Raw genomic sequence first — 72,089 nt, forward strand, 5'->3', positions numbered from 1 at the left:
GATTGTGCAAGCGAGGAGACTAGTCCCTTAATATCCGTGGGATGCAAGGAAAATCTCGATGATAGTGGTCCCCTTTGCAAATGACACATGGAGATTTAGGTTTGGACAATGCAGTGTGTGGATTTTCACTAGACAATGCTTGGTTTCCCCCTTTTTCCGTTGGCTTCTTCTTCTTCTTCTCCTTCCCTTTCTTCTTCTTCTCAGTTACTTGGTTTTTAGTTTTACCAGCTTCACCAAGCGAAGAGGAAGAAGGAGAGGGATAAACAAACGAAGTAGAAGGTTGGGGGGTAACTCCAATATCATCTGGTTGTTGATTTCATTGCTCAGGAATCACGGTGTTTTGAACGATAGAGGTCGAGAAAAGCCATACCGGCAGGCCAATTATCAGTCCTGGAAGGGACAATGTGGCCATATGAGGTGCACCAACATCTCCCCAAGAGGAGAAGGGACTAGGATTCCCGCCAAGGGGGAATCCTTGATTGGTGGACTCTATTTTCTCAACCTAAGACCAATGAGGGAACAATGATGTTATTTCGATTAAAATAAATTTTATGACACTTTGACACAACTTTCTTTTTCAATTTTTAAGAGTCGAGAAAAAGCTAAAGATGGCTCTAGTTGCCTTCGATTTTTAATGAGCCTGAAGTGACAAGTGCTCAGATGGACCTTTTCTGTTAAGGAGTCTGAAAAGGAACGAAAGTGACTACTTTGGAAATCTAGACAGAGGGATTACCAAACCAATCACAAAACTGCAGAATACTTTTTACGGTACGACAATCAATCTTCCCAAATGTTGTGTTCAGTGCATTGCAATCGATAGGGCAGCAGACACGACTTCCTAAGGATAAAGGATATAGCCTATTGTGGTCTCCCAATATATACTCGACGGTACATGGGAGCACAAGTCTGTACTGGTACTTTTCGTCTCAAAGAGGAGGAATCACCCAACCTACGATGAAAGCGATAGTTACCAGGCTTTACGACGCCAGAATACGTCTCTAGCCTAGACTTCTAAATGTTGTGTGTTAGGTTCCAAAGCGTTTTTATGTTCATTGAAATTTATTTTACAGTTGATCTTTCTTAAGAAGTTTTCCTTTAAGGTTCACCGCGTGATGTAGATATACAAATCCTAAATATGCAATCTAAGATGATAAACAGTCGTTTACTTTCTTTTTGCAATGAAAATCCTAGCTACTAAGGAAAGAGAAGTAAAATCCTTTCAACATAGAGCAAAGAGCACGCACTAAGATGCACTATCCTAAATCAATATCAACAAGCAGTCTAAATGCAAATTTACATGCATGTATTTTTTTCTACTTTCTTAATGTGTGAAGGATAAAAAATAAGGCTAAGTACAAATCTAAACTATTCTTCTTTCAAAGTGACAGTACTAACAATTTTCTTTTCGAAAAACGAAAGGAAGACTAAGACGATACTTTGTGATTTCGAATTCAAAAATTTCTTTCGACACTTGAAATACTATTAATTCAAATAAAATACAATGGAAAAAGTGTAATTGACTATCAACAAGAGGAAGACTCTTTTCTTTGACTGAAAACGACACTTGCGACACTTTGAAATCAACAGACGACAGTTCGATTAAGCTGTTGTTTGCACAAGAGAACTGTAAATGACGAAAAATACATAAAAACATTCACAATTATTTATCAAAGGAGGCTGAATAATGCAAAGGAAGAGAGTTTCAACAGTGATATACTAATCAAAGACAACAAAACTACTGAATAAAGCTAAAGGCAATGAAGAAAAAACCAAAATCCGGAGGCAGAAACAGTCTTACCTGATCATCGCACCTGTAACACAGGGAAATAGGGATGCATCTCACCTACATCACACGGGAGGTGCGATGCATCCAGACTGCCAATGAGAGACAGTGCGATGGTCCAGGAACAAGGATAATTTTAGGGGCGAATTTTCGCCCTTTGGCGAAATTAAGGGGTTTTAAATTTTTAGTGGGCGAATATTTTGTATCATAGTACATTTTTACAAATCACCTCAAATAGCCTGTTAGAGTCGGTCTAGTAGCCCTCCATCAGCGATCAAAGCTCTTTGCATTTGCATAGGTAGGTGTCTCATCAGTGTCATTCTCTGCATTCCGTTAGGCATGCCATAACCCTGATGGAGGAGTTGGTGTCTTTGTCCCCCTCTTGGCACTGCTGGATCAGCTTGTTTCAGTCATTAAACTTTGTCATGGTTACTTGTTTATTGTCTTGAGATCAAATTTTTAGGTCTAGGGTTTTGGTCAAGTTTGTCTTCAAGGTCATGTTTCTGAAAGTCAATAGGTGTCCAGCAAGCCAGAGGGATGATTTTTTAAAGTATTTTTTCAAAAGATTCTATCTTGTACAGTTAATTTTCATTTTGGATTTAAAAACCCTGTTTTTAAAGCCAAAGTCATTTCTCAAAAATTTTGTAAATTTTGTAAAATTCAAAAGGCTTCAAAGGACAGCATGTAACCCTGGCTCCCTTGCCAAGATCCCTCAGATGTTATCCCTACAAAAAGTATCGAGCAAAAGCATCAAATTAGTCAATTTCAGGATAAAAGGAAACCAAAAACATCAAGTTTATAAAGTGTCAAAGAAAAACATTATAAAGTGGGTTTGGGCATGAAATTAATTCAAATCAAGGTTATAAAAGCCCAATCTCCCTCCATCGAGCCTCATTGTGCATCTAAATCACTTGCAAGAGAGATTGGGCGAGAGATTGGACGAAGTTTTTGAGCTGGACAGGCGCGCGACCCGTCAGACCAGGTGCGCGACCCGTCATAGGCGCGCGACCCGTTGAGCGCCCTCTGACAGTGCAAATTTATAACGGGCGCGACCCGTCAGTGGCGCGCGACCCGTTGGGTGAGGCGCGCGACCCGTCAGCGCCCTCCTCATAAAACCGCCTGCAAATTTCACCAAGGAGCCACAAAATCACCGGATTGTGTGAGGTAGGCCCTCAAGCTTAAAAATTTGTTGCTTGTTATGGTTAAAAGAAATCATGAGTACATTTTCAAAGATCTCCATGTGCAAGAGAAAAGCTCCATGTTGCTGTAGTTTGAAATTGTAAAAGTGGCTAGGGTTTTATGCTGTTTTAAGGTATTCCCTTGTAATCATTTTTTCCCCATTCCCATTTCTTTTTCCTTGACATTCCATGTAAATTTCCCTTGTAAAATTAGTGGAAAGCCCTAAACCCTACCCCTCTTCCCTAACAAGTAAAAATCAAATCCTAACCCTACCTCTAATAATATCCATGTTAATAAGTTTGTATAATGGTGTATATGCAATGATTTTGCAATGATTTTTCCCAAAATCCATGTTTTATATATTTATTCCCATTTTCCCTTTAAAGTGTCCCACCCCTAACATTCCCCTCGTGCTCCTTGTCCCCTTGAAACAACATTTTAATCAGCATTTTACCAAGCAGAAACAACAGTACATTTCAGCCACTTTGCTCCTTAAACAATGTTAGAAACCGAAACCAATTACGAGCAAAGTGATGACCAGGCATCAGCTTCAGAGTTTGAGGTACAGAGGAGGCCTCATAAGGGTGGAAAGGGTGGTCATCATAGGAGAGAGGAGCCCACTTCTTTGACAGATTTACAGGCTTGTCCTATGGCAGTCTCATGTTTCTGGTATATGTCTTGTTATGAGTTTTGCGAGAGGGTCTCTCGGATTCAGCATCACAGAGAGTTGGCTCGCCTATTTGTTTTACATTTGCATGATGGACATGTCAACCTTGTCGGGGTGGACTTTACATTGACACCCGAGGTGATTGCACAGACCACAGGGATACCTAATGTCGGAGAGGTATGGAATAAGCGAAGGTGTTGGACAGTGTTCAGTTTGAGCCTTCCGTTAGGCCCGCACTCATGAGACACTTGACAGGTGTGTTTCCCTTCAGATTTCTCAGGAGTGAGTATGCTCCCATGATGAGGCTTATCATGCTCTATTTTACCTGTGAGGGCAGATTTTCGCAGGTATATTCGTACCATATTCGCCTATTGATGCATTTCACACGGGTACGGATGATGAACATCCCTGTTTTCTTCTGCCAAAACATTGAGAGGATGGTGCCCGTGATGCAGCGGAAGAGCCCGGCACAGCAGTATAGGAGCCTTTACCATTATGGTTTGATTCAGCTTGTGGTCTTACATCAGTTGGCTCAGCAGGGCATCTCATGGGAGGAGTTCATCTCTCGTGAACTTTTCACAGCACCACCACCGCCACATCTTGAGGTTGTTCACGAGGAGGGAGGACCATCACAGCAGCATGACATCCCTATGACTAGACATGTCAGCTCCTCACCATTGGTCACTTATCAGAGAGGCCAAAGGACCTTATTTGCAGCAGCTCGGCGAGTACTTTCTCCACAGCATGTGGAAGGGGTCTCACCTTCTTCATCAGCTCAGCGAGTGTTATATCCACAGCAGGTGGAAGGGGCCTCACTTTCTTCAGTAGCACAGGCAGCACAAAGGGGAAATCAGCCCAAGATTGATGAGGGGCCATCAGGTGTTCCAGATATAGAGCTTATTGATCTTGATGTCAGTTCTCCTAGCCTAGAGTCGAAGGAGATCATTCAGCACCTTAGAGCCGAAAATGATGCATTGCAGAGGAGATTAGAGGGGGCACAATGGACAATCTCATATCTAGAGCAGCGCAACAAACAGTTGGAGGATGAGCAAGCTCTTGATGAGTTGTGGAGGATTCGTAGTGACCGCAACTTAAATCGAAGAAGACCCGGTGATCTATTGCCCGCTGAGCGAGAGTCCATGCTTATCCAGCTCAATGCTCATTTGGAGAGGCTGTTGGCCAAGGCCAACCAAGATAAGGAATTGCTTAGAAACATGAATAATCATTATTGGGCACGGATGCATGTGTACAAGGCAAAGATGAAGGTGCTTCAAAGGCGGTTGGCCAAAGCACAAAAAAGGAGAAAAAGGCTTGATCCCCTCCACATCTTAGCCGAGGCTTCCTTGAAGGAGAAAGGCACTAAATAGCTCAGTCACAGCACAAATCCCAAGAAATTTTGAACATTTTGGGTCAATTTTGGTTTTTTCAGGCAATTTACAGGTTTTGTCCTTTTAACGGGTCTCACCCCCGTGCGACCCTTTCACTTGGCAACTCCATTTTGCAAAAACTCAGCATTTCCAGATTTTTCATGAAAATTTACACATGCTCATCCATTTCCAAGATATTTTATGAAGTTTTGGGCCTCCAGAAGGTCAAAAAACAAGCAAAAAATGACTTTCTGCCACATTTTTGAGACACAGAAAGCAGTCTTGGGAGATTGCAATTTTGGAGGGGAAAATGACCACTAAATTTAGAAATTCTAGTTGGGTTGGAAAGTAGACTCATAGACCTTTCCAACAAGCCTACTCTTGCGCCATTTGGACACCTGGAAGTGCCCCAAAAGTGCCCTCAAAGGCGCGCGACCCGTCAGGGAATGGCACGCGACCTATCAGGCAAGTTTCTCAAAATTTCACTGTACAGCTCAGAAAAACGTAGTTTTGACAATGTTTGACTTTTTGGAGTGGATTGTTATCCTCCTTGATGTAAATAATGTAATTTTTTGACACTTTTACACTTATGTATCTCTTCTAGAAGATTCATTCATGAAATAGGTGAAAATTAAATGAATGAATTGGTTTCCTAGTTTATAGAGGCAAGTTGTTTTGACTGCCTAGTTTTCAGTGCTTAGTTTAGAAGTGGTTGAAACAGCTCCTAGGATAGTGAGCTCGACCCCTAGAGGCAGGGAAAGATGTTAGATGATCTATATTATGTACTCTCTTGCTCATTTTCATGGTTGGACTCTTGAGGGAGAAGCTCTTATTGTATTATTCACTGTATCTCTGCAATTTTTGGCAAAGGAAGACCAGGGTTTTGCAGTCCTTTTTGGGATTCTTGTGGTTACATGTATTGATGGTGTGTTTCTCTATGTACTTGTAAGTGTGTTATGTGAATCATTTCCTTTCTTTTCTTCTGCACATTAGGCAAATGAAGTGTTAAAGTAGAACTCATGACTGTCATGCTCTGCTTTTAAGTTTGCTTAATTTCAATGTTTTCTACTGTTTAAGGAGAATTCAAAGTTATTGCTTGCTCTCCTTAGCTCCTCACCTGCCATTCTCATCCATCCACCTCTATCAAAGGCATCAATACTGTTTCCTACCTCGCCCCAAAGAACCCCCTGCAGAAACTGTGTCCAATCCCTGCACCCAAAATTGCCATCTCCCCAATTTGCCACCAAAAACCCTAAAAATCCCAAATCAACCCTTTGATCAGTTTACTAGCCTAAAATCAGTGTTACCCTATTGGTTATCTCGCCCATTGAAGATCTTTATCGAGATAGACCGGAGAGAGCCCTCTCCTGCCCTGTAGGGCTAGCTACGAGGCTAAGTGGTTTGATGTTGCCTTGAGGTTTACCTTTCTCAGCCTGAGGTGAAATTTCAAGCGCTAACATAGCCCACCTTATTTTAGGGGAGAGGGTAAAAAAGGTAAATTTAGCCCTTGAAATTAGGACTTACAACCTTCCATTCGCCCATTTTCAAGAATAGGTTTTATTTAAGTGAATCCATTCACCCATTTTCAAGAATATGTTTTACTTAAGTGAATCCTATGGGCCAAATACCATATTTATAAAAGAGGTATGGTAAATTAATAAAAATATAAATAAATGAGAGGTATGGTAAATAAATAAAACATTTTTTATATTTACTCCATAAGTCACCTTATATACATGTAAGGGTGTAAACAAATAAAAGTATAAGTAAAGTGGAGGTATGGTAAATAAATAAAACGTCTTTTTATACTCACTCAAAAGGTATGGTAAATAAATAAAAATATAAATAAACTAGACGTATCGTAAATAAATAAAACCTCTTTTTATATTTAGTCCATAACCCTCGTTCTATTTATGAAGGCTCAAGAAAGAGGTTTTATTTAAGTGAATCCTATGGGCCAAATACCATATTTGTAAAAGAGGTATGGTAAATTAATAAAAATATAAATAAAAGAGAGGTATGATAAACAAATAAAACATTTTTTTATATTTACTCCATAAGTCACCTTATATTTACGAACACTCAAAAAATGGGTTATATTTAGGTGAAACCTATGGCCAAAATACTATGGGACAAATACCATGGACTAGATTGTTATTAATACCATGCAAAAAACCATTATTAACCCTAATATTAGAATTAATAAAAATAAAAATGGCACATGGTATTGACCCATGGTATTCACCAAAATGGCACATGGTATTGACCCATGGTATTCACATGGAATGTAGCCTATTTAAATGGGGGAATTAAACCAGCATGTAGCCTATGCTAAGATTCACTAGGATTTTACAAAGTTTTATTATTTAGTGAAAGACTCGCCAAGATCTTACAAGATTTTATAATTGAGTAAAATATTCGCCATGCCTGGTGAGAGATTGGCCAAAAAATTATATATACATATTATATTATTGATAAAATCGCCTTCCATTTTTCCTATATACCATGGAGATTCGCCCATTTATTATATTTATAAATTTAGGGGGGGTTCTTAAAATTTTCCCTGTCCAGGAATGAGAATGAGCTTGGTTTTTGCTCACAGTTTGCAGCTAAGTTCATGGGTTTAGGCTGAGATAATGATAGGCAGTAAACAAAAAGTATAGGGGCTGATCTAATGAGGTTAATTGAGCTACCACCAGGGCACTTAGGATGTTTGCAAGTCATTTGTTCAATTTATAAACAAAACCCAGAGATGGACTGAAGTATCATTGATCTACTTTTCACTTGCATAGCAAATGCAATTCAAAGACTAGCTGACTTAACTTCAGGCTCCGTCTGTATTTTATAAAGCAAACAAATAGAAACAATAAAACAAGCTATTCGATCCCCAGTGGAGTTGCCAATTTGTTATCGGGAAAACTGGTGTCCATTCAGAGCTACTTGTCCCACTAAGACGGGTAGCTATCTTAGAAACAAACAAACTAAAGTTACTTTTATTTTCCTTTATGAGAGATAGATGAGAGAGAAGCAGAGAGTATCAACCTCAGTCTTTCGCTTGGTTCCTTGCTTGTTTCCTCCCTCCTTTGACAGAGCTTTGCCACTCCTTCCTTACTTGTCCTGCTTCAAAGAACACCTGTAGAGTCAAAGCAACATAATACAATCAAAGCATAGAGATCTATAACCAAAAAAATATAGGATCAGATGTATATTAACCATACAAATGCATATATCAATACAAGATTCAGAGATATACAAGAATATGGAGGAAAACTCAAATAGCTATATTGATAGAAGTAGTAGAAGAGAGGATTACAACCCATTGGTCTGACCCAACGCCATCCTCCCAGCATGAAAGCCCTCTTCACCTCATGAAAAGCTTAGATCACCCAAAAATACTATGTTGCACAGAGAAACCAACAGAACTTCCTTACAAAATACAAAAACAGTTTTCTTACTAGCTTCCGTTCGATTTTTATTTTAGTTTACTGTATTAAGAGGATATTAATCTTTGAGACTATATGGAGCGGTGAGTCTCTATCTAACTGACTAGTCAGGAACTAACCTCGAGCTCCATTTTTTTTTAAAATACAATACCCAGTTGGGTCGGTATATTTTTTTTGTAAAATAATAACTAATTTTCAAACAATTTATTTTTTGTTATTTAATAACCTTCCAAGGCCTGAATTATACTATGATTCACCTTTGTTTAGATTTCCATTTTGGTAGCTTTTATTCTTTCCAAAGTAATTCCCTATACATACTACAATATTTTCTTCCACATACCGATACACGTAAATGTACCTACAATGTTAGTTTTGTGCATAATGCTCTAGCTTACATTTTCATTGACACATATATTCCAGCCTCTGGATCTCTAGGATGAGGGATCCATATATAGATGTTTGCAGGTGGGTGAGTTAGCTTCTAGGATTTTGATTAGTGTCATCTCTTTTATAGTTTTTGGTTCCATTTGGAGATTTCATGATCTCTTATTCATCCCTGGGCGAATTCAGAGAGGCAAGTGTCAAATGGGTAGTTTCTAGAAGATTCTCTAGGTTTCCACCTAGCCAACTGCCTCTACCATTTGTCTGGTCTTGCTCATCGCACCCTACAGAAGGGATTTTCAATATGCATGGCACTTTTGCATGTGGTAAGTGAGATGCATCGCATCCTTATCACTGAGTAGTTTGTATGGTCCTGTTTTGACTAGTTCTGAGTAGTTTTTCAAGGAGAACTTCTGGGAGATGATGTAATCACCTGACCTTGCTCCTTTAGGGCATGAAACAACACTTTTAGGGACTTAGAAGCCCTTGGTTTATGGACATATGTGATTGGGGTTGCAGTGCCAAAATATGTATATAATAGTTTCCCCCTAAAGCATGAGGTCGTAAATCTTCTGATGTCGGGTGAAACGCTTTATCATGAGGATCTAAGGTTTTTCGAACTGGAAGGTGACCTGTAATAAGATACAATACAACACATTATCTTCATAATATTTTCATGATCTAGCTGAGGTGGGCATTCCCATGCTCAACTTTATAAATTAATTTTCATGTACATAGGACAAACAACCGTCTGTGTGGTAGACTAATGATTCTGGTAGAGCCATCATCCCTTACCTTGGATGATTATCTGTGCAGCTATGATGTACATTTGATGTCTTTATTTTCTTGAATATATCGCAGCCCGAATGGATGAAACTAGATCTGGGGTCTTCAAAACTCGTTCAATCTTCACCCGAAGTACAAGTCGATCCATGTGAAAAGATGTTCCGAAGTCGAACATGGAAAGACATCACCTGATTACCAGCCAATGATGTAAGCTATTAACAGGCGCGAGAGGAATCACCGATAATGATAATGACCCTCAAGGTACTATAGTACAATTCACGTGGTGTGAATACATGAGTCAATGTCGAACACCATGCAAAATCTTTTGGTCAAAGGCCATTGACGTAAACCTGTCACCGGAAGTGAGAAACTTGCCATTGAGACATGCAAGCTTCAAAGTAATGTAAGGGTTGTTCCTAAGTCGACTTCTTGGATAATGAGCTGATGTCGACAAGAAGGGACCTGTCGTAGGAGGGCCTTAATGAATCCCACATCTACGACACGAAATGGAGCAAATGATTTTGTGGAGGTGAAAACGTTTTGATGATACAAGGTTCAGGGTGGCGGTCATGAAAAAATGAAGAGTGAAGGTATTGCAGCGGATGAGACATAAGATGGGTTAGTGAATTCTCTGAGCAACTTCTCTTGAACATATCGATGACACTAAAATGGATTGGTAGCGTTAACCCCAAAAATGGATGGTACGGAGGACCAATGGTGATATGTCCGGTGAATGGAATAACCCAACCCGATTCAATCATGGTGATGGAGTGAAAGTGTCATGTTTAAGAGCGACCTACTACCAATTAAGTTTCTTCAAGTTTTCTTCCCAAATTTTCCCCAGTCATTGCTGACCAGTACCTCTTTATTTTTTTCAAGCTTGAGGAGGATAACATATGCTTGTTCCATAATTTTCCCTTCGGGAAAACCCGTCGCTATGTTTTAACGAGCCTAGCGACAATGAAACTCGCTCTTGTCTACATGGACAAGTTTGTCACTATTGTTTTAACGAGTTTAACGACAAAGATACTCGGTCCTTTTCAATTTTAGAGAGCCTGAAAAGAGACGGAAAGGAAACTCCAATAATCCTCTTTCGTAGTATAATCCCTTAGGTTAGAAAAAGTATAAAATAATACGAAAGGGATGACTTTTCGATATTTTTAATGAGCCGAACAAGACAAGCACTCGATATTTTTGTGTAATGATCCCTCAGGTCCAAAAATATTAAAATCTAGAGGAGGGATGGCACTTCCAATCACTTTAACGAGCTGGAGAGGCCAATTTCTCTGCAATATTTTCATATTTTACGAGTTAGATGAAAAGAGCTTAAAGGAGACTCGTTTTTTGAGGAACAAGTGATGTTTTCAGATAGCAGCTAGTTCCAGGTAAGGTTTGGAACTTTTCAATCATGGCAGTGTAAAGAAGATGGCTAATAGAATCACTCGTCGCAGTTATTCCTCAAAAGGGGTAAACAATCAAATGGAGGCATATGATCGGCTAAAAAGAGTGGAGGTGATGGTAAGAACATGACCAAGGCTCAAAAGCTGATAATTATGTGATCGCAATGGTTATTTACCAAAGGTGGGTTCATTTTTTAATGAGCTGAAACGCTGGTGGAACATATGCTCATTGCTAGGTTTATTTTTTAATGAGCTAGAACTTCACGTAAAACTGCTCGTGCCAGTCGTATAATAAGGATGTCTCATTGATAGGTTCATTTTTTAGGGAGCTTGCCCCATTCGAAACTTTACTCCGGAGCCTTTCATTATGCAAGCTAGGAACGACCAACCTATGAGTTTAAAGGGTTAAGAACCTACAAACTAAGAAAATAAATGGTTGTTTTTCACTTGCATGCAAAAAGGTTTGCATGCCCCCAGGTATAGAGAAGTAGAGTTTCCAGGTTATCATACAGAAGTTCTTGCATCCACAAGATGGTTCCACCTGCGCGCAGACGAAAACACTTCCTGGGCTTTGTCCATCGAAATGGACGGAGGTGATTCAAGTTCTAATCACCTAACCTTGACGAGGGAATATTATTCCAGTCTAATCCCATTTTCCTAAACAGATGGTTGTGTCAGACTAGTCATATATCCTCCGCGGAAACCTACCCTATTCCTAAAGTTTTCCTGCCGAAGCAGACCAGGGTGCATGCCCCCTAGGTTTAAGTCACAATCATTGAATCACTCACGCTCACAGGTGGATGGACTGGAGATTGATGAGACATTCCTTGCGTAAAAATACCAGTTAGGGATGACATTTGACTATTAGCTATGTGTGACCTAGGGAATGAAAACTGATCTACGAGCTGGACCACTCTGCCTTCATGCGGAAAACACATCACTCGAAGGAGTGAAGAAACAATAGCTCCCATGCTACAAATTTAGTCACGCCTAAGGAGTAGATTGTAATATAAAGGTACTTGGACTACCATCACGTTTAGATGAACGATTTTCCTTCTCAAAGTTATAGGAAAATTTGGAAGGATCCCTAACAGTCATCTGGTTCCTTTGTTGAAGCCTGTCAGATTTCGAATCTTAGGTAGAAGCAATGGCGAACCAAGCGCTTTCCAAGAAGTTGAGGAAATGATACTCACAGAAGCCCCTTCATCTATAATAGTACCAACCATGATCATTTTGTAAGCTTGTACTATGATCCGGAATGGTACATTAGATGGTAGGTGGGGTCTGCCTAGTAGATTCCAATCGAAGGAAATGACTAGATTGCATGGAGGTGGGACCGAATAAATGGCCTTATAAATCTCTGAAGAACTTCCTTCCTGCGGTAAAGGAATGGGTATATTTCCCCCATGTTCATCGGAGTCTATGTTTAAGAAAAGAATTTGAACGGTGTCGTTCTCATTCTCTTTGGTGACGGTATCATCTAAAGGTGGATCCTTTGAAGACAACATTGGGTCGACTTCCGTCTCGACCTATTGACTTTGGTTTCGTGTGGACTCAGATGGTTTATCTTCAATGATAGGTGCTTCGACCGAAAACAAAGGTGTTCCAGTTGGATTTTCAACTAGCGATAGACTCGACAAGAGTTTCTTGTATCCAGGAGGAAGTCGCTGCAGTGAAGCAGGGCAGTTGTCCAAGAATCTTTTAGCTTCATCCAAGAAGGGACAACAGTGGAGGGCATGATCACCTTCACACAGTCTACAAGGAAATTTAGATCTTCCTTTCTATCCATTGGCTTCGTTTTCACTAGTTGACGGTGTACTCTCAACATGATTGTCAGAGGTTGATGACACCAGATTGTGCAAGCGAGGAGACTAGTCCCTTAAGATCCATGGGATGCAAGGACAATCTTGATGATAGTGGTCCCCTTTGCAAATGACACATGGAGATTTAGGTTTGGACAAAGCAGTGTGTGGATTTTCACTAGACAATGCTTGGTTTCCCCCTTTTGCCGTTGGCTTCTTCTTCTTCTTCTCCGTCCCTTTCTTCTTCTTCTTCTCAATTACTTGGTTTTTAGTTTTACCAGCTTCACCAAGCGAAGAGCAAGAAGGAGAGGGAGAAAAAAACGAAGTAGAAGGTTGGGGGGTAACTCCAGTATCATCTGGTTGCTGATTTGATTGCTCAGGAATCACGGTGTTTTGAACGACAAAGGTCGAGAAAAGCCATACCGGCAGGCCAATTGTCAGTCCTGGAAGGGACAATGTGGCCATATGAGGTGCACCAACATCTCCCCAAGAGGAGAAGGGACTAGGATTCCCACCAAGGGGGAATCCTTGATTGGTGGACTCTATTTTCTCAACCTAAGACCAATGCGGGAACAATGATGTTATTCCGATTAAAATAAATTTTGTGACACTTTGACACAACTTTCTTTTTCAATTTTTAAGAGTCGAGAAAAAGCTAAAGATGACTCTAGTCGCCTTCGATTTTTAATGAGCCTGAAGTGACAAGTGCTCAGATGGACCTTTTCTGTTAAGGAGTCTGAAAAGGAACAAAAGTGACTACTCTGGAAATGTAGACAGAGGGATTACCAAACCAATCGCAAAACTGCATAATACTTTTTACGGTACGACAGTCAATCTTCCCGAATGTTGTGTTCAGTGCATTGCGATCGATAGGGCATCAGACACGGCTTCCTAAGGATAAAGGATATAGCCTATTGTGGTCTCCCAATATATACTCGACGGTATGTTGGAGCACAAGTCCGTACTGGCACTTGTCGTCTCAAAGCGGAGGAATCACCCAACCTACGATGAAAGCGATAGTTACCAGGCTTTACGACGCCAAGATACGTCTCTAGCCTAGACGTCTAAATGTTGTGCATTAGGTTCCAAAGAGTTTTTATGTTCATTGAAATTTATTTTACAGTTGATCTTTCTTAAGAAGTTTACCTTTAAGGTTCACCGCGTGATGTAGATATACAAATCCTAAATATGCAATCTAAGATGATAAACAATCGTTTACTTTCTTTTTACAATGAAAATCCTAGCTACTAAGGAAAGAGAAGTAAAATCCTTTCAACATAGAGCAAAGAGCACACACTAAGATGCACTATCCTAAATCAATATCAACAAGCAGTCTAAATGCAAATTCACATGCATGTATTTTTTTTCCGCTTTCTTAACGTGTGAAGGATAAAAAGAAGGTTAAGTACAGATCTAAACTATTCTTCTTTCAAAGTGACAGTACTAACAATTTTCTTTTCGAAAAACAAAAGGAAGACTAAGACGACACTTTGCGATTTCGAATTCAAAAATTGCTTTCGACACTTGAAATACTATTAATTCAAATCAAATACAATGGCAAAAGTGTAATTGACTATCAACAAGAGGAAGACTCTTTTCTTTGACTGAAAACGACACTTGCGACACTTTCAAATCAAAAGACAACAGTTCGATTAAGCTGTTGTTTGCACAAGAGAACTGTAAATGACGAAAAATACATTAAAACATTCACAATTCTTTATCAATGGAGGCTGAATAATGCAAAGGAAGGGATTTTCAACAGTGATATACTAATCAAAGACAACAAAACTACTGAATAAAGCTAAAGGCAATGAAGAAAAAACCAAAATCCGGAGGCAGAAACAGTCTTACCTGATCATCGCACCTGTAACACAGGGAAATAGGGATGCATCTCACCTACATCACACGGGAGGTGTGATGCATCCAGACTGCCAATGAGAGACAGTGCGATGGTCCAGGAATGAGACTGAGCTTGGTTTTTTCTCACATTTTGCAGCTAAGTTCATGGGTTTAGGCTGAGCTAATTATAGGCAGTAAACACAAAGTATAGGGGTTGATCTAATGAGTTTAATTGAGCTACCACCAGGGCACTTAGGATGTTTGCAAGTCAGTTGTTCAATTTATAAACAAAACCCAGAGATGGACTGAAGTATCAATGATCTACTTTGCACTTGCATAGCAAATGCAATTCAAAGACTCGCTGACTTAACTTTAGGCTCCGTCTGTAGTTTATAAAGCAAACAAATAGAAACAAGAAAACAAGTTATTCGATCCCCAGTGGAGTTGCCAATTTGTTATCGGGAAAACTAGTGTCCATTCAGAGCTGCTAGTCCCACTAAGACGGGTAGCTATCTTAGAAACAAACAAACTAAAGTTACTTTTGTTTTCCTTTATGAGAGATAGATGAGAGAAAAGCAGAGAGTACCAACCTCAGTCTTTCGCTTGGTTCCTTGCTTGTTTCCTTTCTCCTTTGACAGAGCTTCACCACTCCTTCCTTACTTGTCCCACTTCAAAGAACACCTGTAGAGTCAAAGCAGCATAATACCATCAAAGCATAGAGATCTATAACCATAAATAATATAGGATCAGATGTATATTAACCATACAAATGCATATATCAATACAAGATTCATAGATATACAAGAATATGGAGGAAAGACTCCCGTGCTGCCGCGAGCCGCTGCCGAGAACCCTTGCCTGCTTACGCTGCGCGTCTCCGCCCTGCCCCCAGGCCTAGCCTGGCCGGGCTCCCTCGCCCTCGCCCTAGCAGAGTCCTGCTTGGACCCCCTCGGGTCCCTCCGTCGCCGTTGCCCTGAACCTCCGCTCTCCCAGCGGGCCTGCCATGGCAGGATCCGCCTCTCCTTCTCTTGGCCCTGAGACCCACGAAGAAATTTTTGACTCTCTGCTATCTGAATCTTCAGATCCAAGACCAAGGCCTTCTTAAACTAAGTTTATCAAAAAGCTGGATGAGATTCCTGAGGTGGATTTGCCCCCTGCTCTGCCAAGGAAATCAACAATAGCTCTCGCGGAAAGAGGACTGGTTGGCCAGTTTACTGGGCTTTGGCCATCACCAAGAACGGTTCAGAAATGGGTGGAACGCAACTGGAGCCCAATGATACAGGGCAAGATCGCCATAAGATTTTGCGGACGTGGCTTCTTCACTTTCTTGTTCGAATCAAAGGAGGATAAGAACCTCATCTTCCGTAATGGGCCCTATTTCATGGACACAAGAGGCTTATACCTGAACAAATGGACCCCGGAATTTGATCCGGAAATGGATATCCCAAACGCTGTTCCTGTCTGGGTTCGCCTCCCCCATCTCCCACTTCACTGCTGGGGGGATGAATCGGTAAGAGCTATAGGCAATGCACTCGGAAAATACATTGATAGATCGGAACCAAGAGAAAACATGCACGCATGCGCAAGAATCTGTGTTGAAGTTGATCTCGGGAAAGGACTACCAGAAGCCATCAAAATCAAGGTGGACAAGTGGATGCACATTCAGCAGCTGGACTACGAACAACTCCCCTTCAAGTGCAAGGTATGTCATGAGTATGGCCATTTTGCAAATAGGTGCAGTAAGTTAAAAGTAAAAGAAATAGATATTAATGAGGAACACACAGAGGGACCATGGGAACAAGTCAAAAGAAAGAAACCCTCCCAAAACCAGGGCCTCAGTACCTCAGTCCCCCCAGCTTCAGGCATTCCCCCCCCGCCTCCTCCCCCTCCCATCTCAACCTTCCCTTCGACCTCAAACCCCTTCGAATCTCTAACTGCTGAAACCCCCTCTTCGCCTCCTCAATCCCCTCGCCCTGCCTCTCCTTGCACAAACCCCCCCCCCTCCCCTCCTCACACAGTTGAAAGAATTCTTACCAGAAACAAAGCAAAAGAAACCAACCAGCAATCAGATCCACCAAGGAAAGTGGGTAGGAAATCGAACAAGGAGCTCAGGGATGAGACGGCAGCAAAAGAAATGGCCACAGGGACACAGCAACCTCTGGATTCATATTTGGGACGGCCAAAAGGCAGCGGCGAGAAAACAAAGGAGAAAGCAGGATCCCACCCTTCAGCGGGTAAATAATGAATTTGGTCTCCTGGAACTGCAGGGGGATGGGCACCCCTCCAAAACTAAAAGCCATCAAGGACCTTCTTAATCAGGAGCAGCCAGATATCCTTCTTATTCAGGAGACCAAGCTCACTAATCAGGACTTTCTTCAACAAACACAGCGATTCAAAAACTTCTCAAGACTATCCAATGATTCAGATGGAGCATCAGGAGGGATTGGAACACTATGGAATAAAACAAAGTGGGAAATCTACAACTCTCATCAAGGCACATGGTGGATTAGATCGGATCTAAAGAACAAAAGCTCACAGGAAGTCTATCATATCTACAACATCTACGCCCCCAACCACTACAGGGATAAAGCATGTTGCTGGAACACCTTAGAAGAAGACATCTCCTCTATACAAGACAGCAGATTGATTCTTAGAGGAGATCTGAACCTAATAAGGAATGTGCAAGAAAAATACGGAGGGAAGTATCACTCAGACCCCTCAAGAGACAAACTAGAAAATATAATACAGCTCTTCAACCTAATTGACACCCCTCTGTCAAATGGGAAATATACCTGGTCTAACAAAAGGACAGGTGCTCACAACATTAAGGAACGGCTTGACAGGTTTCTAATTCAAGAAAGGGTAACCGAAAGCTACTCAATTAGAAGTAAACTAATCCATGGATCAGCATCGGATCATAAACCGGTGGTTCTCTCTATGGACAAAAGCCCAAACCTCGGCCCTCTTCCCTTTAAGTACAATAAAAATTGGGATCTCAATAAAGATTTCAGTCAACTTATTCAAACTCAATGTGCAAGAGAAGTGATTGGGTCGCCATATTATGTTTGGGAAACAAAGCTGAAGCAGCTTAGGACAACGATAAAACAATGGGCAAGGGACCAAGCAATAATAAATAAGAGGAAAAAAATAGTTCTGCTAAACGAAATGGAGCGTTGGCACATTCAAATGGAACAAATTCAATACAAGGCAGAGGATATTGAAAAAGAAAAGACTCTCTACAAAGAGTTCTACCGGCAAAACCGCGCAGAGGAAGAGGAACTCAGAATAAAATCTCGCTGTCTCTGGCTAAGGGCAGGAGATAAAAATACCTCCTTCTTTCATAATAATATCAAGCTCAGAAGAGCATGCAACCAAATAGATAAAATCGAAGTAGCGGGGGTTGAGCTGAAAGGTCAAGATGAAATAAAAGGGGCAACATACAATCATTTCAAGGACCTTCTAACATCAGACAATCATCATCATGACAGCGAGACCTTCCTCAACATTCTCAAAGGCAAAATCACAGAGGAGAACAATAAGGAGCTGGAACAAGAACCCTCAGAAGAGGAAATCAGAGAAGTCATCTTCAGCATGCAACAAGACAAAGCCCCGGGGCCGGACGGCTTTACAGTTGCATTCTACAGGCGGCACTGGGAAACTATAAAAAAGGATCTGGTAAGAATGGTAAAGAACGCCTTCAGAAATCAAAAAGTAGGGGAAAACACAAAGTCCACCCATATAGCTTTAATCCCTAAGGAGGCAAACCCCAAAACCTTCGATAGATTTCGTCCCATTTCGCTTTGCAATGTCTCTTACAAGCTCATCACCAAAATCCTTGCCAACAGAATAAAGAAATTCCTTCCTTTATTAGTGTCTGAGAACCAGGGTGGGTTTGTCCCAAACAGACAGATCATTGACAACGTCATCCTAGTCCAGGAAGCCATTCATAGCAGCCTCAATAGAGGAGAAAGGGGAATGATCATTAAATTAGACATGGCTAACGCTTTTGATCGAGTGGACCACTCCTTCCTCACAGCAGTCCTTCTTAAATTTGGCTTCTCCTCCCTTTTTGTAAACATCATTAAAGGATGCATCACCAATCCATGGACCGCGCCTTTGATCAATGGACGGCCAAGTAATTACTTTAGAAGTTCAAGGGGGCTAAGGCAAGGCTGCCCCCTCTCCCCCTTTCTTTACATCCTAATGGCTGAGACACTGAGTGCTCATCTAGAAAATCTCCGAAGCAAAAAAGAAATCACGGGTATCCGCATTGAAAGGGGAACAAAGGAGCTCAATCACTCCCTCTTCGCGGACGACACTCTCTTGATTGGAGGAGCATCCAGCCTGATGGCCAGAAGATTTAAAGGAGTTCTGGATGCCTTCCTTCTAGCCTCGGGAGGAAAGCTAAACAACAGAAAATGCAAAATTTATACATGGAATGTCCCTCTTCAGATTCAACAAAGGATTTCTCAAATCTTAGATATTCCTCTCCAAAGAAGCTGGAGCTCCTTCTCTTATCTGGGCCTCCCTCTGGCCAAGGAGCACATTAAAGCAGAGGTCTGGTCTAAACATATTGAGAAGATGAGAGGCTTATTGCAGAGCTGGGGTGTTTCCTGGTTAAATCTGGCAGGTAGAACTATTCTTATCAAAGCGGTCCTATCCGGCCTTCCTATCTATCAGTACGCAATAATAATGGCCCCTGCAAGTATTCACAAGCATATGGAAATCATCATGAGAAGCTTCCTCTGGCAAGGAGGAAAGCAGGACTCAAAGAAGTTCAGTCTTGTCAATTGGGATCAAGTCACCCTCCCGTATGACAAAGGAGGTTTGTCAGTAAAAATCCCGAGTCTATCCAATCAGGCTATGGGGCTCAAGTTACTTTGGAAGATCATCTCAGGACAAGGATCATGGTGGGTCGAAATAATCAAAAGGAAATACCTTAATGGTCCGAACTCGAACATCCTCCAAGACCCAATCGTGGATAGGCCGTGCACTCCAATGTGGAGATTGGTTAAAAAAGTTCTCCCTCACTTTAAAGAGCATGTCTCTAAGAAACCTGGCAGCGGAAAGAATGTCCAAATATGGCTGGACAGAATCATGGGATCAAGTCCCAGAGAATCTCTTCAAGAATTAAGACCCATTCAAATTTGGATGCAGACCCACAACATATCCTCCTTATCCGACATTTCCACATGGTCCCAAAATACATGGTCAGATTGGAAGGTCTTAAACCTGCCCCTGGATCTCAGAGATCAATGGCATAAACTAAAAATCTCACTAGCCGGAGCTGCGCCAATGAATAAGGAGACGGAGGACAGTTACATATGGGACACCTGTGGGGGCAGTTTCTCAGTGCGTGAGGGCTACAAATCATTGCAAGATAAGACTCACAGTGCAAGCTGGAACCTTCACAAGGCAGCCTGGAACAATGAGTGCATACCCAAGGTAAAGCATTTTAATTGGGCCCTTCTAAAAGGGAAAATTCTTACTGCAGAAAACCTGAGAAAAAGAGGAATACAAGGTCCCTCAATTTGCTGCTTTTGTCAAGCTGAGGAAGAATCCATTCTTCACACTTTCCTCCAATGCACTTTCGCTCAAAACTGCTGGAACCAGCTCCTTAGCCCTTTAGAAACCAGAAGCAGGAATGACCAGGTAAACAACTTACAGAGAAACTGGAAAAAAGACTACCCTCTGAGCAGGAAAGGGAAAAGAAATCTTCTCCGAATCTGGAATTGTATCCCAGCAACTCTCTGCTGGAATATCTGGCTGGCAAGAAATCACTATATTTTTAACAACGAGCAGATCAAAATTGACAAGATAATTGCAAGGACTATCGCTGGGATCTCTGAGGCAATCAGTGCGAATCACATAACTCTCCCTGATCAGCAGGGATGGACAAAAGAGGAGACGGATTGGTACAAAAGATTCAATCTTAGCCACTCCCAAAATCTTCCTCCTCAGATCAAAATCAGGCAGAAGGGGCAAAACTGGAAACTTAGGGGGGACAAAGAAGAAGTAAATAAATGGATCACAGCCCAGAATCGCCCCATCCTCCTCTTTGATGGAGCATCAAAGAGCAATCCCGGGAAAGCAGGCGCTGGAGGAATAATAAAAGATCAGAAGGGGATCACAGTAAGCTGCTACGAATGGGGTCTCGGGCAAGCAACCAACAATGAAGCGGAAGCCTACAGCTTACTTTTAGGCACATCAATCCTACACAGGCTCGGTCTACAGAATGCCTTAATCCTCGGGGATTCAGCCATAATAATAGCAGCTATGAACACAGGCAAGAATTTTTGCAAAGCCTCTCTCAACCGCATCAAGGCAAGGATAAACGACACCCTCAGCCACTTGGGAAAAACTACTTTAAAGCACGTGCTGAGGGAACATAACGCAGAGGCGGATAAACTCGCAAACAATGCGGTCAATCGCAAGCAGGGACATGTCAGAGACAACACCAGAACATATGAAAGACCCATCCCATAAGGACGGCAGCTTCCAGTCTGACCACAGGGCAGAGTTCACCAGGAAAAGTCAGAAACATGATCCACACACCCGCGATCATCAAATCCATACCATTATGCCGGCGTTCCCATCCCCTCTCAACCTCAAAACCTCCCCTCATCGTGACAATCTCACGCTTCTTCTGGGCATACAAAATCTGCTACCCGATTTCCCCTCTGCAAAACTTCGGAAATATCCTGAGCATCATCATTATGTTAACCCTCTCCCTCGTCCTTATATCCCACCTCCTAATCCTCCCTTCCACCAGCATTCCGAGAAGCACTTTGGGTGTGAAGTTCTCTCTGAGGCCAATAGACTCCGAGGGAGCAAGAAGTGGATCCCCGCCCCAGCTCACTCAGGAAGCAGTCATCAAGAAAACCAGCAAGACATTACAAGCAACCCGACTCTCCACGAAGATATCAGGTATATCAAAAGTTATTTGCAAGGTTACTCGCTATTAATCTGTTTTGCAGACATGGCAGAGGGACGGCAACCGGAAGCTCAAGGAAGGGCCGGCCCCCGCGAGAACCCCCTCGAAAGAGTCTTGGGTAATGAAGCATGCGCACTGTGCAAAGACCATTATTATCTGATCTCCCGTTTCATGAAGCACCACAACGACCTGCGTGAAGACTTCATCGCGGATAGCCGGTCCAAACGTAAGAAATTAGAGAAGCGCAAGAAGGAAATAGAGAACCTCCAGGACAGATGTGAGCACCTAGAGGAGGCACTCAAGCACATTCAGTCCATCACAGCGAGTAAGCAGGCTGAAGCCTCCACTAAGGAAAGTCAAAAGGAACAGCAACAAGAGGACCACATGGAGGAAACCGTCAATCAATTTTGGAGTTAATCTCATGACCTGTAAAGTCTGCCTATTAGATGGCATTTTTGTAAGACAGTATAGCAGGCATCTTTTTCAGTTTTTCTTCTTCAAGCTAATCTATAAGGCTTCCAGGGCTGCGTCCCAGTTTAGTTTCCTCTCTTTCACTCTTCTTCCAGCATATATGTATCTTCCTCTGCTCCTAGCAGTTTTTTATAATACATAAGTACTCGATCTTGTTAAAAAAAAAAGAATATGGAGGAAAACTCAAATAGCTTTATTGATGGAAGTATTAGAAGAGAGGATTATAACCCATTGGTCTGACCCAGTGCCATCCTCCCAGCATGAAAGCCCTCTTCACCTCATGAAAATCTTAGATCACCCAACAATACTATGTTGCACAGAGAAACCAACAACACTTCCTTACAAAATACAAAATTCCAGCCTCTAGATCTCTAGGATGAGGGATCCATATATAGATGTTTGCAGGTGGGTGAGTTAGCTTCTGGGATTTTGTTTAGTTTCATCTCTCTGATAGTTCTTGGTTCAACTTGGAGATTTCATGATCTCTTATTCATCCCTGGGTGAATTCAGAGAGGCAAGTGTCAAATGGGCAGTTTCTAGAAGATTCTCTGGGTTTCCACCTAGCCAATTGCCTCTACCATTTGTCTACTCTCGCTCATTGCACCCTACAAAAAGGTTTTTCAATATGCATCGCACTTTTTTCATGTGGTAGGTGAGATGCATTGCACCCTTATCACTGAGCAGTCTGTATGGTCCTGTTTTGACCAGTTCTGAGTAGGTTTTCAGGGAGAACTTCTGGGAGATGATGTAATCAACTGACCTTGCTCCTTAGGGCATGAAACAACACTTTTAGAGACTTAGAAGCCCTTGGTTTATAGACATATGTGATTGGGGTTGTAGTGCCAAAATATGTCTATAACAAAATCCCACTCTTATTGTCACAATATATAACTTTTGTGTCTAAAACTTTCTCAAATAGTTCATTAAAAATCTTTCTCCGCAAAGCTACCTCACAACTAGCCATGCTAGCATCAATGTACTCAACTTAATTTGTACTTAGTGCAACAACCTTCTACTTTATGCTCATCCAAGAGATCATGGCAGATCCTAAGCTAAAGAAACACCCATAAGTGCTCTTTCTATCGGCAGAGTTGCCAACCTAATCAACATCAATATATCCATGAAGTCTTACATTTTTAGCAATGTATTTCAATCCTAGATTGGTAGTTCCATTAAAATATCTGCGTACATGTTTTGCGGAAATCCAGTGGAAATGAAATGGATCAATCATATATTGACTTAAATTATTTACAATAAATCATATGTTAGGCCTAGTGTTTACCAAAATACTCTGTGGGATTTTCCAAACTAGGTCTTGTAGCTTTGCCACATAATTTCTTAAAGTTCATTTCCATAGGAGTATGCATGGACTTAAATTTTACCATAGTAAATCTTTCGGGAAGCTTAACAACATATTTTCCTTGAGAAAGATAAATTTCACTAGGTCTTTGTAAGACCTATAGACCCAGAAAGTAATGCATCAAACCAAGGTATTTCATTTCAAATTTAGAAGCTAAATCCCTATACTGGAGGATAAGAGATTATCCTCCTGTCAAGAATAAACCATCAACATACAAAGCCGAAATCAAAGGTATACCTTAGATTGTCTCGAAGTAGAGGTTTGGGTCTACATTACTTCTTATGAAACTAAGCTTTATCAGGTAACTATCATTACAAGCATACAAAGCTCTTGGATCTTTCTTCAACCCATATAAGGTTTTATTCAGTCTGCATACACGAGTTTCCCTGTCATGCTCTTCAAATCCTTGTGGTTGTTCCACAAATACCTCTTCCCTAAGGAAGCCATGCAAGCAAGTAGTTTTCACATCCATTTGGTGAAGACTCCACCCATGGATAGCAATTAAGGAAAGAACCAATCAAATAGTAATATATCGAGCTACAAGTGCAAAAATATCATTGTAATCTATTCCCTCTTTCTGAGAGAAATATCTAGCTACAAATATGGCCTTATATTTTTAAATACTTCCATTTGCACCATGTTTAATCTTAAACAACCATTTGGGAGTGACAATAGATTTACCTTGAGGTCTACAAACCACTTCCTAGACATCATTCTGGATGATGGACTCATACTCTTCAGTCATGGCATCTTGCCATACTTGTTATTTTGTAGCTTCTTCAAAGGTGCATGGTTTTTCCTGAATGATGTTGCTCATGGCAACAACATGCCCTTGAAACTGACTTGGAATTTTACTTTCTCTAAACGTTCCTCTTGGGGCAACATGTCGTTCAACATCTTGCAAGGTATATCATAGTCATAGTGGCCTCTTTATGGTAGGAGGATGATGATGTGGAGGATCTAAAGGATCCATGGAACCCATTGGATTATCAACAAGTTAATTCTCAGTTCCAGTTCAGACTCAAATGCAGCCTTTTTTTCATTAACAACTTGTCTTTCAACAATGTTAGGAGGAGGAGAGTCTCTTGCTTTTATAAGAGTTTCATCTTCATCAAATGTGTCTCTAATAAAATATATTGTTCTTTGACCAGGAACATAAAGTATATAAGATTTTGAATTATGAAAATAACCAACAAATGTGCCTTTCTTACCCGAAGCTTCCAGTGTGTTCCTTTTCTCTTTTGGCACATAGAAGTATATAGGACAACCAAAGATTCTCAAATGACTCACCTCAGGCCTTTTACCAATGAAGAATTCTTTAGAAGTCTTACTATTTAATGTCTGATGATGAGTTTTGTTTTACACATAAATAGTGGTATTTGCAGCTTCTCCTTGTAGAAAATTTGGTAGCTTTTGATCATGTAGCATGGCTCTGACTACTTCCATAATGGTTCTATTCTTCCTCTCATCCACACCATTTTTTTGTGGATTTTATGACACAGTGGTTTCTTTCTTTATTCCAACGTATTTGCAAAGATCATTAAAATAATTGGAGGTGAACTCTCCCCCATTATCATATTTGAAAGATTTGATCAGCTTTCTAGTTTGTTTTTCAATCAAAGCCTTAAATCTTTGAACATGTCAAATTCTTCCCCTTTCTTTTTCAAAACAAATATCCATGTCTTGCGAGAAAAGGCATCAACAAAAATCATGAAATATAAGTAGCCACCAAGAGAAGTAACATGCATAAGTCCCCATCAATTAGAATGTATGAGTTGAAGTACCTGACTAGATTTTATTCTGCTTAAAGGGAATGGTCCCTTTATATGCTTTCCACTTGCACATCATGGGCAGACTCCTTCATGATCCATTCTGATCTCAAGAATTCCAGAGACCATATTCCTTACATAAGGTAAGGCTTTGCAGAGTAGGTGAGAAAATATTCTATGCCATAGCTCACACTAAAGATCGATATCATGGACCAGTGCATGAATGGGTTTACCATTGACTTTGTAAATCCCTTGAAATCTTGATCCAAGAGTGAAGGCTTCTCTCATAGTTGAGTTCAAAGGTTATGTTATAACTTTTCCATTAATAAAAGTAACATTCATTCCTTTATCTTCTAGAGAAAATATGGATACAATATTATTTTTCAAACCAGGTAACGTAAAACTTCTTGCAAAAAAATAGATTCACTCGAGTTTAGGATTCTGCGATCCATACCAAGATTATAAAAATAAATTTTATATATTAATCACATCAAGAAATATTTGCCGATGCATTTGGAGCCAACCAGTGTGGTTCATCATCAAGGCAAGATGAAGAATCAGATCATGGAAATGGGTTAAATAGATAGACATAACATTCTAACAGCTATAAAAATGACTAGATGGAAATGGTTACTATTGACTGGGTCAAAAATAGGAAAGGAATTAATTTCCATAAAACTGAAATGAAGCTAAACCATAACCTTTAAATTGGCGAGTAGAATTATCTCCAAGGATGACATTTAAATTATTCTACCTCTCAGCTAGATTAGAGAGTGCTTCTTTGTAACCAGTAAAATGTTTGGAAGTACCATTATCAACTAACCAACTATAAATTGAATCTGCAAAAGAAGAACTGGAAAGAGCATAAACAAGAAAATATTATGATTGAGTTTTTGTTGTACTATTTCTATATCTTGGATTTATTGTTTTCTTAGGATGTTTTCTTTGATTTTGAGAAGAGTATTCTCTATAATCATATTTGTTTTTGAATCTAGGTGCTCTTCTTATTTCTTTACAACCACGATCAAAGTAACCATGATTTTGACGATTAAAGCATCAAACTTTTGACATGTCTAGATTCCATTTATTGGATTTGAAAGAAAATTTATTTCTATTATCTTTCTTTCTCTTGTCATAGGTTGAAAATGAAGTAGGTTCTCCTTCTTCATGATGTAAAATTATCCCTCTAGAGATCATTTTGGCCTCCTCTTGGATACACTTTCCAAAAATCTCATCAAATGTGGGAATAATTTTGATATTGCTGATGATGGTGATAAATGTCTCCCAAACATGAGAAAGGCATCCAATTGCAATCAACACCATTTGTTTGTCAGGTACAACTTCACCAAATGTTGATATTTGATTATTGATTTTGGTTATTCTCAAGAAGTATGCTTGAACCGTCTCTCCTTTGTTCATCTTGATGTCCTTCAGCTGATTCTTCAAGGCAATAATTTGGTTCAAGTTACTAGTTGCAAACATGCCAATTAGTTTGGCATACATTTCTTTAGCTTTCTTCAAACTAGAAACATAAGTAATGAGATGATCACTACGAAAATCAAGGACAATTTTCCTAGCTTTGATTTCACCCTTTGCATGTTTGGATTTGGCAGCAACACTTGAATCTATGGTGGATCAGTGATTGTGCCTTCAACATATTCCAGAACTTCATGTTCTTCAAGAGTGATATCTAGCCTTGCTTTCCATAGACCAAAGTTTGAAGCATGATTTAGCTTCTCCTCTACCTTGAAGTAGGACGAAGTCATCTTGATCAGGAAAATTTGGCAGCAAGTGGAGTCTCTTCAGGTGATCTCTGGTCTCATTGGACTTGTCTTCACCAAGTCTCTAATACCATGTTATAATTTGAAAGTTATATGTAGAAATATAAAAATTATTTACAGAAAATTGAATGTTCTTAGCGGAAAAGTGAATGTACTTTGCAGAAAATTGAATGTACTTTGCAGAAAATTGAACATAACTGAATTTACTTTGCATAAAGTTGAATGTAATTTGCAAAAAAATGAATGTACTTTGCAGAAAACTGAATTTGCTTAGCAGAAATTGAATGGAACTAAATATACTTTGCAGAAAGTTGAATGTGCTTTGCTGAAAACTAAATGGAACTAAATTCACTTTGCAGAAAGTTTAATGTACTTTGCAAAAAATTGAATTTAATTTGCAGTAAACTAATTGTTCTATGTTGTTGCAAGTACTTAGAATGCAGATTATTCTTCTAAACTTTTCATATCAACAATTGTAAGGATCATATGAAGACAATCAAACACAAATATAAGACACTGAGAGTTAGTTCCAATGACCAAGGAAAAACTCACAAGGGGAAAACATAAATGATTCTTCTTCTATTAGATTTCTTCAATTGTTCAGCGAGTAGAGAGAGAGAGAGAGAGAGAGAGAGAGAGAGAGAGAGAGAATTACAATGAATAAAGTCACCAATGTCTGTTAACTTGCAATTGAAGTGCTCTTGTTTTTTACTTGAAGATCTCATTCTCTTGATCATATCTTGTCCTTCACACTTGCTCTAGCTCTTCCCTTGCTCTTACTCTTCACTTACACTTCTCTTGCACACACAAAAGTCTATCTCTCCTTCACAATGAACATGCTACTCTCAACTCTCACTTGATCTTGATTAAATAGGTTAGAAATGAGGAGTTAAAAAATGAATTCATGCCTTGAGCCAATAATAGGAAAATTGAATTCCATGAGGGAGAAGTTACTTAAGGAGAAGTGTAACTCGTCCCAAGAATAGAGAGAGAGAGATACACTTGTCTTGAGGAGTTACAATTTGAATTATTGAGAGAGATAGTTACACTTAGACATGAGAGAATATTTGGTGAGAGTTACAAAATCGAATTGAATGAGGGAGTTACAAGTGCATTTAACGAGGAGTTACACTTTTGTCATACATTGAATTAGTGAGGAGAGTTACATTATCTTAAGTGTGGAGTTGCTATTTTATTCCAAGAGAAAGGTTCGATTTTCCAAGTAATAAATTCTCAATTTAATTTACTTATTCCATGAGAGAATTCGTTTTTTATTAATCCATTAAAGGTAAATGACTTTAGACTATTTTATAAATAATAGTATAATAATAATAATAATACCAATAAGGATAAATATATTAATTCTTGACTTGTATAATCATGATTGATTTGAAGTGGATTCAATATGTCAAGATCATCCTTGATCATTTAGACGTGAATTTCTATTTTTGGGAAGTCACTTCCAAATTGAGATGTGACTTACTATTTTTGGACAGTCATATTAGAATTGTCATATATGAAATTTTATTATAGGTGGTTCAAACAGAACTAAAATATATGATTTCTTCTAGGAAAAATTCATCCCTGAGTTGCCACATTTTAATAGAAAAACTTTGGCAAGTGTCGCAAAGGTAGAATGGGAGGCACGATGTTGTCCACATACTATTTGGTAGCAGCTCCAGTTAAGGTGCATTGGAAGAGATGAAGATGAATGAAGTCTTTGGTAATGGAATTTGATTAACACCACATGTGAAAAGAGCAAACATAATTAGCGCGGTCTTCTCCAAGATTACCTTCAAACTTGGGAATGTCATAAGGAAGCTTGGTGGGAATAGGAGGCCAATTTGGGTTATGGAGAAGAGGATCATTAATAAGTTGGCTGAAATCAAGGAGGCTCAGGCCAGCTATATAAGGAAGCAAGGGAGGTTTAGTGGCCATACCTGTAGAGGCTCTGCCGAGAGGGTTACCTTGGTTTCCACCACCAACATTGGTTCCTAACATGGTGGTGGTGCTAGGATGGGAAGGTGCAGAACTAAAGGAGGAACTAAAAGAACCAGAAGAACTTGAGTTAGTATAGGGACTCAATGGAGGACTAGCAGGATGGTTTCAAACTTGATGAGAGGGAGTAAGATGTCCTAAAGGAAACTAGGGGCGAAGGCCATGAAACCTTCACAAAAAATGCCTAGGGGGTGCAATGGTTTCACGAAAAATATGACTCAAGAGGATAAAGGGTGATGATAGGAGAAAAGAGTAAAAAACAAAAAGCAAACACTAGTGTAGTGGTGCAAGTGTAAACTAACTATAATGATATGTTACTCTAATTCAAGCAAATGTTGGGTGTGGAGCCTGATGATCTTCCTTACTTTTTAGAGCTTTTTGTTTTAGCCGCATTAGATCCCTATTCCTAATTGGGAGGAAAGGTTGCCCAACCCCCCTGGTGGTGGTTCGGGGGCAACGCCGCCAAAGATAAAAATAGATGAAAATTTTCCTGTAAAATATTGTAATTTTTTATTCAATCCGGGTCATTCATTAGGTGGATGATATGATGATAGAAGTTATGTTAGAAGTTATGATTAGTTTATATGATGGAATTGTATTGCAGTTGTGTGTCATTATGATTTTGAGCAAGAAAGAGAGAGGATACTGTGTGAGAGCGAAGAGGAAATTACAATGGATCTATTGTAGGTTGTATCTCTTCATTTTGTTTCTCCGTGGACGTAGCCCAAATTGGGTGAACCACGTATATATGTGTCTCTCTTGTTTTATGTGTTTATTTATTTGTGTTTCAACAATACTTTTTGTATTTCATTGCTCCGTTAATTAATTTCTAATAACAAACACATCTTATCAAAGAAAAAAATTACCTCTAGCCTAAAGGTGATCTAAATCCTCAAACAAGTCTGAATTCTATTGTTTCATATGGCCTTCCAAGAGACTTCTTACTTGAAAAAATCTAATCCCCACAAGAAGAGTTTTCTACAGAAAGGTGGGGTAGAGGACCAACTACTTGTCCATAGCTAGTCCTATAGGGTATTTTCCTAAGATTAGTTATTAAGGATACCCTCATCCCATGGGGGTGGTCGAGTTTTGAGTTCCTTGGTGATCAACCACAACACGAACTTAATTGTCGCGGGTTGGGTAGCCTCGAGGAGAACTTCTTGCTTCGTGATCTAGCCTAACCCCCTTTGAATCGGGTTTTTAATGCACTCTGGCATTGGACTGTGGGATGGCGAAGGACTTTAAGCACACCAATATGTCAACTTTCTATTTCTTAGTGTAAGCGATCAGTGGTTGTTATTGGAAGCCTATCCCATTGATCCCACACATAACAAAAAAGATTGTTTTGGCCATAGTGCCTAAGTGGGCTTAATCTATGTGGGTTAAGTTATTAAGGTGGATTGTTAAGTATTAGTTTGGTGGTTTTTACCAAGCTCACGTTTGATTAAGGTGTGCGTCTGTGGAAAATGTGTCTAGTGGATGAGTTAATTAAGAATGTTTTGATAATGCCAATGTCATTGAAAATAAAGTGCATAAACTATAAATAATATTGAAAATGGATAGTAAAATAAACAAAAATTGAAGCCCACAACCCCCCACCCAATAAGGCAATCAAAAAATAAAATAAAATAAAGAAAACAAGAAAATAAAAGACTCGCAAAATGGCCAAAAGATATATTGTCTAAGGGACTGGGATCTAAGGGCAGAAGTATGCTGAAAATGGAGTAGAAAACCAACAAAAAACATAGGTGAAAATGCTATAAAAAGACAGTAAATAAGCTACAAAGGCAAGGATACACTAGGGGATCCTAAGGGGGAAAGGTAACACAACATTCTAATGGGAATAAAGTGTTGTAAAAACCTATCTAAAAATAATACAAAACAATGGACAAAACATTGAAAAACAGTCACTGAAAATGTTGGACACTAGACTCCTCAACTCAGAAATTCTCTTCCTCAATGATGGAGGTGCATTCAAAACCGTAGGGGGGATTTTTTCTTCCCCAATTAGAAACTTATAAATGGATCTAGGCCTAGGGGTGACTCAAGAAAGAATAGAACCACTTCCCGGTACACACGCAACAATCTCAACAAAAATTGAAAAATATGAAAATCTTTCTAAAAATTTGAGTAGCGCAGAAATTGACCTGAAAAGTGTGTGGGCATAGTTTATGGGCTAAAAAGTGTGCTAGGTGTAGTTACTGGGCTAACAAGTGTGCTATGTTCCCACTTATATTTCTAGGAATATCTGAGCCATATTGTGTCGTCTCCTACTTGGTTGGTATTTGTGACCACGAAAAGATGCGGAACCCCAACATAAACATCTAATTTTCCAAAAAATCAAAGGAGATATAAAAATAAAAATTGAGAGGGCTAAAATAGGAGGAAAAAGCACTAAAAATAGTTGAAACAATAGTCACCAATGTTTTTAATTACTACACCAGTGGATTCATCATTTTTTAGTATGAAAATTTTTAGTATGTGTAGCAAAATATGGTTGTCTATGCTTCAAATCTGCAATAAAAACAAAGGAAAACCCTACAACACAATAGATCAGATGCAACCAGAAACATATAGCAGAAAAGATAAAAGTGTAGCAACCCAATGGATCACATGAATAAGATAATTGCTATTAATAGAAATGATACACTTGGTGAGGAGAACTTATAAACTTGGGTTTGTAGATCCCCCTCCATGGGATGGGTCCTTTTGTCCTTACACTTCAGCAATCTAGTTCTCTCTCTCAACTTGCAATGGGCAGAAAATGAAAACAAATAGCTTGAACTCAAGTGGGAGCTTGAATACGATGAGAAGATACTGGTGACGATGAGAATGGTCATGGTGAAGAATGAATAGAAAACCCTCTATTTACAACAACGTGTTGAGCCAAATTAGGAATTAGAAAATAATAGAATATTATTGACTAAATCAAAATCTAGGCATTGTGAATATTTTATTATATTTTGAGAGTGAAAAGATATTCAAAATGGTCAAATATCTTTATCTAAAAAGTGGCTGAAGCAATTAGAAAATAAAAATGATTTATTAATCACTTTGTGAGAATTAAGAAAGAAATGATTATTAAATAGTGGTTTAAAACTTATCTCATAAGGAAAATATGAATTAAATAAAGAATAATAAATAAATAGTGATTTATTTAATTATTCCAAGGTGATTAACTCAAAAGTAATAATAAATAATTACTTCTATAGAATACTAAATAAATAAATAATTATTTAGTTATTCTCATGGGGTTTTTGAATTTTAATGAGAAATAATTTAGGAAAAATAGTTTACTAAATTATTTCCTATGATGAAAGTGGGTTTACCATGGTAAAATTAATCCTACATGGTGTATTTCGATGCACCTAGTAAGAAATGGTTAGATAATCATTTTTTGGGTGGTAACAACTAGACTTCTCCAATCTATTGTTCGAGATCACAAACTTCAGGTTTTCGTGACTTTTGGGAGGCAACGGTTTTGCCCCTAGCCTATCATTATGCCCCCATTACTGGGGTTTCCTCAACCCCAGATGATTCAAATCTTGTCCCATTCATCCCTGTCGCAAATGATTTGGACCCGTTTACTACATCTTGAAAAGAGGAGGCCCCCCCCACTCCCTTGCGAGGGGACACTCATGGAGTGCCCACTCCAGCCGATGGCCCAAGCCCCCTTAGGTTTGTCATTGGAAACTGGCTATGCTATTTACCAAGATGACTAAGAGTAGAGCTTGCACCACTCTCTTGCAAAATATCATTTATCATTATAATTTTGTAAAAGAGTAAAAAAGGATTTATTTGAGCCACTAGAAATTTATTTTATCTTGTCCCATTTGGAAACTTAAAAAGAAAAATAAATTTGAATTTTTAAAGCATGTTTTTGTCTCTCCAAGTTGACCAACTCATCCCTCCAAAATTCAAGTTGGCTCAGCCCTTAAAGACACCTTTTCAAATGAGGAAACCACTATATTTTCCATAGTTACTCCACCATTTGGAAACCAATTTAGATCTCTATGGGAGAAATGTGGATATGTGATCAAGACATAGTTTCTCTATTCAAACATGTGAAGAAGTCAAGCTAAGAAGAACCAATTCAAGGCAAAATTGAACCTCGGAAATGATGTGGACATCTTAGGCACAAAATGCTCATTTATTTGAAGCAACAGGTTCACTTATCTGAGGAAAAATTCTTGTATTATTTTGGTTATATTTGTATGGTCTGAGGCATATACTCAAAGGACTATAGTAAGAAACAAGGTTAACAAATAAATGTATTAAATATGGCATTTTTTGTGGCAAGCCAGTGAGAATGGAAGCTGATATAGATGATGATTATGATCTTCATGGGTAGACTATGACTTGAGGACTTATGAACAAACTTGTGGCGGCTATTGTCTAATGGATGCCTAACTTGGCACTTAGGCTTCTAATTGTTTTGTCTATGACATGTATTTCTCTTATTGACAAAAATTCTATAAGGAAATCATTGGTGGGTTTCCCCTTATGGATTTTTCTTTGGTCGTTGGCCTAATTCATGGTGTCTCTTGTATCTTGTATCTTATGCACTATAATCTCTATATTTTTTAATGTATAATTACTTGATGACATAACTAAAAGAAGTGAATAATAAAAGGAAACACACACACACACACACATATCAGTGATTCTGATTGGATCATTATATTATTTGTCATTCATCTCAATTCATTCAGGGTGGAAAAAGTGGAGGAATCTGCTCATGGGACCGTTTTTATTGGTGGGACCCAGTTTGGAAAAACAAGGTCTGAAACCTTCTCGAAGCATTTTGAGGCATCAAATGGAGTTTTTTGGGGGTAGAAATTTGTCACTTTAGTGTCGCACTTTTTCATGCTATTCTACACACAAATATCTTTCCAACGGCGTAAGAATCGTGTCAATCGGATCCCATATGCAAAAGTTATGCCACTTAGAAGTTAATCTTCTTGTTTTCACACCTATAATTTGGGAGAATGTCATGTCAACCCCCATTATTCATGGAAAAGGGGGCTAGCCATGTGATTGTGATGTAAAATACTCTATAAGAGTTTACATTTTAACTTTAGTTAAGAGTTGATGCATTCAAACTTAACCACTAGTAGATTATCAGGTTTTGTTATAATCGGGCCACTAGGAGAAAGAGGCATTCCATTCTTTTGAGTATTTGTTCCATAGCTAATCAAAAATAGGCAAGATGGATAGGAGGTAGAAAAGAGAGAGATTATTTGTTCACTATAGCATCCCATAGGCCATGTGTCATACTTCTTTGTATATGCAGCCATATTTCCAGACAGAGAAAGAGAGCAGAGCATCCTCACCTTCCAGTTGGATTTTCCCTTGAAAGGGTTTCAAAAATCATATCTTGTGTTTTATGTGTGCATTTTTGAGATTTTATTTTTTCGTTCTATATTTTCTTCATAATTTCCTTTCACATGCATGAACTAGTTACAATAAAATCTATAGATCTAGAAATTTAATAAAACTGTAATAGTATAGAATCTCAGATTTTTAATAAAATATTATCATATTTGTTGTGACAAACTAGCCAATGGAATATCCACGGTCGTTTACAGATCAATCAGTCACAAGTAATTATCACGATCAGAAATTTTAGTTTTCAAACAAATTTCAACACACTTGAGAGGATGTGAGAACCTCATACTCTCCACTTGTTAACACTTGAAACAATCGTACAATATTTTGTATTAAATAGTAAGAGAGAATGTTGGACACCTAATCCTCAATGGGTAGTGTGGAAGCTGAATAGACAAAGTAGTCCAAGAGACCTTGGGATGTGAAACTCAACAGTCACATAATGTACTATAAATGTATATCATTTGTCAATAAAATTGTACTTGCATGTTTTATCTTTCATATTTTTCTTACTACCCATGTGTGTTTAACATGGTATCAGAGCAGGCATATTCCTGACTTGCATAATTAAGTTGATCCATTTGTTTTATGGCCTTTCTGTGCAGTTTATTTCTGCCATGAACTTCATGAATATTTTCTCATGAATATTTCTTCAGCTAAATTTTAGCTGCAACCTGTTAATACTTGCTGGTGTCTGGTGCCCGAAATCTGCTGCTGACTGACATCTCTGACCCCTGTCTGCCATATTCCTTTTATACAGAACTGCACCCTGTCTGCCACATTCACTTGAATGATGAAACGCTCCTCTGCCTGACACTGCCAGTGCTATCCAAGTTGTCATGACATGGAAACGGTCATGGTTTCATAAACGTTTCAGAAGTGTTGTGAATTCACCTGAATGAATCACTGCTCCAGGTTGAAACGTTCCTCTGCCTGTTCTTCGTGCGATGCTGTCTTCAGTTTGTATCTCTGAGTTTGGGCGAGGCACTTGGTGCGGTGAGCGTGGAATCCTCACCACTAAACATTCAAATCCTGTCTGGTGATTGCTGGAGTATGCATTAGAAATCGTTTTGGTATTTGAACGCTGTTATACGCATATTATTGTGGCTATAATACCTTAACACTGTTATACGCATGCATGGAGATGACATGGTATGCGGCGAGCGTGGAGTCCATTGAATACGCGGTTTACAGAAATGCTATGTGAAACGCTGTTTTATAGAAATGCTATGTGTTAAAACACTGCTTTACATAAACTCTGTTATATATACGCGGTTTTCGTGTGCCTGTATAATTCGATGTTCTCCATAATGCAGTACTCTTAGCACTCTGGACTTTGAATCCAGTGACCTGGGCTCAGACAATAAGGGATGTATTATTTGTCACATTACCTGAGGATTGAGTTGTGTTTTCAGATTTAATTGTGCAGAGTGGGTGCAACTATTCTCCTCAGTCGTGTACTCTACTGCTCTGAGACAAGATCTGGATAAAAATCCAATTGTATGTTGCAAGGGAATAGCTGCTCATGAGCTGATAACACCATTGATCAAGAGATGAAAATAATAGAAAATGTAGCCTTCTGTATTACAGAGTACATGGCAACAAGAAATGAAAAGCTGAATTCTCAAGAAGCTGAGACGGTAGATTGATATCTGACAGATTTGTTTCTTGCATAGACTTTGAGATGTCATCCACAGAGAATGGTATACTCAAGTCGTCATCCAACAAGAACAAATTTCCATGAGCATCGTTTGAATCTTCTGCCATCAACATTTTCATGCTTGCAATAACATCTGGAGACACACTGTGTGTGCCATATTCATCGTCCCAGTACATGGTACTGATTCTATACAATTGTTGTATGCTTAAAACCAGACAGAGATCGTGGGAAATTTCATCCAAATATTTCTTTGGCTTTTGATGTATAACCAAAAATCCCACTGCTTGTCTAATATGCTTGAGTGCATCCCAGGCTGAGCCTGCATACTCTTCCTTTGCTTCACAGCACCAAAGTTCTAGTTCAGCCAACCCTGCTTTTACATATTCTCCATTGCTAAATGAGCAGCATTCACGCCGTAAAAGGAGGCTGTTGAAAAGCTGTACATTGATGTATGCAAATGTCTGGGTAAATACCTTACGAACAAGAATAGATGGGACATAATTTCCACGCATAGTTTGGAGAAGATTGGTTAGGTTCTTGATAATGCTTTGCCAATGATTGTTGGATGCTTGTTGTGTGTTTGCATTTGCTTGGGATAGATATATCTTAACTGCACTTGCTCTTGGTGTTCTTGGGACCTGGATACATAGGCCAAGCAACACAGACATTTCCTTCTTAATACTGTCACGGATAATCCCATATATTTTTTCAACATAAGCTGTAAGTTTCTATTTGAATAGCAAAGCTGGATACTTCGCTTCCACTCGACGTACAGAATCCAACCTAGCAATCATCCCACCAGTTCCAAATGGAAGGCCTATGCCAAATTTATTAAGGAGTCAAATTGGAGGCTAAAATACTCATTATATCCATAGGTGATATGCATCTAAATTGTATTCCTTGTGTTGCATTTGCGAAGGGGACAAATCCAGGGGCCATTGCTAGTTGAGGATTTGAAACCAATGATGCCATTACTTTGCAAACAAACGTTAAATTTGAAGAATTATTGAGTTTTGACCTTCCAAAAAGGGGCTTGACAAATCACCGCGTTAAAGATACATTTTTGATCGTTTCAGAATTTTCCCGATTCTAACATTGGGTGAAGATACTTGATTCTCTTGAAGCTTTAGTTCAGTTATGAGAAATCAGTTTGTAGGGTTCGATCTAGCTTCCTTGCAATTGATTATATTTAGTATCTTGATGACACAAACCAGTCTCTACTAAGACTATCCACAAATTTCATTTGCAAAGAAAGTCAAAGATTGACTCTCTTTTTCACAGTGTGAGTAGTTTGAATAATTTGAGAAGTACATTAAAGCAACAAGTCATTTGCTACATTGAAATTGGTACTGTATTGTTGACTAATATAAGCCAGAGGACCAGCACTGTACAGTTTGCTAAGTATTTGGACATATAAGGAGGTCTATCACTGTTGGTTCGGCATGCTAGAGACTCATTCCAATGCATATGACCTGAGCAAGTGTTGGAGCAGCATTCTGGGTCTGAAAGTCCTTGCTGGAATTTATTCTCATTGCTTATCTTCATTGCCAGAAAGTGGAAAGTGGCAAGATCAGAGAATTGTGTTATAATTTTTGAAGTTTTGATTGCCATCGTTTTTGATTTGAAAGTGAAGGAGTATTTGAAGGATCCAAGCAAGTTTGCAGTTGCTGCTACCCAAGTTGTGGTATTAAAACTCATTATAATCTCTGTCTACATATATATGCATTGATTCCTTGATTCATTTGATGCACATTTATAAGGGATATTAGTGTGTACTGTGAGTGGGTATTACTTTTCTTCACTGAGTAGTAGTTGTGATCAGTTTTCAAGGTGTAAATTTGACGTTGAAGAAAAAAAATGGCTAGAATCAGTGAAGTATCAGAGTTCCTCAAAACTCTCATATTGTCTACTAATCATGATATATTAAAAGTCGGCAAAGTTTCTCTCACAAACATTCAGGTCTGTCTACAAAATGCACAAGAGAAAATTGATTTTTTGCAGCTTGAATCACAGCTACAGCAAGAAGAGCTACATCAAAATAGACATCATTCTGAACCTATTTTTTTTCAGAACATTAAGACAACCACCCATCAGCAGCAAGTCAATAATGTTACAGTTCATTCAAATAAAGCAACAGTTGTACATGCAGATTTAGAAACTCAATCTGCACTTCCCAAGCCCATCATCAGACCTTGGGAACAGCTTGTCCACAACAAGCACAGAGCTGGTCTTGGATATGACAAGGACTTGTCCTTTCATATTCCAGACTACTCAAAGCCCATTCAGTTTCAGAGTGCTAGATTCATTCATGATAGTTCACCTGCTCCTCATGACAGTTCACCTCCAGCTGTTCCAGATTCTGCCCCTCTTCCACAGCAACAACAACAACAACAGATTGTGAAATGCCAACACTCTGACCGAGTTGGCCATTTGAAAGATCATTTTTTGATCTTCATCCATGTAAGAACTATCATAAAACCACCCATTCTTCACACAGATGCTTCAGAAACAAACATCCTGCAAGAACAAAGATTCATCTTGGATGGATCACTTCTTGGAAATGGGCATCAACAGCCAAGAAGATACTCCAATCACATGTCAGAACTTGTTCCAAAGTATTGAACAATCTTGTAGTTGAGTTTTCTCCATCATCTCACCTTGTATCTGACAGGGGGGGAAATTATGGTCATCTACAAGCTTCAAAGCCACATCAAGCAAGCTTGAGCCACAACCTGCCACACCAGTTTCAGAGTTGTAGCCAGAGACAAAGATGCTCGTGAACATGCCTTCAGTTGGTAATCTGGAACACTTCCCCTAGCAGAAGACTCCAGCTTCTTGCCAGTTTTGGAAGAGTTCCAGGAATTGCATTAAGCATTCTATAGTTGTTGGTCATCCTTGTTAGCGTTCGAATTTTCCTCGGGCTGAGGAAGACAAAACTCGAGGTAACATCAAATCAAGCTCAGCCTCATAGCTAGCCCTACAAGGACAGGAGAGGGCTCTCTCCGGTCAATCTCGGCAAAAGGTAATCAAATATGGCTCGAGATGACTGAATTGATGACTAATTTTAGGCTAGGTATGAAGTACAAGGACTATGGAATTTATTTTTTGAAGTTTTGTTGAATTCAAGGGAAAGGCAATTTTGGGTGCGGGGATGAGGCACAGCTTTTGCAGAGGTCTACTTGGGGCAAGATAGGCGATTTTTTTGATGCCTTTAAAGTGATTGAATGAATAGACCTGACATGTGAGGAGCTAAGGAGAGCAAGGAAGTCTCAAGGATTCTCCTTAAACTGAAGAAAACATGGAAAATTAAACAAACTTAAAGGCAGAGCATAGCAAATTTATGGCTTCTACCTTAACACTTCATTTGTTTAATTGCAGAAGATTAAATAAGGAAAGTGGTACACATACACAACTTACAAGTACTGAGAGAAACACACCATCAACACATAAAGCCACATGAATCCCAAATAGTGATGCAAAACCCTGGTCTATCCTTTGCCAAAATTGCAGATAAAATATGTACAATAGTGTATCAAGCTATTCCCAAGAGTCCAACCCTGAAAATGACTAAGAAAATACATAATATAGGCAAGCTAACACATTCCCTTGCCTCTATGGGTCGAGCTCATCATCCTAGGAGTTGTTTCAACCAATTCTAAACAAAGCACTACAATCTAGGCAGTCAAAACAACTTGCCTCTATAAGCTAGAAAACCAATTCATTCATTAAATTTTTGCTATTTTATGAATGAATCATCTAGAATAAGTAAATAAATGTCAAGTCAACATAAAGTTCCATTAATTACATCAAGGAGGGTGAAAAATCTCATCACAAGTCAAAACTGGTCAAATTGGCTTCGTTTCCTGAGCTGAAGATGAAAACTTTGCAAAAATTCCTGATGCGTAGCGCGCCTGAGCCCTATGCGCCGTGCGCCTTTCCACCTGATTTTGGGGCACTTACCAGCATCCAAATTGAGCTCACGATAGATCGTTGGAAATTTCTGGATGTCTAATTTCCAACCCAAGTGGAATTTTCCAATTTGGTGTCCATTTTCCCCTCCAAAAGTTCATTCTCCCAAGACTTCTTCCTGTGTGTCCAAAAAGGGGCAGTGAGGTCATTTTTTGCATGTTTTTTGACCTTTTGGGGACCCAAACCTTGATGAAATGCCTTGGAAATAGTTGAGCATGTGTATTTCATCATGAAAAATCCAAAAATGCAAACCATTTGTGATTTGGACCTCCCAATCTTATGGGTCGCGCGCGGCGCGCTACGCGTTGAGCCAAAAAACCTGTTTTTTAACCAAAAATTTCACAATTGACAAAATTTTCTCCAAACTTGTTGAAATTTGGGCTGGGGGTCCCCAATCAAGTACCATGCTCAGCCAGAGAAGCCTTGGCCAAAACTCGAAGTGGATCTAGCCTCTTTCGCCGTTTTAGTGCTTTGCTCAACCTCCTTGGATCTAGCAATTGTATTTTTGACATTTCTCTAAAACCATGACACTTGTGTAAAAAGTGAAGGAGGTTTTTCTTCCTTGGAATGTTGTGGACAAAAACCTCTCTCAGTTTTCCCAAATTCATCTTTGATTGCTCAGAAACATCATGTGAGTAAAACCTATCCCGATGTGTGAAACAAGGGATTTTGTCGAAATGAAGCGAAATGAAGGGGATAAGAGGCTTCTAAATTCTTGGGGAAATTTTTGGAAGTAGGGAGGGATGTTAGGAAGTAGGGGAAAGTGGAATCGTGGAGATCAAGTGAGGGGAAGGGGTCCAAAAGGGCAAAACACAGGCCCAACCTAGAAAATTGCCAAGTTGTAGCAAGAAACTAGGGTTTGTGGAAAAATGAGGAATTTTGGGAATCTCAGTGATGGGAAGTGTTTAATAAGGTACATTAATGATAGGGGAAGGTGTATGAACATCAGGATACAAATTTTTCCAATGATTTGACCCTCCAAGAGAATTTACCTCCAAAACCCTAGGAGAGGGAAATGAACCTTGCCTAGGCGCAACTGAAGCATGAACAAGATGTAAAATGACCCAATGGAACCTGACATGATGAGGACAACCCTATGAATGATGATAGACTCAGCTGAATGATGACATGGACCGACATTTGGACAAATTTAGAAGGAGTGAAAGCAAACCCTAGACCTAAAGCCTAGTGACCAAATTTTGCTTGAAGACTCTTTGAAATGACAAAATTTGACCTTGACACTCTAAGACCACTTTGTAAGAGCATATTTGATCACTGGAGGAAGGCTGGAAAGACTGACACTAACAATCCTTAAACCATCACAGGTTGAGACTTCCCTTTTCAGGTTGAAGTTCTCCCTTTTATGCGGGGTGAGACCTCCCTTTATTGGTTGAAGGTTTCCCTCTTCAAAATAATAGGAGCACTTCCTCTAGCAGAAGACTTCAGCTTCTTTCCAATTTTGGAAGAGTTTCAGGAACTGCACTAAGCGTTCCAGTGTTGGTGGTCATCCTTAAACCACCGCCCTTTATACCAACATTTTAGAGAGCACATTCAGCCTTGTGTTGCCATGCATTTTTTCACATTTTGTATTACATCTCTCTTCTTGGACTCATACATAAAACTTTGGATTAAGGGGGGGAATGTTGGACACCTAATCCTCAATGGGTTAGTTTGAAATCTGAATAGACAAAGTAGTCCAAGAGACCTTGGGATGTGAAACTCAACAGTCACATAATGTACTATAAATGTATATCATTTGTCAATAAAATTTGTACTTGCATGTTTTATCTTTCATATTGTTCTTGCTGCCCATGTGTGTTTAATAGAGAAAATGACACGAGTTCTTTCCCCTTTGTGGAGATAAAATAAACCAAAATTAAATGCATCCAATCTAAAAAAAAATTGCATAACTAAAATAATATTTGGAAATATCATCACTCAATAAAATAAAGTCACACAAGGAAATTTGAAACTAATTGTTGGGTCTTCAAAATGTCATTTTTTTCACATTCTTTTCCTTCACTTATATCATATTCCATTATCTTATAACATTACATTAAGACCATTTTTATGATTATATATAGGTTTGGACTTATTATTTTCCAAAGCATTTATTTTACTATTTTGTTTGAATTTATGATTAAATATCATAAAAATAACATGTTTTCACTTACATCTAAAACTTGGATGTGTTTTTTGATGTTTGTAGGCATATTTGAAGGCTCTAGAAAAGGCGTATTTGCCCACTTTTCCTCAAATTCGAATTTCCTCTTCAACCCTTGAAGATTTGAGGAAAATTTGAGATAATCATTCAAGCACATTTGTTGGAGAAGAATCATGAAAGTTTTGATAATATTTCTTACCAAATTTTTTAGATATTTGTGAGAGGATATGTAGATATTTTACTTGTGAGATATTAACAAGTGGTTGTAACCACACGAGACATTTGTGGATCTAGGAGAGATTTGTGGATCTACATCTATTAATTAGTTAATTTTTGTATAAATAAGAGTGTATTTTCCATTCAAAGGGAGGAACTCTTGGAGCACACATCCAAAGTATGATGGAATAAAAGACATTTCATAAGTTCTTGTGTTATTTATTTTATAATTTTATATTCTTGTTTTGTTATAAGATGTAGTTTTAATAATCCATGTAGTTTTATGATCTATGTAGTTTAGATTAGTTTGGTTATGTTTTAAATTAGTTTATTTTGCATATCAGTTGTAGCACTTTTCTTAGTGTTGCAAGTGTGAACCTTCAACACTTGATCAAAAATGGTGATCTAGATTAGCAGCGATTTTCAAGAAGACAACTTTTAAATGCATTTTTTGTACAGACTAAGATAGATATCAAGAAACTAAAACATGGGTTTTGTGAAGAATGAGCACATTTAGATGATACGTGAGAATTTATTCAAAGTAATGCGCATATTGGAGATATGTTTGGATATTTCAAATGGATTTTCCCAGATTGTAGATTGAGGCCAACAAATGTAACAATAGAAGAAATTGTTGGAAATTGTGATTTTCGTTATAACAAAACCTGTAAGTGTTAGTTAATGATCACATCTATATAGATAAGGATTCATCATAGGTGGTTAATTCATGTCATGAAACACACTAAGAGAGCTGATTTATCCAATCTCCAACAATCTCCCCCCAACGTGGGCCAAGCATATATCAAACTCGTGACCAACACTTTAATACCATTGTTGGAAATCATGATTTTGGTTATACTCATTTCCAGAGATAAGGATCCACGAAGGGCAATTATTCCATGTCGTGAAACACACAGGGAGCGTTCATTTACCCAATGTCCAATAAAAATAATTTGAATTGTCCATCAAATTAAACAAGAAATAACTCATTTTAAACCTAAATCAATCTAGTTTATGAAATAATCACATTTCTGTAATATTTTTAGTTAATAAATAATTTACATGACAATGATCACTTAGTTTAAGATTTCAATTATTTACTTTTCAATACCTTTACATTCCTGTCATTTTAATTTCTTACAAGAGTGAACAATACAACAAGTGAATAGAACTCTATAACTGATTAGATACAGATTATTGTAATAACAACTCTATTTCATATGCAAAATGATCATATTGAGTAGATTATATTTACCAGCTTTCATAAATTAAACTTTTATTTCATTCCAAAAGTAGATATACATGCTTTCATAGATTGAGTTTTCATGTTTTCATAGATTAGATTTAATGCTTTCATAGATTAAATTTCCATGCTTTCATAGATTAAATTTACTTTCTTTCCTAGAATAACATTTATATCCCTTTCCTAGATTATATTTCCATTACTTTCCTAGATTAACATTTCCTTTCATGCAAATTTACTTGCTTTCATAGAGTATACTTTTCTTTCATTGCAATTTATTTGCATTAAAATTGAAAGCTCAAAATCCTAACACATATTGTGTTCTATACTCACAAGTTTACTTACTCGGATTGATAATTAAATCTAATATAATTTTAGACATAATTAAATTGACTGGCATTTTTGGCATTGTTTCCTAGGAAGTATACATAGGATTTATCCCTTAATTTAAATTTTCCTTTAATTTACGCAACTTCGGAAAGGAGAAATAGTAAGACGAGAGGTAAGAACCTATGCATCACATTGTGAGGTTTCTTCTATCCTTAGATGTTGAATTACATCTTATTTTTAGTTGCATCCATTTTCAGTTGCATAACTTTGATTTTATTCATTTTAGATTGCATTGTAGAGGTAGATTCATTAGAGGACAAACTTCAAGGACTTAAATTCCATTGTCACCTACCATCCCCACTAGATCACATGGTGTAGTAAGAACCACATCACCATCCACATCATGAATTCCTACTTTTGCAGGTACAAGAAAAGTGTCTCTTGGAGATGGAAGAGGTAGTAGAGGAGGTACAAGAAACGGATGGAAATAATGAAAATGGAGATACTTTTGGATTTCCCATTCAAGATACTAATACAAATTTTAATATGAAGAACATCTCTCCATATGTACTTCCTAAATTCCATGGTATAAGATCAGAAAACCTAGAAATCTTTATTTTTGAATTTTAAGTACTTTGTAGATCTTATGATTACTTATTAGACACCCAAAAATTGAAATTGTTTATGGTTGCATTGAAATATGGTTTTCTTAAATGGTTTATGGTATTAAGAACAAATTATATAATATATTGTGATGCAATCAAACAACTCTTTTTAGAAAGATATAAATATTATTGCATACAACATGATATTAAAGAAGGAATATTTAAAATGATCCTAAAGAAGATGAGAACCTTGAGGGATTTGTAGAAATATTTGTATACAATATTAAAGGGGACAAATTACATAAACTAGAATTTGACACATTAAAAATGTTTTTACTTAGAGAAAGCAGAGATAAATGGATTGATCTCCAAAATCTAATGGGTAAAGGAGATGTATCCCAACTATCATTTGAGGAAATTTGTGAATTGTGTAAACACATATGAAGAGGAAGGTGAATGTATGATATAAGTCATGGGATCCAACCTTGGAAAGAGTAAGTAAATCAAAATCGGGATCAATAAGCAGAGCTAAACTTGGCAATTTGCTAGAAAAAAATAAAACAAATATTCTTGGCAATGTAAGTAAGAAAATAGATATGCTAGCAATCCAAAATAATCAAAAAGTTGAGAAAGTTGTTTTATCTATATTTTGTCCTATGTGTATAACAAACCATGCTTTGAGATGATTTCTACTTGATAATATAAATTTGTGTCATTTGTGCATAAACACATGCTACGAAGGATTTCCAATCACTACCAAGATTGAAATAAATCTACCAAAGGGATAGTGGATAAAATAAAACACCTGAAAAAATCTACTATGTGGCTCCAAGGAAACCTTGGAAGCCTCGTCAACTAGGTATGATGCAATATCTTGACCAAAAATTTCAATCTTATCCACAACAATATCAAAATAATTGGAATTCTCCATTTCCTTGGCAACCTTGGCCACATCAACCTCAAAATTAATCTTGGTGATAAGGTTGGAAAGGATATTAATAATGGAAATCCATAATATTACTGATCTTTCTCTTAGTATCCTTAGTATCGTCAATTCCAATCTCAACTACCATACCATCCACCACCATGACAGCCTCAATTACCCCCATAGTTGAATTCTAGTCAACCTCTCCCATTACCACCTACAAAACCACTATAAAGACCCATTCCCACTCAACTACCTACACAAATACTTCCAAAACCAAACAATAAATTACCTCAATCCAATTACAATGCTAAGGAACAAAATTTTCAAATAACTCCTCTTGGTCTAAATTATAGCCATAATAGATTAGGAAGAGTATAGAAAAAAAATATCCCTATTGGCAGAAAGGTTTAATTTGATTTTGACCCAAGGTTTGACCAAGGGTGCCAACAAAGAGACCCATGTAGTCTAGCACTTCTCTAGCATTTTCACCTCTTTGGAACAAAGGAGTGTCTCACCTGAGGTGAGACAGAACCATAAAAGGATGTAGGGAATCTAGATATGATTAATTAAGCAACTTGTGCAACTATTACCACATTCATTTACAACCATTCAAATCATGTACTTAACAGAAAATATACATAAGCATAAAATTATAGAAGGGCCCATAAAATACACAACCAAATATCATAATTCCCATCCTCCATATGTCATTAAATAGCAGAGTTCAATTACATTATATTATCACCATTACAGCTTGTGGAAATTACAGACTTGCACACAGATGTAACTATCGATAGATAATATAGAAACGGGATATTACAAGCTCAGATCTCAAACATTACATAACATCAAAATGTTGCAACTTTGTCCCAACATATACAGGCACTTTCTATATCCCTAACACGATATGAACCTTGTGGCACCTCTAAAATTGTTTCTCGCTGCCTCCTGTCTTCTTTTATAGCTATGCTCACTTAATCTAGTCTTCGATACCTCGCTCACTTGATCCATGTTTTTCCAATACCTAGGGCCATTACCTTAGTTCTCCATTGACTGCATCAAAACTGCCTCCTAGTTCTTCAGCACACACCCTTATCTTTCACTGTTCAAGTTCCAAAACATTTCACTCCAACTTTGATTTTTTGGTGCACTGTTTCTGGCAATTTTGACTAAAACGTCCCTTGCAACTATTATTCCTTCAGAAAAAAAGGACCCAACATGCCTTGACCACATCCTATTGACTCGCCCTCAAGTCAATGTGATGTTGTTGCTTCTGGATCTAGTGGAGATTGGCTTCCACTAGGCTCAGTTGCGATACCTTCAAACGAAGGACCCAACTTTGGAACGATCTAAAGAGATGACTTCTTAAAGCTTGTGAATGTGGAAACAAAGGAGTTCCATGATTCTAGAAGTGTGGAAACCTTATCTAAAAACTCAGTAACTGTCTGCTCACTAAGATCACTAGGTTGTGACTCAATAAGTTCCTGAATCTATTGATCTACAACCTTGGATAGGGTGCTCAAAGTAATAAAATGCTTCTGAGCCTCCAGGCAGAGGTTGTGAAAAACTCTCTTGGTTACTTTGGTTTCATTTTCAAATTGGTTAATTTAGGCATTGAGTGCATTTTACTTATCTATAAGTCACTTCTTGTTTTCTAGGTTAGAGGTCACCATTGCTTACTGAAATAAATTCAGGACATTCTCACATAAGGGATCAATAACTACATTCTTATTTGCGACAATGCCACTGCAATCTGATATCTGGTGGAACATATGTTGAAATTCTTGCATAAATTGGGGTATAGTAGCGTAGATAGAAGTGACAGTTTGGATCTTCTCAGTGATTTGATTGCGATAGGTTGCTGAAGGATTGGATTAATGCTTTTTCATATTAGTGATAGTGTCCTAAATCTCTACATGTTTGGAAACAAGTTGTTGGCATGCCGCTTCAACCATAACACAACATTCGACAGGGGAGCACACAACAAAATCTTTAGGTTTCTCTGCGGCATATGGAACAAGAGTAGGCCATAAGGAATGAAACCGAGAATGAACCGCATTAACCTAGGTATATAATCCTTCCTTCTCAAGGCTCAATTGTGTTTGTACCACGATGACGGAATTTAACTAATGTTGTTACTCTTCATAGGTGACCTGAAGATCAGTTCACCTAGTATCTATCTGAACTAACTGATGCTCCAATTGAGAAATTGAAGCATGAATGAACTGGAATAATTGTAGTGAGGACCATGCACTGAGGGTGTTGACTGAAACTGTATCAGCTGGTGGGAGCCTCGGTTGCAGTGGTTGGCCACTAGCAACCAAAAGTTCTAACTAATCTTGCGGCGAGATATTGTGCCAAGGAATCTCTCTGTATGGAATTTTTTTTATTCTACACAATTCTATGAAGAATAGGGGCTGGGATGAAAGTAATAAGATCATGCTATTGAGAAGCAAGAGAGATGACTTGATGACATTACTCAGGGTCTTTCATGAAATCTGCCACTTTCTCAACGAAAATGGGTGAAGTGGATGAAGATGGATGAGGTGATGGATTAATAGGAGGTGGAATTATTGATGGTGGGAGAATGAAAGGGGTAGATAGGCTAACAAAATTAATGAACACATAATTGGTATCCATCTCACCTGGCTCATCAGCGACGGTGGGAGAATCAAAATAGTTGGATATAGTTGTTGGGGAAGATTGAGGCGTTCCTTCAGAAGATGTATGAAGAGATAAAGGTTTTTCTTCATCAATGGGAACAACAGGGTTAGTGGATAGGGGTTCGGCATCAAGGTCAATGAAATTGGAAGAAGATATAGTGCTATGAAAAAGGTAATGTGAAAGGGGAGTAGGAGTGGTGGCGGGCGGAATGGTAGATGCAAAACCAGGAGGTAAAATATACATAGGAGAAGATTGATGCACTTGAAGAGTTTGTTAAACATAGGAACCTACCTCGAACCAATTAGTGTAGGCCAAACTCACACACTCCTTAGCCTTCTTCAACAGAGGCTGGAGACCCTCTAGAACATCTTCAGAATGCTTGCGCAAAGTGGATGGGGCCTCCTCAATGAGTTTCATTGCATCGAAATTGTAGAAGATTTTTCCATCCTGTTGCCATGTGAGGGCCCTAGGCCAAGTGACAAAGTCATAATGGAAATAATTCTCACTGATGTAGAATGATAATGGACGAATAGAAAAAATGTCTAAAGAAACATGCATTGGCCAAATATACCAAGAACTATGAGATATGCCAAACCAGATCAGAGGAGAGTATTGTTCCAACAGAGGGAGTGACACTTGTGAAATAAAATGTGACACAATGACCATCTTGTTGAACCAGTGGCCAAAGGCACATTCGTTAAACTCTTTGTTTACGGTATCTTTATTGTTGTGCCAAGGTGCATACATATAAGCAAGAGGTTCATCTTCTGCAATTGTAGCGAGGTCATGACCCCTTGGGGCACACCATTTAGACATAGCAAGGGGAATAAGAATAAATCCAAAAACAAAATAAGTGGAACGAGCATAGACATTGTTGGTGGCTTTAAACAATTCAGGGAGGAGATAGTTGGACCAATTCACCTAATCACCATGGACACATGCTTCTGCAACATAAATGGAATCCAACATGCATTCTCGTCTGGTATAGTGGAGCATGAATTTAGTGGTGATAAATCTAGCAACAACCTGAATTGGCATATTGTTGGTCATATCTAACGTAGTGCCCCGACCTTTGTGGGTGGTACCATACTTCTTGTACACATTATTTTCATCTGTCTTCTTTCCACATTTAGGTATTTTCTGAAAGGTCAAATGAACGTCAGCACCATATGCAGACAATCCAGTGACTTTGTGGATATATATTGCATGAATGGGGTATTCATGATCCAACCAAAGCGAACCCCCATGAAGTTAACTAATAAGGAACTCTGTGCAGCTCATAATCTCACTGGTGGTGCCAAACCCAAGTAAATACCATAGAAGAAGAAGGGTGGATTGTTTTAGTGTTCGGAAAATGGTTATGACTTTCATGGTGGAGCGACAATTAGGGCAGGTATTGGGCTCCATAAAAACATCAGTCTGGAGTGTAGGGAATAAGGTGGGGTTAGAGAGGTCGTTATTGATAAGGTGGGATTTGTCATACTTCCCCAAGAGATCATCCTTGTAGTCAATAAAGGAAATAATAGGGTATAGATTGACACAAGACTTAACCTGGAAAACCGTGTTTGCAGGATAATGGTTGTACACAAATCGGATAGGAGGACAAGAAGGCTTAGGGGTGGGTGGTAGTGGAGCTAGAGTGGAAACTAAAAATGTGTGAAGGGAAAATATGAAAGTGAGGAAAATAGATGGGAAGATATAGAATAGTCAATGATAGGGGGACTTATCCGTTAGGCATGGGAAGTGTGACTTAAATTTGAATTAATGACAGGTGATCTAGACACATATCGAGGAATGCAGTGACATCACAGGAAATATAATGGTAGAATAAAATCTTATTGGAAATTGTGATACAGATTTGGTAATCAAATCTGGCATGATTTGTAATACTGACAGGCAAGACAAACATTAAATACTTTTATAAGAAAAATACAACAAAATTTCCCTGACCACAATTGGTTGCGGCAGGGCACAACTAAAAAGAGACCACACTTGCAGAAAAGATAGAAAATACAACCTATGAAACTAAGGAAAGACTTTATTGACACAACTATCCTAAATCCTACTTACTACTCTCATGAGGATAGGACATTGTATTTTGAAGTCAAAGCAGAAAAGTAGAGCTTCAGGAGAGTGTCATTCACCCATCTAGAAAAAAGAGTACCATCTAATTGAGCAAGCCAAACAACACCAAAATCTTTAATTTCTACAACATAAAAAGGACCAAGCCAATGCATTTGGAGCTTACCAGGATTCTTGTGATACTTGCTGTCATAAAGTAGTACTTGGTCACCCACGGAAAAGGACTTATTCTTGATGTGACGATCATGCCAAGCCTTCTGGTGCTCCTTCTCAACTATCTGATGAAAATACGCAAGAAATTAGGATTCATCTAGTTGTAATAACTCATTTACTCTATCAAGAATGGATTCATCTTAGACATTCAAGTTGCATGAGCAATGAAAAGATTAGGAACAATAAACTCAACAGGAACAACAACTTCTCTACCATAAACTAATTCAAATGGGGTATACATATGTAATCATTTGACAGTAGTTCTGTAGGCCCACAAAGTAGCAAGAACCCATTCATCCCAATCATATTGGTTTGTGGAACAAATATTAGTAAGTCCCCTCTCCAATATTTTATTAAATGATTCTACAGTCCCATTGGCTTGCAAATGATAAGGAGTGATTTTATGATGTTGTATCATGAAATTTTGCAATAGAGTTTGAATTGTTTCACTAATCAAATGGGAACCTTGATAACTTGCTAGGCTGCGAGGGTAACCAAGCCTGGTAATAATATTCTCAATGACAAATCAAATAGTCATATCAGCGATGCATTCTTTGACCGGAGAAGATTTCACAAAGCTAGTCAAATAATATGTTGCGATAATGATATATTGAGCATGTATGTGACAAGAAGGAGGGTGGATCAGTCCAATAAAATTAACAACCCATTTTTCAAACGCATCAAGTGCTTGCATCAGATGTAAGGGAATTTCATCTTGATATGACGGTCAACCAACTCGTTAACAAACATCACAAGTATTTTCATATAGTTTCGCATCCTTGAATAGAGTTGGCCACCAAAGACCAGCTTGTAAGACCTTTCGAATAGTATCTTTGCCTCCAACATGTCCCCCTACAACTCCAACATTACATTCCCACAATACCCCTTCATGTTAGTGATCAAGGATACAACGGCATAAGACCTGATCAAGCCCCATCTTATATAATTGTCCTACAATAAGTTGATAGTTTGTTGCTCTGACAACTAAATGTTTTTTCTATACTGTAGTTTAATCAGAAGGGCACTGGCCTGTAGCAAGAAAGGTAGAAATCTCTTCTAAATAGTCATGGACAACTTCGATGCAGAACAAATGAGCATCTGGAAACTCATCATCAATCAATCCCCCTGACTCTCCTAACTCCAACCTAGACAAATGATCCAGCCCCACATTTGACCTTCTTGGCTTGACAATTACTTCAAAAGTGAACTCTTGGAATAATAACAACCACTGAAAAATTATTCCTTCAAGCACAAGCTTATTAAATAAGTACTTTAGTGCAGAGTGGTATGTGAAAAAATTGAATGGGCATCCCAGCAGGTAATGTTGGAACTTCTAGAGAGAATACACCATCGCCAAAGCTTCTCGTTCTGTGGTAGTATAGTTCTTCTCTGCATTGGAAATTTTTTTACTTGAAAAATAGATAGGATGGTCTAAGTTTCCTTCACTTGGTTGCGTCAAGATAATGCCCAAAGCGATCCTAGATGAATCAACATGGCAGTGGAATTTCTTGTTCCAAACAGGATAAATTAAAATAGGTGCACTTGCAAGCTTCTCCTTCAATGTATCAAATGCAACATCACATTCGGCGAACCACATAAAGCACTCGTATTTCTTAAGGAGCCTTTCAAGAGGAGTTGTAATTGAAGCATAATCTCTTATGAATCTACGGTAATAACCAATATGTCCCAAAGTGTAATGAAACTATCAAACAAATGTGGGTGGTGGAATATTTAGTATCACTACACTTTAGCAGGATCCACATAGAATCCCTCCTTGCAAACAATATGCCCCAATAATGTTCCAAAAGGCACAACGAAAATGCATTTATTTAGGTGTAATGATATTTGGAGTTGCTTGCACCTGTCAAACATAACCCTCAACATGATAGGGTGATTCTTGAGAAAAATATAAACAATCCAATCATCCATGTAAACTTCTAGGAACTTGTGTATATATTCGCGAACGCAGCAATAATAATACAAGAGAAAACATGTGAAACATTCTTAACCCAAAAGGCATAACATTATATGCATACAATGGTGAATGTGGCCTTCTTTTTATCTTCTTATGCAATTTTTACTTGACGATATCCTGAGAAGCCATCAACAAAAGAGTAAGCTTCATTACCCCCAACATTGTCCAAGACTTCATCGCTGAAAGGGGTTGGAAACAGATCATGCACACGTGCATTATTGAGGCTACAATAATAAAAACATTCCTAAATTTCATTTGAATCCTTCTTATCCTGTATAACAATGGGGCTTATCCATTAAACTTCATCAACAGGGAACATGAGGCCAGAAACTAGCATTTTATTAATTTCTTTCTTGACTTTATCCTTGACTCACGAATTCAACCTGTAAGGTCAGTGCTTAACGGGTTTTGCATCTAGCTTCAGTACTATTTTCATTTCTCCTAGATCACCTTTAATTCCCTTCAATTCTAAGAAGGAATAGGGAAATAAATCCTCATATTCTTAAAGCAGATCAAAAATTCTCACGTGGTTTTATCATCCCAGTAATCTCCAACAGAGGAAAGCTTCGACCCATCTTTTGTGCCAATATTAATTTTTTTCAACTTAAGCTACTGCAAACATGGAGCATCGCATACAATATCCTATTTAATTTTTTTCTCCCCTTCATAATCTTTGAAGGATAAGTGCCTTAACTCCTCTAAATCATCATCTGGGTCTTTGTTAACTTTACGGTAAACAACAACTTCATGAAACCCTGAGTCATACTGGTGCACAAAGTCTCCATACCTATTGCACTTTGCCAAAGAATCCTCACCTGAAAACAAGACTCCTCTAATAGCTCTAAGAACTTGCGCCATCTTTTGATCAGCATCAAAAAAAGAAAATTTTGGTATATTGATGCATATCTTGTCCTTGATGGAAACTCACTTGTAACAGAACAAGTATCTAGTAACTAGATGAATTCACAGGTCAGTTTAGAGGTGACAGAATGATGGAATATAATACCAGAATGATGGGTCAAAGGTTTACATATCAAAATCAGAAGTTTGATACAGGTGAATCTTTGAAAATCTATACACGGGTTCGTTAAGGCCAAGTCGCATATACACGTGATTTTGGTGAAGAAAAGTAGCATATTGTTTTTGAACTGTGGTATTCTAAAAACCAGGGGCCTTTACCATGGTGTTGGCCCATAATAATGAGCGCAACAATGGATATTGACCCCGTCAAAGATTACCACTGACACTAGTGTAGTTTTGACCCATGGTAATGGATAAGGGATAAATTATACAGGGAGGTGAAAATTAAAGATCTAAGTGTGCATGTGAAATGGTTTTTGATGAATAATTCAATCTGAAGTATATTTGCATTGTAAGGGCCACAGTTGACACATAGATATGAAATATTTATGCACCGATGAATACAATGATGGATTAGGATCATGAGACCTAAAATGACTTTCCATTATATGATCTACTCATGGATTGACTAGATCTAAGTAAGGATACATGTTTTATCTATGAATATTATGATATGGGTCTTTTTGGAGTTCTGAAGAGCTGAGAAATTTTAGGTCAAAATTTGCAGATCTATACGCAGGTTGGTCTTGGTAAAGTCGCGTATACACGTGGGTTCTCTTCTTCAAAGTCATGTATATAAAGTAAGGGTGTATGTTCATAAATGACTGATCAACCTAATTTGTGCTACTACTTCTCTACTGTCAGTCAATGATGTTCTCATGTTGATCTGGGTTGAATGATAATGTCTGATGTAGAACTGATTGAATGATGAAGTTGAATTTACATCTTGATTGGTTGAAAAGATTATTGATGTTACTAATTGTATGAGGGTTCTGTAAGTTAACGTAATATTTTAGAATATCTCTGGTTAACTTTGTGTTTGATTCATAATTACAAGTTTTTAGTTTTCAATATATTAAGATTTGTACACGGGTTTCTCTACAGAAAAATGCGTATACATGCAGGTTTCCTTAAGTGAAGTAGCGTATAATTTTTGACATTTGAATGATCAAGGTTGTAGTTGATTCCATGTGTTGATGCAGTGTTCTGAGTTCAGTTCTGTGTATTGGTTACAGTGATCTGACTATTCCAGTTGATTGGTTGAGTTTTGATTAAGTGTCAATTGATTGGATTTCAGTGATTGGTTGATTCAGTTGTGTCAGAGATTGATGGTTGTATTACAGTGATGAGTTACAGTTTGATTATTGATATTGAGCTTAAGTGCTATTATTGGATCTAGTGTGAAAATTTATGAAACGTGGTCCACGGATGTTGCTGAGGGTTGGAGCCTTCAGCGAGGAAGTCGAATCTTCCTGCAAATAGTAGTTGGTGATCAGATCAGGGGGTTGGAGCTCCCTTCTGGTAGGAGTTGGAGAACAAGTGAAGGTTGTAGCCTTCTGTAGGTGGGTGCCTACGTACTGGTATGACTCTGCACTAGTACAAGAATGTAAGAAGTTTTTTATATTAATAAGTTTTGAAGACTAAGACGGAAACATCGGTGGTTTTCTCCCACATTGGGTTTCCACCTTAAATCATGGTGTTCATGTGTGTTACTTATGTGTGATACTATATTTTTTTCTTACTGCACTCGTTTACTACTTATCAAATGCCTGATAAATCTCTTACATTCTGGTTCAAGTTTAACAAATAAAGAATCAATTGTTTTACAAGTTTAGTAAGCATACGTTAGTTTCTTTTACAATAGTTGTGTATATATGTTATTTGGGTTCAGTCAAGTCACATATACATTTCATAAAAGAAAATTATTATTGGGAGTTTTTTAATATACTGATTCACCCCCCTCTCAATATTTTCCCCAACAATTGGTATCAGAGCAGGTCCTTCAAAAGAAGCTTGATTGCTTGAAGGAATATCTCCCAAGATGAGAAATCAAGACGGAACGAAATCTATCAGACCACCACTCTTCAACGGAAATAATTTTATATATTAGAAGACAAGAACCAGAGCCTATCTTCAGTGTCTTAGAGCAGATGTTTTGGCAATTGTGGAATGAGGTTACCAATATCTAGTCGCAGTTCCCACTGATGCAACAGAAAAGAAGACGTATGAAACCAATGCCAAAGTTGTCAATGCATTATTGGGAAGTTTTACATAATCAAAATTTGTCAAATTTATGCAGTTAAACACAGCAAAAGAAATATGGGACAAAATTATTCAAAGTTACGAAGGAGATACCAAGGTAAAAAGTGCTAAACTCCAAACTCTCGGAATTCAATATGAAACTCTCAGAATGCATAATGATGAAAATATTGCTAGTTTCTTTCTACATATAGATGAGATTGAAAATCGCATGAAAAATCTACGTGAATGTTGGGATAGGGTACCTAGGGTCAATTTTGGGTTAGTTTAATAAAATTTTGAGTAGAATTTTGTAAAGAATGTAAAGACTTCATGAAATGTGGAATCAGAGTGCGTAGCTAAGTAGGAGTCAAAGGGGATTTAGCCCCTTGTATTCGTAAGTGATAGGATGGTTTTGAGACTCACCCATACATCGTGGGCCATGGTATTGTAATAGAAAAGCTATAAATATTTGAGTCATAATGAGTATGGGAGAAGAACTTTTGGTGAAGAACAAGTGTAAGGGAAAAGTGCTAAGGTAGGAAAGCTTTGTTTCCTGTACTTAGGCGAAATGGGAAGGCTCCTACAACTGAGTGCACGGAGACATTGGCAAGTCTGCAGTTGAGTGCACGGGGCCCTGCAGTTGGGTGCGTAGGGTGGAAGAGTTTGTAATTTGAACGCTAAATCTAATAGAGACTAATTTTGGACTAAATATATTTTAAGTTTATGCATTATTTCTTAATGATACGTTTTTTGTGAAATAAAGTGTAATTTCTGCGTGAATCTATTAAAGTTTTAATATTAATGCATGAAGAATGTAATGAACTGATTTCACAAAGACATTAGATATATATGGTAATATAACCGATCGGAACGGGTATATCTAAACGAAGGTAGATCTAGGGTTGTTATTTACTGAGAAAAATTTGTGAGTCTGCCTCTTTTAGGTCTGATAAGCCTGATCATATACCTTCATGAAGTTCTGAGAGTCATTTGGATAGAGTTGCAGTAGTGAACCATAGGAAGGTCTAGATCTGCGTGAAGGAAGATATGAGCCATAAGGACTTTAGAATACACATGATACAGTCTCTGTATGTATAAACCTAATTCTATCATCCCCCAATACTACTTCGGGTGAGACTGCAACCAATGATATGCAGGTTGTTGCCGAAAGGGCCAGCAATTAGGGTGTTGTTGGTTGGCTCGAATAACTCTAAACATGGGTCAGGCCCCCTTAAGCCAACAAATGATGCCATTAGTCCATGCAGAAATAGAGGAAGACTGTGCTCTACTGGGCACAATCAAAGACATAGGGTAAACTTAGCCACGCTTCCACTTCAGACTCTCTGTGCACTGCATCAGGGGGTCTCAGATGAGCTTAGAATCAGAGATCAACACGCACTTGCAGTAATCAGTGAGGTTAAGGTAAACAACAAACATATATTCTCTGAGAAGGCTCAGGCTCTGAAAGAAGAGGAAGAGCTAGAAGCACGAAGTCAGAGCCTAGAAGCAGCAATTACACAGGTGTGTAATTCCGTCCCAGAATTACATATTCCAAAAGTCGCCGCAACTACAACAAAGATTAGGAAATTGGCTACTGTGGTCCTAGAATCAAAATATGAGATAAGTAGAGTCACATTTGACTTCCAGATGAAGATATTAGAATTACAACTGAATCTACAGCCGACTACTCCACCATAGGTCAGGGAGTACTACAACACAGCTATAAAGGAGCACATGACTACTTTGGAGAATGCAGTCAAAGGCTGCAACTTCCTTTTTAACAATTCCATGGAATTATGGGATACTTTGTAGGAGGACCTAAACTTGCAAAGGTTAAGTACAAAAATTAGAGAATCCCAACAAAGATATAATGGGATCAGGGTGATTGCATGCACATTGTTGCTAGTCCAGCACTTCGTGCACCTACAGGAAGGCAAGCTGATACAGGAACAAGTACAGGAGTTGCAGCAAAAAGAATCAGTGTTAAAGGCTTGGCTTGAACCTTGGACCGAGAAGGTCATCCAGATTTGTCAGAGCATTCAGGAGAAGATGAAAGCTTTGCAGCAAACTCGTAGGACCGTGTAGCTTGAAGTAGAAGGACCAACTACAGAAAAGTTGGTCAAAGAGGTGAAGCAGGCTGCGGTACAAGGCATCGCGGAGCTGGAAGCATTGAAGTATAATTTTAGTGAGCTCTGCCACAAAGTAGAGAAGCCAACTAAGTGACTCGAGGGTGAGTCAGCATATTTGTGTTGGGCGCCTATTGGGATAGGGTTCCTGGGGTCAAGTTTGGGTTAGTTTAAGCAATTTTTGAGTAGAATTTTGTAAAGAATGTAAATTCTCTGCAAAATGTGGAAGTGGAGTGTGCAACTATTTAGTAGTCAAAGGGGCTTTAGCCCCTTGTATGGGTAAGTGGTAGTATGGTTTTGAGACTCACCCATAGGTCGTAGGCCATGGTATTGTAATAGAAAAGGTATAAGTATTTGAGTCATAGCAAGTATAGGAGAAGAAATTTTGGTGAAGAACAATTGTAAGGGAAAAGTGCTAAGGTAGGAAAGATCTATTTCCTGTACTTAGGCGAAAGGGGAAGGCTCCTATAGTTGAGTGCATAGAGACCTTGGCAAGTCCGCAACTGAGTGTGTGGTCCCTTGCAGCTGGGTGCGCAGGGTGGAAGAGTCTATAATTTGAACATTGAATCTAATAAAGACTGATTTTGGAACAAATCTATTGCATATGTGCCTTGTTCTTATTTCTATTTAATTTTATGCATTATCGCTTAATGATTTGTTTTATGTGAAATAAAGTGCAATTTCCGCGCGAATCTATTAAATCTTTAATGTTCATGCATGAATAATGTAATGAATAGTTTTTGTGGAGATATTAGATAGATCAGGTAATATAACTTATCAGAATGAGTAGATTTGTGCAAAGGCATATCTAGGGTTGTTATTTACAAAGCGAAGGCTGTGAGTCTGCCTCTTTTAGGTCTAATAAGCCTGATCGTAGACCTTCGCGAAGGTCTGGGAGCCATTTGGATAGAGTTGTAGAACCATAGGAAGGTCTAGATTTACGTGAAGGAAGATATGAACCATAAGGACTTTAGAATACACATCATATATTCTATGGATGCATAAACCTAGTTCTAGCATCGCCCAATACTGCTTCGGGTGAGACTGCAACTTGCGCTATGCAGGTTGTTGCTGAAAGGGCCATCAGTTATGGTTTTGCTGGTTGGCGTGAATAACTCTGAACCTGGGTCAAACCCCCTTAAGCTAAAAAATGGTTCCATCAGTCCACGCAGAAATAGAGGAAGATCGTGCTCTACTGGGCATGATCAAAGATATAGGGGTAAACTTAGCCACGCTGCCACTTCAAACTCTCCATGCACTGCATTATGGGGTCTCGGATGAGCTTAGCATAAGAACGCAGCACGCACTTGTAGTAATCAATGAGGTTAAGGTAAAAAATGAACACATATTCATTGAGAAGGCTCAGGCTCTGAAAGAAAAGGAAGAGCTAGAAGCACGAAGTCAGAGCTTAGAAGTAGCAATTACATAGGCGTGTAATTCCGTCCCAGAATTACATATTCCGGAAGATGCCACACCTACAGCGAAGATCAGGAATTTGGCTAATAAGGTCCGAGAATCAAAAGATGAGATAGGCAAAGTCATGTTTCACTTCCAGATGAAGATATCAGAATTACGGCTGAAGCTATAGCTGGCTACTCTGCCAGAGGTTAGGGAGAACTATAAAGGAGCACATGACTACTCTGGAGAATGTAGTCAAAGGCTGTGACTTCCTTTTTAACAATGCCATGGAATTATGGGATACTTTGAAGGAGGACCCAAACTTGCAAAGGTTAAGTACAAAATTCAAGGAAGCCTAGCAAATATATGATGAGATCAAGGTGACTGCATGCACATTGGTGCCAGTCCAGTGCTTCATGTGCCTGCAGGAAGGGAAGCTGATACATGCACAAGTATAGGAGTTGCAGCAAAAATAATTAGTGTTAAAGGTTGTGCTTCAACCTTGGACTGAGGAGGCCAGCCAGATTTCTCTGACCATTCAGGAGAAGCTAAAAGATTTGTAGCAGACTCATAGGACCATGCAGCTTGCAGTAGAAGGACCAACTACAAAAAATTTGGTCAAAGAGGTGAAGCAGGTTGCAGTACAAGGCATCACGGAGCTGGAAGCATTGAAGTAGGATTTCAGTGAGATTCGCCACAAATTAGAGAAGCCATCTGAGTGACTCTAAAGTGAGTCACCATATTTGTGTTGGGGGGTTGTTGGGATAGGGTCCCTTGGGTCAATTTTGGGTTAGTTTAATCAATTTTTGAGTAGAATTTTGTAAATAATGTAAAGTCTCTGTGAAATGTGGAAGCAGAGTGTTCAGCTAAGTAGGAGTCAAAGGGGATTTAGCCCCTTGTATGGGTAAGTGATAGAATGGTTTTAAGACTCACCCATAGGCTGTGGGCCATGGTATTGTAATAGAAAATCTATAAATATTTGAGTCATAGCGAGTATAGGAGAAGAGATTTTGGTGAAGAACAAGTGTATGGGAAAAGTGTTAAGGCAGGAAAGCTTTGTTTCATGTACTTAGGCGAAAGGGGAACGCTCCTGCGGCTGAGTGCACAGTGACCTTGGCAAGTTTGCTGCTAAGTGTGCAGTCCCCTGCAGTTGGGTGCACAAGGTGGAAGAGTTTGTAATTTGAACGCTGATTCTAATAAAGACTGATTTTGGACTAAATATATTGCATATGTGCCTTGTTATTATTTATGTTTAAGTTTATGCATTATCGCTTAATGATCTGTTTTCTGTGAAATAAAGTGTAATTTCTGCGTGAATCTGTTAAATATTTAATATTCATGCACGAAGAATGTAATGAGATGTTTTCACGAAGACATTAGATAGATCTGGTAATATAAATGATTGGAATGGATAGATCTGTGAAAAGGCATATTTAGGGTTGTTATTTACTGAGTGAAAGTTGTGACTCTGCCTCTTTTAGGTCTGATAAGCCTAATCGTATACCTTTGTGAAGTTCTGGGAGCCGTTTGGATATAGTTGCAATAGTGAACCATAGGAAGGTATAGATCTACCTGAAGGAAGATATGAGCCATAAGGACTTTAGAATACAGATCATACAGTCTCTGGATGTAGAAACCTAGTTCTAACATCCCCCAATGCTGCTTCAAGTGAGACTACAACCTGCACTATGCAGGTTGTTGCTGAAAGATCAGCAGTTAGGGTTTTTTTGGTTGGCATGAATAACTCTTAACCTAGGTTAGGCCCCCTTAATCCAACAGTGAAGAAATAAAGGACACTATTTTAGTAGAGAAAATCTTAAGATCTCTAACTCTTAAATTCGAGTCAAAAGTGTTTGCCATTGAAGAGAAGTAGGATTTGCAAACTCTTATTTTTTTACAACTTCATGGGATCCTAAGTGCTTTTGAAATGAGGAAAGGAGGTTCCTTAGAAGTTAGAGAAGCCGCAATTAAAGCATCTACAAAAGGAAAAGAAACATAAGAACACAAGGAATTTGGATACATATCAGAAGCACATGAGGTGAACTTTGTAAAGAAACTTCAACTAGGCACCAAATGGTTCAGAGGTAAGCTTCCCTTCAAATGTTTTTCTTGTGGTAGAGTTGGTCATTATGCTGCCAAATGTCCTCATAAAGACAATCATGACAAAAGGAAGGATGCTGCTAAATGTAATAGGAGACGGTTTGACAATAGAAGAAGTTATTATACTCATGAAGATAGTGATGGATTGTCAAATAGTGAAGAAGGAGAATCTGATCAAGATCTTAAATTACTCATGGATATTGAGAAAAATACTAATGAGTCTAATGATAAATTTGTGGATCCTTAGAGGAAAATTGTTTATTTGAAGAAATTACTCAATTCAAAATTTGCTTGGAATAAAACAAAGTAGCCATAGATACATTGAAGCATCAACTCATAGAAAAATAAAATCATAATGAGAAGTTATAATGTGAAGTAGTAAGTCTAAGAAAGGAAATTGAGAAAATAAAAACTCTAAATCTTAGATTTGCTAAAGGATATGAAACCTTCGATGAAATTATCAAGGTACAATGCTCTCCTCTTATGAAGAAAAGTCTTGGATACACTGGAGAAACATATAAAACAGAAAAGTCTTCAGCCATCATTGGAAGCTATCTAAATGAAACAAAAACCAGTCAACTAAGCTTCAATAATGCAGCAAAAACCAGTCAGAAAATATTCAGTCCTCAGCAAAAGAATAAAGGTATTCCACAGATAAATCATGTTCACTCCAATCCAAGGATGAACAACAACAAAAGCACCAAACAGAAGGTAAACAACACCAGAAGATTCTGTGACCACATAAAAAATTTTCTTTAATGGACAATGTTTCTCATGTCATAAGGTTGCTCAATGTGTTGCATACAAAGCCATCATGACTAGAGAATAAAGAAAACAAAGGAATGAGACATGAGTTAAGAAGAACACTTATAATAAATTCTCACCTCTTATAGATGAACTTGAATGCTCATTTTTCAATCACTTTGGACATGAAGAATCTGAATTCAAGAGAAAATTACAGCCAACATCTCAAAAAGACCAAATATCAACAAATTATAAGGTATGGAAAAGGAATGAGTTACAATCTGAAAGTTTTGGCATAGCATTGTTTGCAAAAGGACAAGAAAATCAATGGTACATTGATAGCAGATGCTCAAAACACATGACAGATGATAAATATAAAATCATTTCATACATTGCTTTAGAGAAAGAAAAGAATGTCACTTTTGGAAATGAATCACTTGCTATCATTAAGGGGAAAAGTTTTGTTTTTCTAAAAGAAAAAGTTAAATATGTTAATGTTATGTATGTTTATGGATTAAATCATAACTTGTTGAGTGTTAGCCAAATGTGTGACAAAGGAAATAAGGTAGCATTTTGATCACAAAAATGTGTGGTTCGTGAACTTGACACTGGAAAGAACATAATAAAAGGAACAAGAACCCTGAGCAATCTGTATATAGTGACCAAGATCAATGCTACCTAGGCAAGGCAGAAGAAAACGGGTTATGGCACAAAAGGTTGGGACATCTACGCTTCTCTCAAATAAGAAAATCAACTAGGCTCAAAGTTGTTCGTGATCTACCCTACATCACCATACCAGAAAGTACCATATGTAAGTCATGTCAATTCAGTAAGAAAACCAGAGTTCAATTCAATTCCAAAGAAGGATCAGCAAGTAAGCCTCTTGAAATTATACATACTAATTTTTGTGGACCTGTAAGGAAAAAGTCACCTCGTGGAGAACAATACTATATCTTATTCATTGATGACTTTTCTAGAATATGCTGGATCGGTTTATTGAAACACAAAGATGAAGCATTTGATAAATTGAAAGTCTTCAAGACATTAGTTGAAAATGAATTATATCTAAAAATCAAATGTCTCAAATCTGACCGAGGAGGAGAATACATATTAGATGAATTCTTTGATTTCTATTAACAACATGGCATAAAGAGACAATTTTCGGTAGCTAAAACTCCTCAACAAAATGACATGGCAGAAAGAATGAATAGAATTGTTCAACAAATGGCTCGTGCTATGCTTGATGAGTCTGGAACTCTTAACGCCTTCTGGGGTGAAGCTACACATACCGCAGTAAATATTCTCAACAAGGCTCATGTTTGTGTGAATAGTGATAAAAATTCATATGAACTTCGGTATGGTAAGCCTTCCACTATAAAGAATTTTAGAGTTTTTGGAATCAAATGTTTCATAAAAAATAATGATGAAAAACTTGGTAAGTTTGAAGCTAGAGAAGATGAAGGAAAGCTTCTTGGTAACTCATCTAGAAGCAAAGGATACAAATGTTACAATAAGAGACTTCGGAAAATTTTTGAATGCATTGATGTTTTGGTTGATGAAGCATGCACAAATCCAAAAAAGGTAACATCAGCGAAAGAGGATGATGATGATGATGAATGTTGTCCCACATCAAATCGCAATGATATAGACGAAGAAACTAATGAAGTAGTAGAATAAGACACATCAGACAAAGAAAAGGCTACATCAAGTTATGTTCAAAAGAATAATCCAAAAACTCAAATTCTAGGAGAAAAGGAATCTGGGTACAAACAAGAAGAACCCTTGTAGGATATTCTGGTTATCTAGCTTTATTATCCACCATTGAACCACAAAATCTAAATCAAGCTAGTAACGATGAATGTTGGGTTAAGGCCATGACTGAAGAAATTAATCAAATTGAAAAGAATGATACTTGGGAATGGGTTCCAAGGCCTCATGAAAAAAATGTTATTGGGACAAAATGGATATTCAAAAATAAGTTGAATGAAAATGGAGAGGTCATTAGGAACAAAGTTAGACTTGTTTGTAAAGGTTATGCTCAACAAGAAAGTATAGACTTTGAAGAAATATTTTCACCTGTAGCCACACTTGAAGTCATAAGAATGTTTTTTACATTTTCAATTTTTCAAAATTTCAAAGTTTATCAAATGGATGTAAAATCTGTTTTCCTTAATGGAGATCTAGAAGAAGAATCACATATTAAAAAACCATAAGGATTCATTTTGGTGAATGGTGAAAACCTTGTATGAAAACTCAAAAAGGCTTTATATGGGTTAAAACAAGATCAGCGAGCATGGTATTATCGTCTTGGCAAATGTCTTCAACAACAAGGTTTCATAAAAGGATCCGCAGACAACAAATTGTATACAAAAATTGAGGGTGATAAACTACTAATTATTGTTGTTTATGTTGATGATATCATCTTTGGCAGTAATGAAGAATCTATGATTCAAAATTTGCTTATTTTATGCAACAAGAATTTTAAATGTCTTTATTTTGGGAACTAACCTATTTTCTTGGTCTACAAGTGCAACAAGCAAAATATGACATCTTTCTCTCACAAACAAAATATCTCAAGCAGATTATGAAGAAGTATGGGATGGAAGATTGCAAACTTGTATGTACTCCCATGATGACAGGATGTAGCCTCAATTCTAAATATGATTCTCCCATAGTAAACCAACTAGAGTACATGCCTATGATTGGAAGTCTACTTTATCTAACAGGTACTAGACCAGATATCATGTATGTTGTTTAGATTGTTGGAAGTTTCCGAACCAATCCAAACGAATCATATATTCGGGCAGTAAAGATAATATTAAAATATCTCCAAGGAACCCATGACTTTGGTCTATGGTATCCTAAAGATGCAAATATTACCCTTCATGCATATACAAATGCAGATTGGATTGGAAATGTTGATGACCGAAAAGCACTAGTGGAGGTGCATTTTACATGGGGCCCCAATTAGTATCTTGGTTCAGCAAGAAACAAAGTTCCATTGCCTTATCTATAGTGGAAGCAAAATATGTGGTTGATGCATCTTGTTGCACACAACTTCTCTCGATGATGCAAACACTACAAGATATACAATCAAATGTTCTCCACCCATCTCCATCCTATGTGATAATACAAGTGCTATTAGTATTTCAAAAAATCTTGTTATGCACTCCAAGACCAAGCATATTCCTATTAAGTCTCAATTTCTACAAGAACAAGTGCTTGTGAAAAAGGTTAAATTGGAGTATGTTCCCTCCAAAGAACAAGTTGCTGATATATTTACTAAACCCCTTCCCATAGAATCATTTGAATATCTCAGACAAAAACTGGGAGTTGCCTCTGCCTCATTTTGCTGTTAATCTAGTCTGCTCAGTCTACAGGTGAAAATTCAGAAGGTGGGTTTCGTGAAATTTAGTTGCGTATATACATGAGTTTCTTTGCAGACAGTTGGGTATATTTTTATCCGATAGAAAAACAATGGAACAGACTCAATATCAACCTCTGACATGCTTCTGACAGCTATGATTTGATTTTTCTTGGTCTAGTGTTGATGGGTACATCGTGCTGATATGGTATTGAGTTATATTTTTCTCATTGATATTTTCCTGATGATGAAGATGCTCTAATGAATGATTTGTTGAAAATGAACAGGTAGCATAGGTCTAGTGGGAGCATTAGCCTTACAGAATATAATGCATTGTTGGCATTTTGGTTGTTGAATTATACTACTATTAAGATCTTTTGGTCACAGTTATTAATGTCATAGCTTTCATTTGATGTAAAGGTCATGTGGAGACCTATGATATAATAATTGTCATATTCATTCATGTATGGAATTTTGAAGTCATGTCAAATATTTAATCCCACTTGGTTGGGTGGTTGAGTCAAATATGTATCCCCACTTATTGGGTGATTGATGTAAGTATGAGTCCTTGTGATAGAAAGGTCATACTTAGTTGAGTTATAGAGTCATGTTCTTCATTCAAAAATATTTTTGAAGATTCAACATGTGCTCAAGGGGAGCATGGACAATATAGGGCAAATCAAATCCAAAGGGGGAGCTTTGATCTGCCCTTTGCCCTTGATGTCAAAGGGGGAGAATATATTGGTGTTCGAAAAATGGTTATTTGATGTATCTAACAGATTTCTACAGGTTGAGGTGATCAAAACCAACATGGTTGCCATCAAGTCCAAAGGGGGAGATTGTTGGCATTATGATGCATATGTTGTCCTTGATGATAACTCACTTGTAAAAAAAAAGTATATGGTAACTAGATGAATCCGCAAGTTAGTTCAGAGGTGACAGAATTATGGAACAGAATACTAGAATGATGGGTCGAAGGTTTACATATTAGAATCAGAAGTTTGATTCAGGTGAATATTTGAAAATCTATACGCAGGTTCATCAAGGCCAAGTCACATATACACGCGTTTTTGGTGAAGAAAAGTAGCATGGTATTCTAAAAATCAGGGGTCTTTATCATGGTATTGACCCATAGTGATGAGTGCGACAATGGATATTGATCCTATCAAAGATTACCACCGGCACTAGTGTAGTTTTGACCTGTGGGCCCCCCCCCCCCCCCCCCCCTCTTAGTATTTTTCCCAACATAAAATTCTCTACAGAATTGAGCCCTCAATACATCCCAATCTGTTGTCTGGCATTTTAGTTCCTCCTACAAATACCAAGCTTGTGGAATATTTCCTAAAGAATGAATAAATAGATGTAGACACATTTCAATTGATAGGCCATCAACCCTCCATACAGAACAACAATGTGCAACATGGTCTTGCAGAGAAGTACGACCATTATAAATAGGAATATTGCTTAGAAGCTCATTTTGTGGAGAAAATCAATATATTAAAACAAACTTAAGAGTGTTCCATTCTTGCAGCTGATCACGGTGAGTTACCCACCATCTTTAGGGAGTCACTTGCAAAGCAACACTCATTACAGGGATCTTCTAACATACTTCTATGCAAGAATATAATTTTTTAATAAAGTTTACAACAAAATTAGTACCATTAAAAATATGATACTCGTGTGCCTCAGTACCAATCCAGTGGATGCATCGAATAGTAGCACAATGTCGGGAGTGGATTTCATGAGCATCTTATTTCCAATCTTCCATCACAGCCTCAGAGCCGACTTTAGTACTTTGAATACTTTGCCAACTGATAGAACCAGTTGTTGTGGGGTTAATATAATCTTCTCGCTTCCCAACAATCAATTGATATAATTGGTCCACTAAATTAGGGGATTCAACATCATCCATAGGTTCAGTAAATATCAGACCCTGATAAGGATCAAGAGGTTGTATAACACACATACCATCCACTTCAAAATTCATAGTCTCCCGCTTCAAATCAATGACTCCATAATTCTCAAAATCCCAGTCAATTCCCAATAAAGCCAGGTATGGATATTTATCCCCAATAATATCAATAACTTTGAAATATGCATAAGTTTTAACACCTACTATATCAACCTCAACATCCTCTAACCTGCCAACAAGAATAATGCAATATTGGTTTTCCATCCGCAACTGAATAGGGGAATAAACCAACTTGGGTTTTCTAAGAGTTTCCCATGTTTTTCTCGGAAAAATATTAGCGTCCCACCCTAAATCCAACATGGATTCCTTGATTTAAATCCCTGTGATCTGAGCATCTACCTGAAACTCCCTTCCACTCTGCTTCTTATTTCTTGTACCCCTCTGGAATTTTTCTCAAGTAGGTTTGTAGAAATCGGTTCCTCAGAGAACACATCATCCTTAACAATAGTCTTCAACCTTTTCCGCAACTGACCAGTGAGCTGCTCATCATTCATAATTGTAAAAATAACTTTTAAAACTCCATTATAGGTTGGAAAGGTTTTGTGAAATGCTTCTCCTCATGAGCATTTACTTTCTCTTGTAGTTCACTACGAGATCCGTGTGAATAAATTAACTGACATAAAATTTCAGCTACATCCCTATAATACTCCTTTTGCTAATTTGGATCATACAATTTCTTTGGAGACGCGAGTCTTATAAAAACAGGTTGATCAGGAGTTCCAATATCATCTCCCATCTTCTTTCCTCCCCTTGTAACAATATTAATATTAGGTTTCGTTGAAGGACTAGGATCTCGGGGCTCTACAAAGACTAAGTTAGCTCCTTTAGCCCAGTTTCGCTCTTCTCATCAAGCAATAATTTCAAGGCAATCCTCATTTGCATGCATATTTACTCGATACTATGAACACCATGGTATTTGCAAAAAAGGACATTCCCTCACCACACGACCTTCTTGATCACACTTATAGCACCTAATCGGGCCTCATTCGCTTGTCCTTCCTCCCCTGGGATCCCCTCCTCCTTGCCCTCCCTGATTCTCATTAACATGAAAAGAAAAAAAGTTGAGGTAGTCCGCTAAATCATCCAAAGACTGACATTGATCAATACAGTGATTGGGTGATCCAAAAAACTCACAAAAAAAGTTATTTGGAACATTGGAATACTTCTGTAGAATAGGACACAGCCGGGTTAAATGACCAAAACTTCGACAAATCTCACAATAATCATTTGCATACATGCCTTGAGGGCTGGGAAATGACTGGAATTGCATATGTACCTGATAAGGAAGAACGTATGAGATTTTCACAACTCCAGGAGACTGTGGTGGTGGAGGTCCCATAGGAGCATTGCACGGTCTTGGTCCTCTCAGTTGTGAGCACTCTGTAACATGATGTCCCTCAACCTAACAGTGGATACACCAAACATGAGGTCTCACGGGACGTAAAGGTGTAAGATATAACCCATCTGTCAATGTAGCAATATGATTTTGAAGGCCCATAACAGTAGGATTTGTTTAAGGCCCACCAACTCTACAATCTTGCGAATAACCAGCCATAGCCTCGATTTGAATTTCTTTCTCTAAAGCATCTTAAAGCATGCTAACCTTCTGCTAAGATTAGCGAAATATGAGTCATTGGTATAAGAGCCTTGATAAAAAATATCTATGGTGATGAGGATCAATAGGATAATATAATTTACTAATATCATCTTTGAATCACTGCATGCATTTCCAAGAAGATTCCCCTTCTCGTTGGTGAATATCCAACAATTTCGCCAGAGCTTGTTTATTCGACTGTGGTAACTTAAACTATTGAATAAATTCTTGTTTAACTTGATTGATACCAGTGTTAGGGTTATCATCGATCCATTTTATAAACCACCTCAATGCGTGATCTCACAATGTAGTTTGGAATTCAATGAGCTTACTAGAATTTAGAGTTTGACGAGCTCTCAAAATAGGTTCACACAAATACCAATGCTACTCACCATCCTCACCCCCCTTTCCTGTGAACTATGGGTATCTAGTAAGTGAACTGTTTGTGACTCCATACATAGTTTCTTGTTTTGAAAAAACAAGTATGAATCCTTTGGAACCTAATTGAGAACAACTAGTTTTACTTGATTGGCTAACACTAGAACTAATTTTACCCTTAAGCGACAACTAAACTTTAATGACCTTGCGTACCTTTGAAAAGAGAAAATATGGACTTTGACATAGCACCAGGGGAAGGTCAGGGAGAGGAGGAGTCATGCTGTTGGGCTGCAAAGTTATACATTATGGTATTGATTCATCCTCAAAGAAAATCTGCCTCATCACGAAATGAAAATCATCATCTACTGGAGTATCCTCATCTAGTATCCTAGTTAGTCTAGCATCTGGCTCAGGCGTTTGAAATCTTTCCATATCCTCGTGCATTAAAGTAACCTCTTCTTATCCTTCCATTCCACTTCCACTTCTGCTTCCACTGGCCACTTCTATTTCGCCAAAAAAATAACCTTCCCCCTTTCTTCCATTCTGCAACTCTAAAGTCTCCATTTCTCTATTCCTCACCGCTGATCTCCTTACAGTGTCACCTATGCACTGCAACTCCCTTCTTATAATCCTAACTTCTCGCAACTTTCTTTCATGCGAGAATGACTGGTGCTTTTCAGTCTCAAATTCAATGATATAACCTTCAAGTGTTATGTTAACCCAAAATTCAATAGCTCTCATTAACTCTATATCAAACCGATGAAGGTGTTGGGTTGTGTTATATTCTTTCCACGACTAGCTCCCCTAGTTAACCGGGAGGTTAGAGGGGGGGCGGAGCCCCCCTTCGTTGCACTAATTGCACAGCAGAGGATTCATGGGGGGGGGGGGCAGTCCTCCCTATCCAGGGGGTTTGAGGGGGCCAGGTAGCACCCCTATATGAGGTCTGGGACAATGCCCCGGGGAAAAAAATTTGGACCCTATATTAGGTAGGGCGAACCTACCCATGGTTTTGTCCATGGTTTTCACACATGGTTTTGGACGTGATGGTTTTTGGCCAATGGTATTTGATGCTTTGGCATGTATATATATGTATTGTATCATTGAAAGGAACATAATGAAAAATCAATCTGGTAGTCTCGGTTTTGGGATCTAGGGGAAAATCTCTATGTACATGTGTTTTATGTGTTATGCTCTTGCATTGTTTATTTTCTATGTTTTAGAATTCGTATGCAGGTAATTTCTGTATGGGGTTAAAACCTACAAAAGGTTGGCTAGATCAGTGGTCCAATTTCTGCGCAACCTCGGTTGTACCGCAACCCTCAATTTATGGTGGAAGTGAGTCAACCAAATTTCTAACTTCTTTGGAAATTTGAACCAAAATATCGCATACTGATCGCAAGTAGGTTTGGAGTACAACATCTCTTCTTTGACCCAATTCAAATTATTTTGTCTCAGTTTTGCCTGCTGCAAAATAAAGTAATCAACCCTTTCATGCCACAATTTTTGGATATCCCGATGAGTAGACATTGGTCACATGATCTAAATCCCATAAGAAACTCGAGGTCCCGGCAATGGAACCATTTGTTGGCGGAAAAGTTTAATTTGAGTTTGACCATGGGTTCGACCGAGGGTGCCAACAAAGAGACCCATGTAGCCTAGCACTTCGCCGACATTTTCACCCCTTTGGAACAAAGGAGCGTCTCACCCAAGGTGAGCCAAAACTATAAAAGGATGTAGGGGATATAGATATGATTAATTAAGCAACATGCGCAACTATTACCCCATCCATTTACAATCATTCGATTTGTGTGCTTAACAGAAAATAAACATATGCAGAAAATTTTGGAAGGGCCCATAAAAATACAACCGTATATCAAAATTCCCATCCTCCATATATTATTAAGAATCATAGTTCAATTACATTATATTAACACCATTACAGCTTGCAACAATCACTGACTTGCCCACAAATATAATTATCGATAGATAATATAGAAACATGATATTACAAGCTCATATCTCAAACATTACATAACGCCAAAATGATGCAACTTCGTCCCAACATATACAGGCACTGTCTATATCCGTGGCACCATTTGAACTTTCTAGCACCGTCTAAACTTGTTTCTCGCTGCCTCCTGTCTTTTTTTATAGTCGCGCTCACTTGATCCATGGTTTTCCAATACCTAGGTCTATTACCTTGGTTCTCCGTTGGCTGCATCAAAATTGACTCCTAGTTCTTTGACACACACCCTTATCTTTCATTGCACAAGTTCCAAAACATTTCATTTCCACTTTGATTTTTCAGTGCTCTATTTTCGACAGTTTTTTCCAAAATGTCCTTCACAACTGCTATTCCTTCAAAAATGAAGGACCCATAAATTCCCGTGTTTTCATTGAAAAAAATATCTAGATGAAGAATATCTAGAGGAGACTAAAGAATAATGGAGCACATTTGATGGAGAGTAGCCACTAGAACCTTAAATAGAGGAATTTCTACTAGGCATGTCATCAATTCCCTTATGCATTTGATACACTAATAAACAAATAGTAGAAGATCTGAATGGCATGGAAGAAGAAGACATATAGAATGATCCATATGAAAAAGTGAACCAAGGGAATCATAGATAGATAGATATTTGGTTCCACAAAATCATTAAGGTGGAGCACTACTCTCTTCTTCAACAATTTTTTACATCATCTCATGCAAAACAGTTGGTCTCTCATATTATAGTATCAAATCATATTTTTCAAACATGCATATGTGTTTATCTTTTGCCTTGTTATGCACATGGCTCCATTGGAATTAGTCTTATACTTGAAAGAGATATCCCTTTTCAAGTAGAGTAGAATAAAGAAAAATAAATAAAAATTAAAAAAGAAAAAAAATAAAAATGTCTTATTGTGAAAACTA

General features: G+C 38.2%; 1 pseudogene; it reads right to left on the reverse strand.

The window, feature by feature from the left end:
- Window positions 1-35,930: 35,930 nt before the first annotated feature.
- On the reverse strand, window positions 35,931-36,574 carry LOC149222575 (myosin-11 pseudogene; annotated as a pseudogene).
- Window positions 36,575-72,089: the final 35,515 nt, after the last annotated feature.

This window comes from Pinus tabuliformis, chromosome Q (genome assembly GCF_031772625.1).
Source record: "Pinus tabuliformis cultivar Carrire ecotype Pingquan chromosome Q, CPIR1, whole genome shotgun sequence".
Taxonomy (NCBI): Eukaryota; Viridiplantae; Streptophyta; class Pinopsida; order Pinales; family Pinaceae; genus Pinus; species Pinus tabuliformis.